At 37.9% G+C, this 72,089-nt stretch overlaps 1 protein-coding gene across 4 annotated transcripts; it reads right to left on the bottom strand.

The window, feature by feature from the left end:
* Window positions 1–34,612: 34,612 nt before the first annotated feature.
* On the bottom strand, window positions 34,613–66,097 carry SOCS6 (suppressor of cytokine signaling 6). 4 transcript variants are annotated; one of them, XM_050318250.1, is made up of 3 exons: window positions 65,563–66,097; window positions 42,043–42,147; window positions 34,613–40,771 (listed from the first exon to the last, which is right to left on the bottom strand). In XM_050318250.1, exon 3 carries the CDS (start codon window positions 40,644–40,646, stop codon window positions 39,045–39,047), a length of 1,602 nt encoding a protein of 533 aa, XP_050174207.1. In that variant the 5' UTR covers window positions 40,647–40,771; window positions 42,043–42,147; window positions 65,563–66,097; the 3' UTR covers window positions 34,613–39,044. The 4 variants fall into 4 exon arrangements, with proteins under 4 accessions (XP_050174207.1, XP_050174216.1, XP_050174197.1 ...); XM_050318259.1 differs by lacking the exon at window positions 65,563–66,097 and adding an exon at window positions 64,589–64,669; XM_050318240.1 differs by lacking the exon at window positions 42,043–42,147.
* Window positions 66,098–72,089: the final 5,992 nt, after the last annotated feature.

Below are 72,089 nucleotides of genomic sequence, written 5' to 3'. Positions count from 1 at the left end.
ATCAGTGCATCTTAAACTTCTTACAAGAGATTTGTGCAAGGAAAATGCTTTGCACAGGTTTATAAAGTGCCCTTTGGACAGATATCGCAAAAACGTTATTCTTTCAAGGGCTCCAGAAATCCTTGGAGTATATAATCTCTTTGTCTCAGAACATAATTTCCAATCAATTTAAAAAAAAAAAAAAAAAAAGTAGTAGTAGTGGTGTACTGTCTATTCTAGAATCTGAGTTCTTTACCTAAGAGTATACTTAGACCCTCTTACGTTTTCTCTACTGTCCAAAAAATCTTCTAAAATTTATCTATTTAATAGATATTTCTTGTTTCAATACATATTTGCCTATACTGGTACAAAAAGAGCCTCCCTCCACCAGCTGGTCTGTAGTCAGGACTATCTTAGGAGGGAAGCAGATAGGTGATGGATGGGTGGCCTCAAATTAAAAAGTTTTGAGAAAGATTGTCTTTTTATAAATCAGGAAGTCACCTCTGAATACCCCAGTTTCATAAGAAAAAAATATGTCATTAACTGGAAAAGAGAAAAATTAAAACTTTTCTTAGTTTTGCACCAGCAATGAGTGGTAGTCAGAGCTTTGAGGTTTCAGAGGAACTTTCAATAGAAGTTATGCTCAGTGATGCAGCTTCCGAAAGAACCACTCTAGAGAGTTGTGGTTAACAATCTGTTTCCCTCACCTTCTGTCTTGATTTTTAGAGTGCTCAGGAATCAGAAGGGTCTGTGGGTAGTGGGCTCTTCTGAAACTTAAACTACCTGGTTGAGATTCCTTTAAGAACAAGGAACTTGTTACAAAACCTGTGTCACCACTGCTGAGGGATTCTCAGCATTCCTGATTGCTGGCTCAAATGTACCATAACAGCTACGTATACAAACTAGATCAGAGCTGTAGCAAAAGGGCATTTCTAGGAAAACAAGGTGACAAGAACCAAGAGTAATGGGTTCTTATCTTCTCAAGCAGTATATCTAAATATAACTAATAGCAATCTCTTAAAAAAATAATACATACATATATATATATATATATGTAAGACACAGGAAATAAAATTTCTGCTCTATTCATAAATAAAAATCCCATCCTGACATACTGAGTTAGGTTTAAAGTACAATACTACTATAAAAATATGAACCCATTGAAAAAAGTCTAACAGCAATACCTGGAAAACATTTCTTTCAGTAAACAGTAACTTGAAATTTTTCAGGTTTGTTGAGGGAATCAGAAAGTAGGCTTGTGACAACATTAGTAAATTCTTAATAAAATACCTGCAAAGAAAGGAAAAGAATTGTTCTTCATATCTGGAAAGGACAGAACAAGTAATTTCAATTGCAAGTAAGGAAAGAAAAGAATGTCACAGCATTTTAAAGTTACGAATAATAGTGTTTAGAAAGTAATTAGTGATGGCAAACTGAATTTTTTAACACCGAAGGTCCAAGAACAGCTTAGACATATCAGAAATGGGTTAGCTATAGCTAATCCTGCCTAAGAGTAGTCAGATGGATTGTAAGACTTTTTAAGGTCACCTCAGGCCTTAGAATCCTGTGATTTTGATTGTTATTTTGAGTTAGTTTCAGGCATAAATTTTTGGTTACTGAGAGTTACTTTCCTGCATCTGACCTAACTTCCAATTAAAATTGATCTTTGAGTAGTCCAAAGATATTTTCCACTGTCAATCATCCATCTCAGCATGACCACGATTTTACCTTTAAGAAACATCTTATCATGCTGAATTCTACATTTAGTTCCTGTCCTACTTTCAAAGTTGGTACTGTGCTTGTTCCTACAGTTTTCTATTTCTGCAGGTTAAGGTTACATTGATTTAAATTCAAAATTTGAGGTTGGAGCTCTTTCAAGACAGAACTAAAATTCATTGGTTTACCAGCTCACTTCCAAGTAAAGTTCTCAATTTGTATTTCCCTGCGGTAACAGCATTGTCTTAAAACATTCAACAAGGATTTTAACAAACTGCAGTCATTACTTGCTAAAAGACACTTTGCACATGACATTATTAGAGGCACTCTTCTGATGAAAAAATACCACTACTGACACAAACATTACTCTTGATTGCTTTTTTACTTTATTCTAAGAACAAGTTTGGAGGGTTTGACTTGAGAACTTAAAGGAACTGAGAGTTTGCTTAGACTAAAAGTGACTAATAGTTCCTTTAAAATACCAGGGAATCATGTGGCTCCTCCACAGCCCCTATTTACCACCAGCCCCAGTCTCTCTGGTACCTTCTGACAAACAGGGCCTTTGAAACTACAGTGTATTACAGGAAAAGATGAGAGTGTTAAGTCTTCAGAGTTCTCCGTAGTTGAAAGTTGCAACTATAACTGGCAAGTCCTGCAGTTTATGTCAGTGGTATTTTTGGAGCAAGCCAAACAGTTCTGGTGCAGAGAACCAATTTGTGCTGGTGTCATACAGAGAAGGGTTGTTTTAGAAGTTCTTCATGCCTGGAGCCATGACTTCAACATGTGTTTTAACTGGGTTCAAGGGAAGAAACTACACTTGCTGAAAACTTATTTCAGAGTTATTTGGAAACTCAACAAACAGTTTTGGTTGAAAACATTTTTTAGGGTTTCATTTAAGGCCGGTGGAAGTCATCTGCTGAAAGATGCAGCATCTGAATCATACCTTACACAGAGGAACACCAGCTGAAATCTCATCTCCACTAGAGAGAGGGAAATGCAGACATGTCCATATTATGAAGTACTCTGAAATAAAATGTTTTCAGTTCCTGCTGCTGACCTTCTTTCACCGTATTCACACAAGTGGTGTTTTAATTTTGCAGGAAATTAGACCCTTGAGAGGTCTACTTAATTAGAAGATATAAAATTGACTGAATTATGCTATCATTTCTTTTTTAAGGGAAAGCTTTAGTTAATTGAGAATAGGAGAGAAATGTAATACAATGTTTGACACCAATGTATAAATCTAGAACTGTTTTTAAATCAGATCTTTTTAGTAAGCCACCAGGTTGCATTACAATAAAAAGGTAACCTATTACAGTTAATGTAGAACTGTTATCAATTTTATATAATATATAAATCAAACAAACTCGATGGGCTAATATAGCAATCAGTTTGGAACCGATTTGAGAAATTCTGAGAATATGAATACATAAGTAAAATAAAAGAAAAAGGTGGATATTGGTGCTTCTGTGGAACTTTTTTCCAGGGACTAGCTTTAAAGCTTTCTCTGCCATTTGCCAACCGTGTAAGTAAGGGTTTTAATGCTCTGTATTTTTACATCTCTGTATTGTATCTGAAGTAAATGGATTTGTAGGACATGAAGGCAGAAAAATTAAATTCTTAGAATGCATGGAATATTTTGCATGAAATAACTAAAAAGGTTAATTCAGAAAGATAAAGCAATTGTAAATCCAATTCAAAGCAAAGTAAATAAACCAGTGTTTGTGGTTTGTTTTGCATTATGTCCTGTTTGGCAACCAGATGGAGTTATTTGCACAGAACAATCTGGTGAAAGTAACTCTCCATAGTCACATCAAAATAAAATTCAAATTAAAAATCCCATTCTGTTCTAGGATGTCCACAATTATTCTTTGCATCACAGTGCATTAAGTAATTCAGCTAAGCAGTATAGCATGGGAAAATGAAGGTATTCGTGATAAGGAGAAATATAAATTTTTTTTCTTTTTCACAGTTGCCTGTAAGTGATCAGCTGAGAGGTCTAGCTGTGACTTGGTGGAGAGCCAAATACCAGACAACACCTAGACGTGAGATACACTCCTTCACCATACCACTAGCTGAATTTATAACAATTTTCATTTTCCTAAAAATCAGATGTTTTGGAAAAAGAATCCAGAAACAACTTTTTTTTTTTTTTTTCACTTAAGGCTTGCATTTTATCTCTCTGCCCTACTTTTGATAGCTTTTTTATTCTTCTTCTGTCTGAGTATCTATGCTTAATTCTGATACAAACAGCATTCAGTGAGAAACCAAAGCTATTTTCATAGTTCTTACCTTTTAACCTACAGTGCTAGAAAAAATTTAGAGTCCTGTAGAAAATTTAAACTTAAAAGAGAAATTGGTGTTAGATACTTAATGCAACACCATTTGGATTTGTCCCTCCCACACCTCAGAAAATTACAATAGGCTGCCTTCTGAAATATAGCAGACATCAGTCTACATGAGAGTGTTTTCTTGCTCACAGCTATGAGTTTCTTTTAGTCTCTGTCAATCAAAAGCAATGAAGAGTGATAACTGACATATTTTGGGATGCCCTTCTGCCTTAGTGTTTTCATGTACTGCTTTTCCCAACTTGGCCCACTATTCTCTAGCAGTACCTGTCAGAGCCACACTGTCAAGAGTCTTCTATTCCTGAGTAAATTGATATTTCCCCTTCATTTTGGGGAATATAGGAAGGAAGTACTTGATGGACTATTACAACTATATTAAGTGAAGACTGGTACTGAATCCCCCAAGCTCTGCACTGGTAAATAGTAAACTAGCTCTGGGAAATTGTCTCTCTGTGATAACAGTTCCCATACTGATCACACACTTTGGGTGTTATGGCCCAGTACATCTGATCCCATCCCCCAAGAGAAATTGATACTTACTCCCTATGGAGGAGTTCAAACAGCACCTGAAATACTGGGGACACTTAGGTGCTTACATTGGTGCCCTAATTGCCAACACCATTCTGGGTATCCAGAGAAAGGCTAAACCAGTCATTGTACCACCACCCTTACGTGGAGCAACTGGGCTGCATTGGTTGCCCAGTGAATTCTTCTGGGAAGAAAAGCACATCTAGCACTGGTAGAACAAACTATCAATTGTCTTGAGGAAGAAGAACTATGAAACAAATACCCAGCCAAAACACAGCCATCAAAGCACCACCCTTCGACGGACTCTCATATAACCAAAAGTACACTCACTTCACTGATGTTACTCCAAAAGGGACAGAGGCTGTGGAAAACAGCATTCCAAAGGTCCTTCACTCACTGCATAGCTTATTGAGTGGAAGAGAAGTGGCCAGTTTGTAGAAGCCAAAGCTACGTAGATAGTGTTGGGGGGATGAAGGGGAAAAAGTGACTGACGTCATATCTATACCTACTCCTGAATGGCAGCCACAAGGCTCTGTGGGAATGGATAAAACAATGGAAAACAGCAAATGTGGAAGCATTAGGATAAACAGCTGATGCATGTCAATGGTAGTCACCAGACACATTGAACACCCATTTGAGTTCACCATGTGTATGTACTCATCCTGAATAACAGAACCACAAGAGAAAAGCACAACACAGGGTCAGTCAGTGAGTCAAGGGAACAGTGCAGCCAGCGTGGATTTTGTGCAGGGAAACCCTTACTTGTTGGCCTTCTGGAGTTCTCAGAGTGTATTAAATAGGCATGTGGCTAAAAGAAATCCATCAGACATACTTCATAGAGATTTTTAAAAGAATTTTGTTATTAAAGAAAACAGTTGCCACAGGACTGGAGGGGAGAAAAAAATCTTTCACATCTTAATATGAATCAAAACACAAGGCTTAATGAACACTTTTCAGGATCAAGAGGAGTCAGCAGTCAAGTCCTCCAGGGACTGATGCTGGTTATAGCTTCACTCAGCTTCTTTATCAACGATCTGAAGAAATCACTGTACTGTGAAATCTGTGAGCCTGCAGCCAATTCCACTCTTCTGGGTGGCCAAAAGCCAAGTCATTGGCCCAGAATGCCAAAAAGTCTTGACAAATTTGTAAGTAGGTAAAAAGGTGGCAGATGAGTTAACAGAAAAAGTTACAATAAGAAAAAACTACCCTAAAGCTTGCATGCACTGTGCTGTTCTCATAAAAACTCGGTTATAATTAAGAAAGATTTTAGATTCATCACTTGCAGTTCTCTGAGATCATTGTACAGCAATAGCCTGAACAAGCCAATCAGATGTTGGACATCAGCAGAAAGGTGTTCAGAGCAGGACATCACTGGATCATTTTAAGACATTTTGACATGCCCACATTGGGACTGCTATGCTTAGTTCTGGTTTCTGCATCTGAGGAAGGAGATGGAGCTAGAGGAGGTGCAGAGAAGAGAATACATACACAGTAGCAGTAGAGACTAACTTGTTGTAGTTTCATTTTCATTTCCCCTAATTAATAGAATTATTATCTTATTTTTTGACATCTTCCCTTGGTCAGATGAAAGAAACAGAGATTAATGTTAACTGATTTTGATTTTAGACTGTCTAAATTACATCATAGATTAAAGTATGTACTGTCTGTTTTCAGTACACAAATCTGTTCTGATTAAAATTAACTAAGTTCAGTAGAGAAGCCTGAATATCAGTGAAAACTGGTGGGATTCAGCCTCTTGAGTCAATCAAGTCTGCTTTTTAGCTTCTCCTAAATGCTGTATAAAAAATTAAGATTAAATCATTAATTGTTTTAGAGAATGTCTAAAATTTTTTATTATGCAAACATTTAAATTAAGCAAAACATAAATGCACAATCTCAACATACCTTTGATAAAAGTTCATGTTTGACACAGATTTTCAGTTTAACTAATTTTTTGTATTTAACTTTCTGCTGCAATGTCAGGAGGAAAAAATAATAACAAGAGGTTCGTGTTTGAGAATGAAAAACTGGTTTAAACTTCCCATCGTTATATTTTAATTTCCCTACAAGCATTCATTATTCAAGAAATGGGGCTTGTCCCTTCCCTCATATTTTTCATGTCAAAATTAATTTTGAAAGTTTAACAGGAAAGAAAGACCTGTAAATATTTTCTTTTCACAGACTGCATGTCGTAAGGCATTTGCAGTTTCCTGGTCTTCTAACCCATGCAATTCAAATCTGAGTCTGGTAAAACGGATAAGAAGATAATAACTGTCACCACTAGGGGATGCTGGTGGCAAACCAACAGAATTGTTTTGCTTCATACCAGTGTCTTCATCTTATTTTCTGTGTAAAAACTTGAGTTCCAGATTAGAACTTTATCCCAAAAGGCAACAGGCCAGATATGTTTGGTCAATTTTTTTCAGTGAAGTCCTTAAGAAAAAATATTTTAAATTATAGTATGTAAATAATAGCTCAGAAGTTTCTTAACTGTGCTGGTATAATATAATGCATTTAGCACTATTTCTCATAAAGTTGGATTTACATTTATGTAGTCATCTTAAAAAAAAAAAATCTTTCATTAGTTCTAGGATCTGGGTGAGTGGGATGTACAGAGTAGGAAGAAAAATGCATAAACTGTTTTGGGGGAAATGAAAAATAGAGCTTTATTTCTACAGGCAATTTTCATTTTGGAAGCTCTTCAACACTAAAATTAGGTCAAAACCAAATCAATGTAACTGAAGGAGACAAAAATGAGATATTGTTTTTCTATTAACATGAAAATTCATCCACAAGAATCAAGAGGTAAAATGAATATAAAATATCTCAGTAATTTCTGTCTAATCCCCAGTGTAGTTTTATAGTTTGTATATTACTCTGGAGTTCAGGAAAGGATAAGTATTTCAAAATGCAATTTCTTGGTGAAAGAGGCCAAGACGACTCTTCTCTGGTTTTACCATTAAAAAAAGAAAGAAAAAAAAAGTCAGCTATATCCCATTTATCTTAAAGTATTAGAGTCATTTATCTTTGCTGTTACAATGCTGTTTTCACTTCTAGTTTATGGTCTTTGGAGCCAGGTCCTGAGAAACACTGACTTGATAGTAGAACTAGAGAGTCCTCACAATTAGACCAATTTACATGACTGCTTAAAAAGAGGAGAGATAAATAACTTTAACCTGTAAGTTCATGCTTTCACCTGGCAAACATGGAAACCATCCACTGAACTTGAATGAGCATCACAGGGTACAGTGAAAGCAGAGCTCAGGGCTGAGCTGTGGATTAGTTCTCTTGCCTAGCACTGGAATACAGAAAGAAGCAACAGTGTAGTGAGACACAGACAAAAGTGAGATTATTGACAAGACAAAACTGCTTCAAAGTTATGCAAGAACAGCAGCTAGCCAAAGTTCTAATTGTGTACAAACCTATTCAGAGACAGGTAAAGACAACACCATAGTGGTTTAGGATTTACTGCTTTGTACCACACTGAACATGTCATCTGCCCTGATACACCTGATACACCTCATGCTGAAATGGGAGCAACACTTTCCTGAGGAAAGGAGAGAGAGACAGGTAGGATTTACTAGTAACTGGTATGAGGGTTATATGAATATATATGATCTGAATTATCTGGGTGTGTGGAAGTAGACTAGTTTGGCTGCTCTGGCCATTTTTATTGGGATTTGATAGCAGCAGATGGAATTCACTAAGAAGCCTTTTTAAAATATTGAAGTCATTTCTCTTCCCTGCTGCAATAAAGTTTGGATGTGACATTTACAGTCTATAGGTCAGATCCTGAGGGGTACAGTCACACACTTACAAGAACTTCATATCTGGCCACTTCACCGTATGAAGAAAGAGCCCAGTTCCATAAATCTTGTGAAGTTAAAGCCCCTGTCGGGAGTTCCTTGACAGCTGCTTTTAAGAATGAAAGGCATTCAAGTTAGATTGGACTAGTCTTTCTCTTTTGTAGGTTTCGAACTTCCTACGGAAAGAGAACTTAAATCTCTGAAGTTGTATCTAAAATATTCCACATTTCTAAAGCTACCATTATATACTGATGTTTGTATCATATTTTACATACATGTCATATTCATATAGACATCATCCGACTGGTTTTCTTGACAAAAATTCAATGGAACTGATTGAACTGAGCTGTGAGAGACTGCCAGTGTTTGAGAAGTAGCTATTCACAATGTAATCATTATTTCAGTCTGCTCAAAACAAAGTTACAGAATTTTGAAGGCTGCGAGCAGGATTGAAACTAGTAATGAATCTGATACTCTTATATGCAGAAGGATACACAATATATATACACAGTGTGCATCAAAACTAAACATCTAGTCTGTAACTAAGATGTTGTATTAAGGGGTAAAACCACCTGTATGTCTCAAAATACTGATAACAAAAAAGTATAACAGTACCTTTACATACCTTTTCACAGTTGATGTTTGAGCAAACATAAGTCTTTCACTTTTCTTCCTCTTATCTCCAACCTGCCCTTCCCATTCTGCCCCCATGAGGGAGGACTAAAAGAGCTACAAAATGTCTCCTTGCTCAAGGTTTTGGGACCTCTTACCCTGGCACAATCCTTTCCATTGGCCAGTCCCGCAGCAGGGTTTGCAGGCTCTCAGAAGCCCCACATGTTCTGTTCTTCTGCTCCACCCTGCATCAAGGTGGTTTTCTTAGGAAGGCAAAGGAGAGGAGACAAAGGGCCATACAACCCCACAGCTCCCTCCCCCATACTGCTGCTTCAGCAGCAATCGAGAGTGAGGAAAAGGGAAGGAAGGGATGCTGCACAGAAGCAAAAATATACATGGCTTTGCAGTACTGTGTGGAGTAGTATTGATAATGTCAACATTAATAACGTTGGCACCTCTTCAGTATAATTTGCATTGGGAACAGTGAAAATACATCCTGAGCATCAACAGAATAATGTAGTTGTATATATCCACACATGAGGAAATCCAGAAATTTGAATCACCCTTTTTTCACATTCCAATAGAGTTCCAGGTATAAAATGTATGCTCTGTGCACTTCTGGAGCACTCTTGAGAGGTATAGGGGACAACTGCAAAATGGAAAAAGAGAACAAACTCTCCATCGGAACCATCATTTCTTTTGCTCCGTGTCATAAACAAGTGGGATTCCAAACAGATACCTTTAGTACATTTCTGTTTGTCAATATGTACATAAGCCTGCTAAGGAAGGATGCAATTCACCATCTCTTTTTAAGATTGCTTCCCTTAGCCTACCAGTTTTTCCCAGTTACATTTCAGTTCAGTCTCAGACAGGTAAATCTGAATTTATTCAACATTGTCTTCTCTTTTTTTTGTTTTTTTTTGTTTTGGCTTGTTTGTTTGTTTGTTTTTAGTTTGCAGAATGAAATAGAAGCACAAATAATATTATTTCTGTAATCCAATCAAAAGGAAAATAAACCAGAACTCTTTTATTCTAGATGCATAACAATTTATTGTACAGTTGTACTAAATTAAGTAGTAAGTTACATAATTTTGTTTCCAGGAAGCATATCTATATGAATTGATCTGATTTTTCTTCTAGGGCTGGATATATCCATAACAGTGATATGTGAGTGACACAGCAACAAGGATAATTCTCCTTACCTGACTGGTAGTACATACAGTTTGGCCATGCTAAGAAAAAAATTATCTGGACTTCATCTATTTTTTTAAAACCTTCTATCTGCAAAGCAAGGTGAATGCAGTTTTCAGAAGAACAACTTATTAATTCCCTTCAGCTTTCTAAACTAAAATATGGCCAGAAATTATCTGCTTAATCTCCACTAACAAACTGTACCACAGGTGCAGCCAAATCACTGAAAATACTTACAAACCATAGCATCATCCTGATCCAGCCGACCTGAGTTACTCATAGCTGCCTAGGTGCCTTAGAGGGATGTCAGAAGGATATCTTGAGAAAACCAAGCCAGCAAACCCGAAAAACAAACATTTATTTAAATCAAACAAATGAACAAACAAAGCTCCACAAAACTGAAACAGTCATCCAAACAAAAATATACACACCACCCCTCCTTCAAAACCAAACCAAACCAAACCAAACCAACAAACAAACAAACAAAACAAAAAACAGCCCAAGAAAATCTTGACTGGGACCTGACTTGTGAGCAATGTGGTATAGGTGGCCACATTTAGGTTCATACATGTAGACTCTTTCCCCAGTCACGCCTGCACACTACAGATCCCTCTAGATTCTGAAATTTAATTCCTTCTCATAAAAGCAAGGAGTCAATATGTCTGTGTAGCCCCAATTTCAGAAGAACTTTTAGATCCTTCCAATTAGAACTGAGCTTTGTAGTTAGTCTTAATGACCAGAAAGCACAATCCTTGATTGTCTGCCAGAACAAGAAAATTAAGACATATCTTGAGAAGTTTTCAATTGAAATTAATAATGTGAACCTAATTAAATAATAAGGAATATTTTAGTAATAAATGGATAAAAGGGGGAAAGGATGAAAAAGAATTAAGATGGAAAGATCATATGTGTGAAACCTAAAGATCCTAACAGAAAGGAAGTGAAAATGAAACAGTAGGAAAATTCATACTGGTAATAGCTGCCAAACCTTGCAAACAACATGGGACTTCACAACCGGATCACTACATCTTACCTAAAAGGTAGCCTCTTTCACTTGAACCACTGTTCATACATGATGGTCTTGCAAGGAGTGCTCTTTGATTTTTGAATCAAAGAACTCTTACCTTGACTGTCTAACAGCTTCAGGATACTACACCTAAATTATACTTATTCCAAGGCAACTCAACTTTCATCCTCCTCCAACTTGCTAAATCTACCCTAAATTCAGGTATCGTATTAAGCCATCACATCTGGAGATTTAAGAGAATAAAAACCACTTGCACTATGTGAACAGTTTTATTCCTTGTGGCTCTACCTTGCCAGAGGTAGAGAGGCACAGTTATATAAAGACTGTTCCCAAGTGTGAAACAGTGTCCTCAACCACCAGTTCAAGCTGCATCTAAGCAGCAGTCTCCCACAGTTTTAGTACCACGGCTAAATGTCCACAAAAGACAGTCTGAAACTGAAAATGGAGAAAAAATGCAATTGAGGATAAAAAAAGACATAAATTTCTTTCTGATTAAATGCTCTTGAAGTCAATGGATAATTTTTCCCAGCAGTCAAGGACTGGAAATATTTTCCTAAATATTTTCTTGGTCCTTATTCTTGCTAGCTCCTTATAGAGAATAACAAGAATATATAGAAGTATATCCAATAATGAATTTAACTTGCTTTTATTAATACAGTTTCTGCAAGTAGTTAATATCCTTGAACATATTCATTTAATTAAATGTATTTATTACTTTAATTTGCTCAACAGAAGCTGGCAAGAATTATTTCATTTAATCTCTAGGCTGCACACCCACACACACTTTGCTGCAAGAATTTTAGATTTAATGTCAGAAATCTGAGATCTTTTTAATTGCAGAGGGTCATGAATATTGTTCTCCCCTTCAACTGGCTCCCATCATTAAAGAAGTGTTGTGGGAAGCAGCTGGGACTGTAAATCTCTCAGGAATAGAAAAGCAGTACTAGGGAATTGTAGTGAATTTATATCTCTGAGTGATTTGGGGGTAGTAAAGACCTTCCTTTTAAGACAGCATGCATACACAACTACATCCAGAATTTGATTTCTGAAATGGATTTTTCATTTCACAGTCATGAAAAATTTTGACCTCTACTGTTTAAAGGCTCTGGCACATGGACCATTTTGCTCTTTTGATTATTCCTTGCACAGATACTGTAATGCCTGTCATTCTCTAAAACACGAATTTTGTTTGTGTTTCTGAATATTGTCTTTAGGCACTTAAAAAGCAAATAAATCAGTGCTGTTCTACTTCATAGATACAGTTCAAGAGGATTTTTTAAACATTATTAGAACTTTCTATAATACGAGTGTTTGTGTTCATTTATTAATTAGTTTGACTCTGTCCACACCATGGCATTTTAACAGTCTGTTCTGCAAAGCTGTGGTATTTCATTATTGGCTGATATTTCTACCAGTTGTAGAAAACTCACATGAATTTTCAGTTAATTTTTAAATACACTTGCTAAAAGCCTTAATTTATTTGCAATTTAGAAGACAGTTTTGCATCTGACAATAAGACAGGTCAGGTACCTGCAAATGCCTAATAAACATCCTTATGGCTCCCAGAGGAAGATTCATTACCAAAGAACCTTAAAAAGGAACATTCAAAGGGCTCTGCCAGTGACCTAGGGTGCATTTTACCATACTGCACTCTGCTTAGTGCTCCTGGGAGGCTGTGCAGTAACCTTGACACAGAAGCAAAAAATATAAGCAGCAGTTCCTTTTCTGCCATGGGAAGTAACTATGGCCTATCTGATCAGAGTCCATAAGACTGCTGCTTCTTATGTGATATAACACAGGCAATGAAGGGGTTACATGTCATATTTTTCCCCAATTGCTGTAAATGTGGCTGGCTAAGGATTCAGGAAATATTTGCTATAGTTCTATGCCAGCACCTGATTGTGAAAATATGATTAGATTGAATTACAGAATGTATTGTCTGGTTTTCATAATAGAACAAAGAAAGGACACACCCTTCTCCAAATCCTATACACACTTCTGGGGCTGTGCTGCATTTCCACACTGAACAGATTTGCATGTCTTCTACTTTCATTTTCTGCCCTTATTGGGTAAAAATATAGGTTGGACTTAAAATGCATGTCACCATATTAAGTATGGTTTTAGTTTTAGTGCTATTTTCTTCTAGCCAGTCCTGAGGTTATCTACCCCCAAGCTATCATGTTCTTACACATCAATGCACCATTTACCAACAACAGTGTAAAATGTCATTCTCCCAGCCTAGACAACCCACAGCAATAGTCCAAGAACACCAAACTTCAGCCTGGTTTTTTTACCATGACAATATTAAATATAGCTCAAGAAGAAATCTGAATTTTGTCAACTACAGGGAAGTCAGAAATAAACTGTGAAACATTTAAAAGACTTTCTTTCTAATTGCTTTCAGCCTCTCATTCTCTCTTGCATGAGCACAGTTGGAACACGTTTTCACAGACAGGTTTTCTATTTGGAGGCAGTTACATGTGAATGTATTGCACCAGTTATTACAGACATGTCTCATGCTCTGGGAAGTTGGGCCACAGCATAAAAATTGTGCTCTTTGGGACATAAACCTATCAGCTATTTGATGAATATACTGAACCTGTTAGTTCCATCTTGTAGTTTCTGCTGCTAAGAACCGTGCTACCTCAGTGAAGCTGCTACTTTTGTCCCCCTCATTTGTTTAATGTTTCTTGCTTCCTGTCTCGTAAAGGCAGAGCTGTGTCTGCTGTGATAACACAGATCAAACATCTTTGAAACAATGAAGAAACCTAAACGTGCAATGATTTATTTTCAATATATGCGATTCATAATCAAATAACTAGGAAGTGGCAGGTAGAAGTGGTAAGCTGTAAGATTTGAAGTGTACTCTGCTTTATGTAAATTGAATGCAAATAACAAATGAAGCTGGGAAGCTGCAGTATCCTGGAGTAAGTACCACAAAGCCGGTCATTTACAAAAGACATCAGTAAAAAGCATAAATGGGTGGAGACAGGAAGAAAATCCACTGATGTGAACAGAAGAATGATATGCTTTGGAGCACTGAGTTAATTTCATCAGTTCAACAGGACAGAATCAAACCAGCGTGAGAAACCTTGCAGGAAACTCATCATAACTGTAAAAATAGGAGCTCCTGTAATGAAGACTGATACAGTCCAAATTACATCAGGGAGGGAGGAAAGCAAATGGGAGTGGTGTCATCTGTTGTCAGTCAGCTCTACAATAGAATCAATAATTTTTTTTTTTTTTTTCCAAAGGACTGTAATTTCAAATAACCACAGAAGGTCTGACAGACTTACAGACAACAGAGCTGTACTCTATGGTCATAATTGCTCAGTTACCATATAATACTAATTTTTAAGGTTCAAACCAAAAGTTACAGGATAAGCAGCTTCTAACATTCCATTGCAAAGATTGTAAGGGTACAGTGGTTAGTAAGAATCACAGTATCATTCAGGCTGGAAGGGACCACTCAAAGTCATCTAGTTCAACTTTGCACTTAAAATAAATCCCTTTGAAGCAGGTTGCTCATGTTCATGCCTAGCTGAATCAATCTCTGAAAAAATGGAGATTACATAGATGCTTTGGGCAACTTGTTCCAGTGTTTGACCACACTCATGATTAAAAAAAAATAACCATGTTTCTCACATAGAATCATATTTTATAATCATCACATCTAGAAGAAAATTCTCATTTACCAACACGTGCCTCTCATCTCAAAAACCATGCGTCTTCAAGAGGACTCTCACTGTCATCTTCCCTACAGTCTCCCAAAAGGTAGTTCCAGACAGCATTAATTGCTCATTCTCAGTATTTTCTTCTCAGAGCTTTCAGCTCACAGCTGGATTTGTTCAAGCCCAGTCCTCTCAGCTTTTCCTCATATATCTTGTGCTCCATCCCCTTGCACATCTCACTGCTGAGCCCAAAATGGGATGCAGTACTACAGAATTGATTACACAATCAATTCTTCACTTGGTTTGCTGGCTACAGTCATGCTAATACAGCCCAGAATGCAAACAGTCTTCTTCAGTGTAAAGACACTGGTTGGGTGATGGTCAATTTGTTGTTCAACACAATTCCCAGGGCCTTTCCTCTAAAGCTGTATTCCAGCTAGTCAGCTCCAAACTATTGGTGCACAGGGTTATTCCATCCCACATGCAGGACTCTGCACCTGATAATGTTTGACTTCTTGCGGTACCTGCATTTCTCCAGCCCACAAATATCCTTCTGACAGAGCAGCTCTGCCTACTGTCATCTTCTGAGAGCACAGCAAATGTCCCATCTCTGCCTCATCATTCAGTTCATTAAGGCCATATTACACAGAATCAGCCTTAGAACTGACCCCCAAAGGACATGACTTGTAAGCAGCTGTCAGATGGACTCTGTCCCATCAATTCCTCTGAGACCAGAATGACATGCCTAAATGAAAAAATGGGCAATTATGGCTCTTTCACTGGCTGTGACTTGTGAGAGCAGATGATCACACTGGCGGTTTGTAAAGCTGGCAGCAGCAGGCTATCCCAGGGCAGGAGCTGCTGGACAGTCCAAGTCCCCAGCTGTGTGTGAGGGAATGAATCATCCAAGAATGGTGAGAACCACCCTAATCATTCATAAGATGCCACACTATTCATTCAACAAAACTAGCCCCAGCTGAAGCAGTGAAGCTTTCTGCAAGCTGTAACCATTTCCCAGCAGAGACCCACTTCTGGGTTATATCATGTGATGCAGCCCTGCAAGTTGAAAGTGTAGCCACCTCCGACCAGAGGGCGTGCTGGCCATTCCCATGGGATTCTAGGGGAGCACTGCTGCGGCAACACTGACCACAGGAAGAGGGATGCGTCAGTATCCTGGGATGCCCACATCCTAGGAGTATGCACAGGGAAAACAACAATGTTTTACGTAAAATGGTCTTACAAAACCCTGGACAGAGGCCACCTAAGGAGGAGAGAGACAATGGTCTAGGTGTAACAATTCCATAGCTGTGATAAAGTCCTGCACTTTGGAGAGGTGTTTGTGAATTGTAACGCACCTACTCTTTCTCAAAAATAATGAAATAAAGGACCAAATAATTCATTGCATGAACGAGAGAGAGAATTGTTTTGTTACAACAGACCCAAACAACATGGAATCTGTTCCCAGTTTTATAGTAGACTTCCTATGTAACATTAATCAAGCCTCTCTTAAACCATATACTCTGTAAAAATCTGTCTAAAAATGCTATCATGACTTTATTGAGAATTCCAGAAACAGAGATAATAGAAAAAATAGAAAATAAATAAATATAAATAAATAAAAATACAAATAAATAAATAAATAATAGAAAATAGGATACTTCTTTTATTGTATGTTCCACATTTATTAAATGCTATTTACCCTTACTAGTGAACACTCATGAGTCTAGGGGTATTTGCAAGGGTTTTGATATATTTGGCAGAAAATGCGAAGTGTTACCATTGTTTCTTAATCAAGTAGTGTCAATTCTTTCATAGAGTATTTAGATCGAGGCATTGACAAATCTCCAAACCAACTTCCTCCACACCCCAGCTCTTCCCCCGATGATGCAGGGCTTACAGTGCTCCCACCAACTAGGTGGATCCTCTCACCAATAGTATGAGTGAAGCCATCCAACATTTCACTTTGAAAAAGGAAATGCATTTTCCTGAGTATGTGCCAGAATCTACTCCACCCCCAACTCTCTGCACCACTTAGTTACACACAGTTAAATGGGATGAAAGCTGCAGAATTAGTCATCCATTACTACTCTATCACTGCATTTTCAGTGACAATGACTCACTTTATTGCATTATAAGTGAAAGTATGAGAATGGGTGCAGCAGTGAACCATGTACATAAATGAGCCCATGAATCCTAGGAGATTCTAATACTTCTGTTTGCACCTGAAAAATAGAGAACCAATAGCTGAAATGAGATAGGCTGTGTTCTAAATATGAAGTATTCAAAATAATGAGTGGAAGAACCACAGAAAACATGCTCTCTCTATATTTGTATTTAAAGATAGATAACTTATCTATGATGACAACGTTGCAAGCTCTACAACACTAAACTGGTAGATACAGCAGATAAGATGAAAACCATTATATCCAAGGTAGACCCTTTAAATGGCATAGAGCAATAAAGTACTTATAAAGATTCATGCTAACATAGAGTAAATGAGGGACATAGATACATTAGTTATAATTCCTCTATGCTAGTAACCATCTAAACAAAACTCAATAAATCTGGAGAAGTCATTCAAAGAAATTATAAAAATAGGTAGCAAAGGAAGTTACCAGCATCTCTGAAGTGTGCTCTTGCTTACCTAAGAACTAAGCCAGAAGCTTTCTGAAAATGCCAATTACTTGTACAACAAGAGTAATCATTATTCATCAATAATGAATACTATGGATGACTAAATTTCATTTCACATCAAACAAAAGTGCCTGTTCATTCTCATTATTTCAGAATGATGTAAAAAAAGAATACTTCCCTAAAGATTTAATTGAATGTGCTATTCACCCTATTTTTAAAATAGTACCAAACTAAGTTTCAAAATGAGGTGAAAAATTTCATTTGGAGAAGAATGACATAAAATATTTTTATATTCTGAATTTCTTCCCCTCCACCACAATGTTTTTCAGATAAAACTACATGCCAGATTCAAAATTCCTGAAAATACAGCCAGAAATCTTGTACCATCTGGTTTTTGCCCTCTGCTGAGGTAACATCCTTTATGCAAATTTATGTCAGCAAAAACTGTGTTAAGACATATGCTGAAAAATGTAACTGTTAATTTTTTGGAGACGCTAATCTTTAAAACATTTAGTAATAAGAGTAAAACTTAAGTTAAAAGAGGTAGGTTGCATTTTGAGGTCTTCATATAAATAGAAAAGGGCTAGGATGGCAATATCTGTCTGGGGCACTATTGTGAAGTTCCATTGATTGGGTATTAGGAATATTATGTTATGAGCTGTATATTTCCTCCTGTAAGTAAGGCTTCTAAAGAATAATTGCATGGGAGGAAAATAAGAGAGGCTAAAAATAACTTTTTAAACAAAATTTCCTTAAGCTAAGTACACATCGAAAGGTTAGCTATGTTTCTATCTTAGATATATTTTAAATTACAAAAATAAATGCCAGGTTTTTCTACCAATCAATCATGAATTCAGAAAATTTTCTATTGACTGAAAACTATTTTCTCTAGGCCGTCTCACCAGATGCATAAATATCTCTTGTCTTAAGGTTATGTGATTTAAGCAGGAACTGTGTGTAATATGCTTCACAGAAGTAATTAATAAGTGATCAATTTTGTAATTCAAGACTTCAGCTCAGTAATCCATAACTCAATAGGATCTAAAAGAAGGCACTTGTAAATGAATTCTTTGCTTGGAAGACACATGAAATTACCACATTGTTCAGCATCAGTTTTTGTGGAAGAAAGACCAAGAGGTCTCATTTGAATTTTGCTGAGCACTTAGTTGTTAATTTTCATGCACAGACGTTTTGCTCATAAGTTTAAGACTCAAAAAGTGCCCTACAGTGTGGGACTGGAGTTTTCTAGTGGCTTAAATTCCTTTAGCCCCCTGGACAAGATTGCGCTTTCGGTTATCGGGGCATGGATACAATGAAATTTAACTGATTTTCTCTTTCATTCAGAATATACAAGGCTACTACTACCTATTTAGGTTTCCAGAGATGTGTCCTCTTCTTCAGTCCACATGAGATTGGAGGACTCCAGACACTTCAGGTATTTTTTTCTGGCATCAAGTAATGCCATCATATCACATGTTTGAAAAATCATAGAATGCCTCTTAGATCCACCTTGCTACAGTGAAAATCTGCCCATGCTTATGGGAAGTTGACATTCTCGGTGATTCAGGCTACAGTTAACACAAATCATCTCAGGATTGAAAGCAGTAACATTTTATGTACATGGTAGTGGGCTGCATGAGCTTTGCACAGATCCCGTATTTCCAAACTTCATTGACATTGGTTTGTATTATCTGTGTTTTTCTCTTGGGCACCGAAATCCTCCATTACTCAGAAAACTGAGTGTTAATTACAATTGGTTCTCAAAGGAGATTTGGTTTTCCAGCTTACAGGCACACCAGTGGCAGATCACTGTCTTCATCTCCCAGAGCCTTCATCTCCTCTGACCCTTGCATCCCAGGGATCCTAACTAAGCATCAACATTTTCATCCCAAAGCAAATTATAAATTTGGTCTCGTTGCTGCAAATTTTACACATTTAGATCATTTCACAGCTGTTACTACTTTTAAGGAAATTCACAGCTGTGGTACATCATGTCCCTTAGCAGCCCAGACAAGGCCTGAGTGACCCCAAGACCCAGATACCACAGGTTGGAGGCAATTCTGGAAGTAATTGAAAGCAGTAAGTCACTTTGCAGAGCAGGAATACCATTGCAGTTACTAATACAAAGATAAAGCATGTGGTTTGCTATAACTGCAAGACTCCTGCCACATGAAGACATTTGGTGGTGTTCTCATTTCACCAAAACAGGACACAGGTATATGACAGCACTTACCACTGGTTGAGGGGACATAAAAGGAGGTAAAAGGGAGAAAGAGAAAAAAATGCAGCTATGGAAGCAATGCTTGAAAGAGATAGAACTGCAACACTCTCCTTTCTTCGAATTTATCCTATTTGCTTAGAAAAAAGTAGTAGCAGCAAACAAAATTAAAATAATTCATAGTCAATTACTTTTTTTCTAGTTTTGCAGTCTTCTGACCCTTCCATATTCCCTGTGAACAAAACCTATATAAAACCCCCAAGAAACATTAATGACAGTCTTTGATGGATGCAGTTATGAATTATAATGAATAATTATGAAGCAGTCTAGATTTGAAGGTTTTATGTACACAATCACTGCAGAATACCAACAAAGTCATTATTAAGGTCCTATTTAATTTGATGTTTTCATTAAGGACTTCAGAGGAAGAGAGCAACCCACACAAATTTAGGGTTAGCTAAAGGCTGACTTATGAAAGCATCTGGGAGAAGTGATTCAAAGAGTAAAAATGACATTTCTCTCATAGAAAGAGTGAGAATCAATTCTGCTGAGCAAGTCCGATTTGAACTTCATCAAGTCAAACAGCTTCTGTCTTAACTTCATACCCCTCCTTACAAGACTGTGTCAGATTTCTTACCTTTGTTCTGTTTCTTTCTCCCAGATTTTGATATTTAAATACAGTCCTACTAGGAACATATGTCACATTTTCCCTAAAATTTATAGGGACAAATTAAGAATGAACAGAAGTTTATGCTGGATCTTTGACAAACCTTTTCTATATGATGCCAATAAATAACCAGAATATAAGTCTCACATTTCATTCTGCCAGCATTCAGAAAAATTAATAATTAAGGGAAGAAGGATAAAGGAGGCAGGGTTAATCTTCTCTTTGATATAAAGTAAGTTTTTATCTGATTTCTCCTTGCACTTAGCAACCGAGACGTTGTCTTGTTCAGTCACTTAATGCAGGGACTGGTCCCAGTTACCCTTCAAAACACTTTAGGTGTGTCCCCTAAGCCTGTTACTCTGTTTCTGTGCACAGGGTATGAAGAACTGACGTATTTAATTAAAAAGTTACAAATTCCTCCTTGCTGTCATTTCAGCCGATTTCCTGCCTGATGATAACTCTTCTTTGTTCCACAGCCTATGCCAATGTGGTATGAAAAACATGTTTTTAAGATATGTTTGTGAACTTTAAAAAAAAAGGTATTTTTCCCCAGAGAGCATGGGTTGTGTTATTGCTGCATCAGCAGGTACTTGCTTGCTTCCTGTGATCACTAGGCAAGGAGCAGTAGCCACAGGCAGAGTAGCTCCCAAAATCAACAAACAGTCAAGCTGATGGTTAGGATCTGGTTCGTCTGGTTTTAAACTGAGAGCAAAGAACTGAGTTGTGATTTAAATCAGAACTAGTAATAAAAGCGTGTGGAAGATCAAAGGGGGATGGGAATAGACTCAAATATCTGGGGACTAGTATAATAGCTTTCATTCTAGTGTGTATTGAGAAGTACCAGGTCAGCTGATAACAAGAAAATATATTCTAATCTCATTATTGCTGCTGAATATTGAAGTGGGAATAAGCTAGGTAAGCCTGTCTCAACCTTCTCATTTTGTGTCATCTTAACATGTCAAAGACAGAAGAATTAAAGGCCTGTCCTTGAATAAATTACTTCTTCTACACATAAAGAAATTGTGTATAGGTTACTGTCTCTCTCATTTTCTCTTTTAACCATTCTTCATCACAATCACAAATCTATGGTTAATCTATAGCTAATTGTCAAATGACATCCTCCATGACTAATTAACTATCAGGGAAGCTAACATTCCCAGAAATAAAATGTTTGATGGGGTGTTTCCCTCTATTTCACATTCAAATAGCCTGTTATAAATTGATGATACCACAGCTGACTTTTCCTTCAAATGCCAAAGCCTTTCCTATGTAATAGAATGTGAATTCTAAGTAGAAAGACATTATCCTTTATGAACCATATCACTGCAAACCCATAAATCACTCTTCTAAATGATTTCTCTGTGTTACATGAGTAAAATGCTGAATCTATCAATCCTTCTTGCTTTATGAGTCTCGGGACAGCACAAAGGCGTGAAAGCTGAAAGAGTATATATTAATCCTTCTGAAAAGTCAAGACTCAGCTAATGTAAAGAAGCGAGTATGCCTGACACTGCTCATTTGAAATCTACAAAATGAATAACCCAAATGGGGAAGGTCCCGTTGTCACATTCTCACAAGGAAGCATAACAAATGGCAGTCTACTGAGTATATATCAACAAAATCTGATAATGCTAGTAAAAACATCTATTGTGGACCCATCAGCACAGGAAAGACATGAAGCTGTTCGAGTGGGTTCAGAGGAGTCCACAAAAATTATCAGAGGGCTGGAGCACCTCTCCTGTGAAGATAGGCTGAGAGAGCTGGGGTTGTTCAGCCCAGAGAAGAGAAGGCTCCAGGGAGATCTTACAGCAGCTTTCCAATACCTAAAGGTATAAGAAAGATGGGGACACACTATTTAGCAGGGCCTGTTGCAACAGAACGAGGGATAATGGTTTTAAAATGAAGGAAGATTGATTTAGATTAGATATAAGGAAGATATTTTTTTACAATTATGCTGGTGAAACACTGGAGCAGGTTTCCAAGAGAGGTGGTGTATGCCCCATCCCTGGAAACATTCAAGGTCAGGGTGGATGGGCTCTGAGCAAGCCAATCTAGTTGAAGATGTCCCTGCTTATGAAAGGGGTTTGGACTAGATGGTCTCTAAAGGTCCCTTCCAACCCGATGATGATTCTATGATCCTGTGATCTTCCTTAATATATTTAAATAGATACTCCTGTTTTGATCTTTCTACTAACTGGTAATAGTACAATGCTCTTAGGATCTACAGTATTTAAAAAATATTATTACATCAATATTTTTAAATTGTTAGCATTTTAGCATTGTTACTAAAATTGATTATCCCATAAATTCCTTACTGCAGTAAAATGATGATTATACAAATATTTCTTCCCCTGAAAATCACCTTTCATAGCGCCAGGAGGGCTCTTCAGAGGGACCTGGATAGGCTGGAGAGATGGTCTGATTCCAATGGGATGAGGTTCAACAAGGCCAAGTGCCAGGTCCTGCACTTTGGCCACAACAACCCCTGTAGTGCTACAGGCTGGGCACAGAGTGCCTGGAGAGCAGCCAGGCAGAAAGGGACTTGGGAGTTTGGATTGACAGGAAGCTGAACATGAGCCAGCAGTGTGCCCAGGTGGCCAAGAAGGCCAATGGCATCCTGGCCTGGATCAAGAACAGTGTGGCCAGCAGGAGCAGGGAAGTGATCCTTCCCCTGTACTCAGCACTGGTGAGGCCACACCTGGAGTGCTGTGTCCAGTTCTGGGCCCCTCAGTTCAGGAAGGATATTGAGGTGCAGGAGCAGGTCCAGAGAAGAGCAACAAGGCTGGTGAAGGGACTTGAGCACAAGTCCTGTGAAGAGAGGCTGAGGGAGCTGGGGTTGTTTAGCCTGGAGAAGAGGAGGCTCAAGGGTGACCTCATCACTCTCTACAACTACCTGAAAGGAGGTTGTAGCCAGGTGGGCATCAGTCTCTTCTCCCAGGTAACCAGCAGTAGGACAAGAGGGCATGGTCTTAAGCTCCACTAGGGGAGGTTTAGGTTGAACAGCAGGAAAAAATTTTTTATGGAGAGAGGAGTCAGGCATTGGAATGGCCTGCCCAGAGAGGTGATGGATTCACCATCCCTGGAGGTTTTTAAGATGAGACTGGATGTGGCATCAGTACCATGGTCTAAACATGGTACTATACTATACCATAGTATAAACACAGTGGTGTTGGATCAAGGGTTGGATTTGATGATCTCAGAGGTCTTTTTCAACTCAGTTGATTTTATGATTCTATGATTCTAGCCTCAAAGCTTTGGGTCACCTCTTTCACCCAGAAGCGAAAGAAGATGTATATCCCCACAGCACCTTTGCCTCACTGGAGAAACCTATCTAAACCTCTTACTGGGGTTTCAGAGATACCCTATGGATATTAGCTACACCAAAACCATGTCAGTAGCAGAAACCAGACTCATTAGCAAGCAGCTAATGGTTAGCATACTCAAAAAAATTATTTTAAATATGTCCCTACCTTCCTCCAAAGAGCACTCAAGGTTGAGTGGAAGGTTTTGCTTTTAAAATATATTTTCTTTAACATCCTAATATGTGGAATCAGCATTTGGTCAACTGCCAACCAGCTTCACAAAGCAGTTCTACTGGTGTGTAACTATGTCTAGAATTGAAAGAAGCAGTATCCTTGTAGCACTTTCCTCAAAGAACCAGAAGACAGAGTTGACATTTTTTGAATGTGTTTCATTAAGTTTAATAAAATAAATGTCTAGATAAATAAATACAGTAATGACATGCTGCTGAGCAGACATTTCTCTTGGTACACTACAGAAGCTGAATAGAGCGCTTCAGAGACATGTAAATTGCAGATATCTGTTGGAAGGCAGTACTCTTCAAATTGGAAGAGTGATACCACGTATCTACTGATCAATAGCAATCTGATAATCTGATAAAGTTATTCATCTTCTAAATTACATAGCAAAAATAAAATAGACTGTATTGTGAAACTTTAAAAAACACTGTGTAATATTCTAATGCCTCTGAAGTCAACATGATTTTTATTTCAATGCAAACAGAATGTGAATTCTCTCCATATTGTTTTCCAAGAACACACATAGTAAAGTAATCAATCCAGCTACAAATCTGTTTATCAGAATTTCTACAGTATAGTCTCATTTATTGTCTGTACCATCACAAACTTTGAAACCACTAGTAAGGGACAAGACTATCTCATACTTTTTTAGGTTTCATCTTATTTTTAATGTTCAGCAATCTGGAAAAGCTAAAATGATAGATATCATTTTTATAATTTAAAATACACAAATTTTAAAATTTGTGTGCTGTTTAATGATTTTCTTTTCACCTCCTCAACACATCTAGCAAAATTATCAATGCACTTAGAGAAATAAGAGTTGACAGAACCTGAGACAAGTAAGCCTAGAAATATGAAGAAAATAGTAAATTGATATTTAAAGTTCTTAGCAAATTCAGGTCCCCTAAAACAAGTCAATATCTATCAGCCTGGGAATATTATTTAGAAAAAACCCTCACAACACCAACATCAGTAATTTCTTATACTTTCACAACACAGATGCAAGTAATTTCTTATAGTGTCTGACAAATTAGCACTTCTATTCGTTTGGCAGAAGCATTTGAATTGATTAATTTCCTAGAAATATCTCCATTACAGTTTGATGTCCATGGCTGAATAAATTTCTCCCTTAAACAGAACATACAGATGAGCTACTATCAATATACACAGAGGCATAATTGTCTCCAAAAAATCTCGACTAACCACAGCCTCTGAACTCTGCAGTGCCTCGTCAGTGTTTGTCAGCTTACATTGGCTTGCTAAAAGTATTTGGAGCTCCTGTAAGAATGTTTGTCATTATATGAATTGCTCCCGATTTTCTAGCCAGAAAGGTCAAGTGAAAGTGCTTATTTGTATTTACAGTTCAAATTAATTTTTAATTGTATTTATACAATGCAAAAGAATAAGAGTATGCGTTGGTCCCTGGTCATTAGTTCATTAATACTTTTTTTCCTTAAAGTCAGAATAAGAAATACAGGCCCAGAAGATACTTACTCAGTAATTTAGTTTACAAGGAAAACCAGAAAAAGTTTACTAATTTCCAGAGTTTGGGGAGAAAACTTTTAAGCAATGTGCATTTCATATAATTTATCCAAAAGTTTAACTTTGGTAGTAACCTATCTGGCTTCCATCTCCAGATGCAGTTCCTTGCCCTGAGTCTGCTTAACACAAGAGAGATCCTTTAGAGCTTAGAAAAAAAAACCCTGAAACAAACAAACACCCAAACAAACAAAAATTAAATAAGTCCTTTTATTTCAGTCCAAGTAATTCTCTATTAGTAGATGCAATGCAGCATGCACTGTATTTTACCACTCCTTATTTTGCTTTCAAACTATTTATGCACATAGGTGATAACAGAAATTTCCATGCAAAGTAAACATTTGTCTGCATGTTACCACGTTGCATGCAAGTAATTCACAAGTGCAATCATAGGACCTTAAATGTTCTTTTGAACTGTCTGAATTTCTTCAGCATCCTCTCCCACACAGAGGTCTGAATGTGCACAACCATACATGCACAGAAATAGATAGACAGATTGTATTTCAGATAAAAAACTCAGTGGGATTAGTCCTTTGAGTAGGTTGGCTACCTGGATAGGTAGGTGATCTCTTTGGAGTCTACATCCAATCCATTATTTACTTCACTCCCTCCCTTAAATTACTCCCTTCAAAACATAGTGCTTTGTGTAAAAATTATTTTCCTTTCCCATATGTTTAATCCAGTAGTCTTCTGTTCTTTTCTAATTGTTCTGCCAAGCTTACTGAGGCTAAGAGAAATTAAACAACTGTGCAAGGTCACAAACGTGTCAGGTCAGCCAAAATTAGCAACAAGATTTAAAACCAGATACATAACTGCATACAAAATAGGGAGAAAAAGGTGAACATCATCACTTTGAGGGTTGTTGTTTGGGGTTTTTTTGCTATAGGTAAGCTTAGGTAAATTATCGCCCTATCAAGAAGAGGTTCTCTTCTCTCCTTTCTCCTGGTATATCCTTGATTGTGCTATACAACCACCTTTTTGCATAGAAAGAGCAGGGTTCATAACAACTTTCCTCCTCTTGCACCACTTCTGAGGGATAAGCCGTAGAAATGGACAATGCTGTATCCAACTTTTAAAAAGGGAAAGGCATAAGTAGCTGCTGGTACCTACATCAAACCCTCTGCTAGACAACAGAGACCCACTACTTGTTATAATCTTTCTTGGAAGCGGAGAGAAAAACTATGCTAGTTCTTTAAAGTGAAGAAAATTAGCCTCTTTTTCTGTCCTGACTTTTAAACTTTCCTGCTCTATGCCTATAAAGAACTGCATTTAAGAGAATTGTGTAATGTAGAATAAGAAGACAAAGGATTTTATGAGGTAATGAAATATTTCCTGCATTAATATTACTGTGTGTCTAAGAAAAGAAGCAGTATATTTGAAAAAAAAAAAATGCAAGTAGGGTCACTGTGTGAGGCACGGACAAGCTTCAGTTGGGCTCAAAAGGCGTTAAGATACAGTTCCACAACAAAGAATGCATTACTATTAAGAATATATGAGGATATAATAATACACTATCTTCCTACTAAGAATAGATTAAATTTTAAGAACATATCACATATATATATATTATATGAAGGATTTTAGTTCTTATCATTTTCCCAAGCTGCATGCCAACTGCATCATGATTATTTAAAATATATGTGTGTTTTTAAGTCTAAGATTTGAAACTTGTCAAAGGTCTGCGAAGGAGGAAAAAAGTGTGCTCATCCTTAATTACTTTTGTATTTCCCCTGCTCTGTAGAATAATTCATGTTTAAAATGCAACACTGACTATCACCTTCTATCAAAAGCCTAAGCATCTGTTCCCAACAAATTCCTACAGAAAGGCAAGGATTTTGGTTGACTGCTACATTTTCACAATATCTGTCCTCTCAAACTAGAATTTGAGATTAAAAAAAGGGGGAAAATAGTAATAAAATCTACTCCTTTTACTATACAAAAGACACTTGGTTTTTCTTCTTATAAAAGTATTGACAAGCTGAGTTCCGAATATGGAACATTTTCAGTTTCAGCCTTGAAAGGGAATAGGTTATGCATAGGCATTTATGGTTCTATATGCATGAGGTCCCAGATTTTCTTATACCTCCCAGTGCTTCAGATTTTTCAAATACCCTTTTAGAGTTCGGAAATCACTCATTACGCACTTACTACTTTTAATTACTTCCCACCACTTAAAAAAAAATCTTTGGTCAAAATCCTCGGTGGTTTTCAGTTTCTCTCCTCATGAAAAAAAAAAAACCAACTTACAGTATTTGACATGCCCTTCAGCATTAGTACTTTTGGAATAAAATACATCTTCCCTTTGTTCGTTATCAAAATCTATTTATATATTCCCATTGGGAAATATCTGAGACTCATAAAGCAATGAGGAAAAGCACTAATCCATTCATTAGCTGAGTATTTGATCTTTTCCAAGACTATTCAGGACAGAAAAATTAGACTTTGCTATTTTTCTCCCAAAGCAATATAATCTTTAAGAGAAAAGTAAGAACCAAAACCCACAAAGCTGTTTTCTGATAGGTCTTTGAAAACATAGTCTCTGAAAAAATCTATAGAAGCAAGATGCAAAATGCCTCAGAGAAGAAATAGACATACAGGCATCAAATTATGAAGCTTAGACATTAGGTACATGGGTATTATGATCAAATTCAGCCAAACACACAAAGGAAAAAAAAAAGGGCAAAATCCCTGTAATGTACTGTTAATCTTTACCCAAGATGTCTCCAACCCCCCAGTAGTATTTCTTCTCTTTTTTTACTTGCATATAAAAATAGAAGGATGAAAGATATTTTCCTCCTTCCCCTCCTTCCTTTTTTCATCATTTCCCCCTAGCTATTTCATCACCTCTGCAACTTAAAACAAACAAACTAACCTCCAATACAAGAATTAAAATATAATATGAAATAAATATGTCAGTATGTTTCCAATCAATTGTAACGATAAGCAAGTCAGATTTTCTTCTGATACAAAATGATACACAGAGATTTCTAATATTTTCTATGCAGTTAAATATGCTTATGAAGCACTGCTTTGGCAAACACAGGAGAAAGAACATAATTTCAGATTTGCTCTTGTTCTTCTTATGTACTGAAATATTTATACTACACAGACTCTATGTTGGTTCAAATAAAACGACTTTCTCGGATATGATATTTTTCAAAGCTTTCAGTGTTAGAACGAATCTGAAGCAGATCTTGAATTAATTTTAACACTGGCTTTGCATTAAAAAAGTACAGAAGAGTTTAATGAAAAATATGTTAGATGTTCCAGCTGGGAACAATCCTTTGCCTCAAAAATGACAAATTATTCACTGTTCTGTTTAATGTTTCACTAAAAAAAAAAAAAGGAACACTTTCCACAACAATCAAGAAGGTACTCATCCTTAAAATTCCTACTGATCCCAGAACACAGAAATAAGAATTCTTAGACAGTATTTCAAAATTTACAATTTCTCACCAAATGTTAAAATATAGGTATGAATAGAGTCATACCAAAGACACTCAAGCTCAGTATTATGTTTATTCAGTTAGAACCCAACTCTGGAAAAGATGATGGGCACAGTAAAACCATAAACAATCTGCCCAGACACCCTCCTAACCATCCGGCACTATCTTTGCATTTAGCAGAACCACACCAAGTATTTCTAACATATGAACTTACCACATTCACACACATTCTTAGCACATAGAAGACTCCATGAAAAGGAGCTTCTCACCTCAAGATCAACTGTGTGAAGCTCATCCTCCTCTTCTTTCTTTTGAACCACTTCCTCCTACTTTTCCTTTTTCCCCCTTAGATGTTGTTTTGGGAGATGCAGGAATCATAGATCCCAGTTCACACTCAGTTCATCAGCCACCTGAAAAAATTTCATTGCACTTGGCCAGCAACCTGAATGTTACTTCAACAGTGGGCTGGTTGTGGTGACACTGCAGGTCATAACTCAGGGCAGGTAAAATGTGATTAGTAGCATCAGCTGTAAATGGAACCTCATTTCTCTGACATATTTTTCTTATTCTTGTTATGACAGCTCTTGAGAATGCTTGTCTCAAATCATCAAGAGCCTTAAGCATTAAATACCTGCATGGAAGATTTCTACAGAGACTTCTAGAAACAAATACTTCATCTGTTCTCTCTAACTTTAGGATAATTTCCTTCAGGTTGTCAAGCAACAACCATTACCACATTGCTGAAACTAGACAAGGATTTAACCCAGAGGCCTTGCCTGAAGCCCCTTCATGAGGCTGTATGAGCACTGGAGCAGCTGACAGCATGTACAAAGCCGGTCAAATGAATGATGTTTCCATTGTTGCTTCCTCTTCTCTCCCACGTGAAGGGATAGAGGTTATCTTTTGAGTCACATGGCAGGTTTTAATATGAATATCCCGCACAGCAAGCATGTCAGAGATGCTGCAAGGGCAGCTGGGGAAAATGACACCAAAAAAAGTGATTAAAGCAACAGGAGACTGAGTTGTAAATGATCAGGCTGGGTAAAGTGTGGGGAGGAGAAGCGTCAGAACTAAGAGACACACTGATGAAGAGAACTGCTGTGTCTACACACTGGTATGCCCTGAGGTAGGGAGGTAGATAGGTATGCATGTGAAGAAGCATCAGCATGGTAAGGCATAATTTTCTTCTTTTTTTTTTAAATAAAATCATTATTTTTAAAGCATTGCTAATTTTCAGGTAGATTTCCTTGCACTTAAAACATGCATCTTATGACAGAAAATAAAAATACATCACAGTACAATCTCTGTTTTAAAAGATAATTATAAAACCCTTTCTTCAAATTTGTCTTCTAGGAGCTCAAAGTTATTATTTTTGTAGCTATTTTTCCTTGCATTGCACTGTTCATCACATATTCTACACTAAAAAGCATTGACAGTTTTACAAGACCAAAAACCTTCCAATGACTGAACATGTTACCTAAAGTTTTAAAAAAGCAAATCTATAGGAAACTAAGCAGTTGCCTAACTCAGCCTGTGCAAAATATAACTTAAACATTTCTGGAGCAGCAGAGATGACAACATGGAAAAAATTCTACATCTCCCTCCACAAAAAACCCTCTTAGATCCCACCACAAGTTTAATTCTGATGTAAGTAAATGTGTACCAAGTAAATAAGTAATTTGAGGCCTCAGTAGGAGGCATGATATCTAAAAGTCAGTCTCTGCTGAATAAAATTGTAACTAGTTCCTAGAAGAATAAATAATTCACAAAAAAATTACTTGGAGTAAATTTTTTTGTATGTTCTATGCCTTTCTCAGACTCATTAAAACTGTTTCTATATTTTCATAATATATCAATTTCAAATGACACCATCATTTGTGTATTAAACAACTACATCCTAGGACAATTTATCTTGAGTGCTTATCTATTTGTACGTAATATATTCCACTGAACTAGATTAGCTACACTTGAACAAATCTCAAGTGTTGATTATTCCATTGCAGTTCTTTCACAATCCTTTTATATTTACGGTTGTGCATGGTGATCATGTATAAAATGAAGGATTTGGGATTTTGGGGTGGTTGGATGCAGGGATTACTTCATTTTCTTAAGACAGACATTTTTTTGTCATTGAACTATGCTGTTAGCTGATCTTAGGAAGTTTCCAACTCATCTCAGTAGTACACTAGGACATCAGTGAAAGTAATATTCAGTATGTATTACAGTTGGAAAACCTTTTATTGTATTAGAATAAAGCAATATATTAAATTCATACATTACTGAATTTTTAGAGACAGAAAGTAGTCTTTAATGATTACAACAGCAATTACTCAGCAATTACTGTTTCTGAAATGAATCTTTCAATCTAACATTCTGCTTCTTGACTATCCATAGGAAATTGTTCCAAAATTAATTAAACCTGAAAATTTATTGAGGTCAGTGTTAATTTGAAGATTTGACAGTACCATTTTTTTTTTAATACATAAGGAAATGCTTTCCAAATTTAAATAATTTTTTTCTGAAATACCACTTTTGGAGAAAAGTTAATCATCTAATTATGAGAGGCTGTGGCTTTCATTCCAAGGAATAAATTATCTTCATAATTATTTTCATAAGAAACTTGGATATACAGTAAATCAAATACCAAAAGATGACAGTAAGGTTATCTTCACTTTCATTATTACATTAACCCACAGGAGTACATGATTCTTTGATGAACCATCTTAACAGTTAACTGGTATGAACTTAACTATGTCAATATTACATTTCATGTATCTTTTGCCTGTTATCAGACAAAAAAATTTCTCACTGAAAATACAGCAATAGTAAGAATTTCTATCCATCTATCTTTTTTTTTTTTTGATTCATGCACTGAAACTGAAAAGATAAATTAAGAGAAAGAAAACATAAGGGGAAGCTAGAAAGCTTGAAACTGGTCAGTGATTGTCACAAATGACTGACAAAAAGGAAAATATCTTCCATGGACCTACACTTTGGTATCTTTTACGTTTATCATAGCATAGAAAGACACGAGTTTCTCATTTTGCATTTCAAAACTTTATGCTCATGAGAACTAGACAGTATCTTTGAATTTGTTGCACAGTAAAGTCTTGAAACTTAAGACTTTCAGACATTTCAGCATCATGAGACTGACTGAAAACACTGCTTGCATAAAACAGTTCAGGTAGCTTCTCCATTAGCACAAAATGGGATTGTTTAAACCAGAAACAGTTTTGCTTCAGACAAGATCAGGTTTAAGGAAGGTTAGAACATTCACAAGTTTCTTTATTTTCTTCTTGGAGTGACACAGGGCAGACAACCAGGGAAGAAAGGTGCTCTGGAAGAAAATAAAGTATGCTTTTTCAGGGGAAATCTGAGTTTGGAGTAATGGATACATCAAACAAATTCCAACCAGAAACTGAACAAGACAGTAACTGTCTCCTGATGGAAGCAGAAAGGTGGGGCAGAGGAAAAAGGGAGGTATTTTGTGGGAAAGCAACACTGCCAAAAATCTCTTCAGCCCAGATAGCCCATTGGTTGATGTGGTTGTGGTCAAACACAGAAGTATCCAGTGAGAGTTTGAGAAACTCTAGCGGAGTTTTCATTTCTTTCTTCACTTACAGAAGTGTAACTGAAAAGACACATGAATTAAGAAACAGATATGATAATGATCACATGATGATAGATGCCCTAGCTATTTTACGCAGAAATCTGGAAAATACATTTGAATTACTTTCTCCCTCTGTATAAGCAATATTTCCTTTTTAAATAGCTGAAACCAACAGGGGATGCTTTTAAAAAACTGCCCTTCTTACTGCAGCAGGCTCAGTCAGAAACACCCCCATCACAGGGACATGAAAACTGTATTGCAGCTTAAAAGTTGCGTAAACTAAAGTTAAGAAAATTATACATGAATGTTGAGCAGATGAAGACATAACACATTTAACATCAAACACAGTTGCTCCAAAGTTTTACAGAAGTTGTGTTACCTTTGCTACGGTTCCTTTCAGTGGATGCTGAGTCTTCCCTCAGCCTTTAACTGCCCAAATGGCACTTGAGCTGTCAGTGCCAGGAGCAGTCCAGGCTCTGCCACACATACATCTGTGTGCATCTAAACTTATCGTCACACACCAAAAGTGAAGCACATCACACTTATCTTTCCTTCTGCATTCTCTGCATGCAAACATTCCTTTATTTCTTAAGCTTCTTTCATTAGGGCTGGCACCCTGCCTACCCTAACCCTCATCAGTACCATTTCCAAAGTTTGCACTTAAAGAGATTCAGGACATGGACCTGTTGGAGCAAGTCCAGCAGAGGGCCACCAAGATGATTAGAGGGATGAAGCATCTCTCCTCTGAGGAAAGTCTAAGAGAATTGGGATTTTTCAGCATGGAGACTTCAGGGTAACCTAATTGTGGCCTTCCAGTGGCTGAACCTTAGCCTTTAAAAAGGCCAAAAAAATCAAAACACCACAATTTACAGACTGCAAGCAAATTGTATGTGCTGGAAAAAAGTGATAGAACATTGTTTCCCATATTATGGATATTTCACGGGATCTTACAGCTTTGTAAGTTTTGAGGTCATCCTAATTGCAGAGGATGACTTAATTCAGCTCCCTACTGCCAAGCCCTACCCTGGTACCTACTTTGGTATTATCAGAAATACAGCAAGCTGTCTGTGTCAGGCAGTGTCTTAGTCTTTCTCTTCCACCCACAACTAAAAGGATGATTGAATGCAAGGTAGAAATAATTAGTATTGTAGGTATCTTGACTGTAAACATTTCAGCCCTGTCTGGATCATGCTAAATTTACAGGTGGCTGAAAAATTAATTCTTAAACACTTTCCACCACTTACCATGGAAGCATCTGAGGGTAAGCTTATTCTTCACCAAATTTCTGGAGTGAATAGAACAAAGAGAAGAACATCATGCTGACCCAGTAACAAAACCCCTGCAAGACCCCCTGAGCACCAGAGGAACAGCCACACAATGTACTGAGCATAAAGCAACACCAGCCCCAGCAGTAGGAAAACAAGAGAATGTAATTTTGTCTCCAACAGCAAAAACTATGAATTATTTCTGGTTACTGTTTGAGGACTAAAGTTACAGGATACACAGACAAGTACGTCACTGTGGACAATATGAACACTAGTGACTTCCTCCCCTCAGTTATAACCAAGACCTAAGGTGCTGGTGGTATTTACTTGAACTTGAGTAGCGAGTCTAAGTCCCAAATACATGAAAATAAGTGAACAATTGTGTATATCTTTTTTAACACAGGAACTGTTTATCTTGGATCTTCTGGTTTATTTGTGGGACTTCCCAGGGCTTAAAATTTCACTCCCTTTTTAAAGTGAATCTAGGACGGCATCAAGTGAACATCTGAAGATCAATACCATACATAACTTTCTCTTTTCGAGCTTAATAAGAACTCTTTGCATGCTTAGAAGGCAAGAGACACTATAATACCTTTGAGGTACATCTGGATAAAATGGAGACTTTTGTTATAAATTCTGTAAACTTTTAATGGAAAAAAAGCCCATGTAAAATTATCAGAAAGTATTTATGTACACCTTTTTAAAACTGTATTTTAGTTATATCCTTGCAAATTTTTTTTGTTTTCTTTGAAAAGTAGAAATTAAAATAATTAGTATACAGAAATATTTTGAAAGTCAACAAGCAAAGGTTAAAAATATAGAACAGTTTAAACTGTAACCACTAAAATTTAAGTTTGAGTCAGATGCCCAAATTTTACCATGTCTCTCAGGTTTTTTTTTTATTTTAGAACGTCACTAAAGTATAGAACACTCCACAAATCTTTTTGTGAATGAAATTTTTATTTACACACTGTATCCAGAAGCAGATACATAAATCCTTATACAATTATTTTTCAAAAATGTGCAAGAAATTACTATAATTTTGTTTACAAACCAAAACACATTAAAATCAATGGACTTTGGATAATTCACTCTGTGGCGTGCTTAGTACAAATAGTGCACACCAGGTCTGAAACAGAGAAAAGTGTAAACTACAGCAATCTGGATTGCAAGTATTAACTTCATGGCACTCCATCATCACTATAAAAATTCTTTAACCCAACAGGTACTCATAAAAAGTTCTTTTAGAATTTTTCATTATCTGTGTAGAATTTAGAACACTTTCCAGATACAATAATGCCATATTTTTCATATTATGAACTATCATCTAGCCCATTTTTTTATTTATAAAGAATGCCTGTAATTTTTAGTCTTTGCAGTCATAGAAAGATTTTAAGAAATTAAATTGGCAATCATTAACGCATCAATAGCTTAGCTCAGAATTTGAAAGTTCAGTAAGAGAGAAATACTTCTCATCAGAATCATAGCCCATATATTGCTGGTATGCTGTTTTAAATTTATAATTCCAGTATTCACATAGATGAAATGCATCAAAACAAAAACTGCACAGATTTTACTTAGCCCAGCAGTCAATATTCACAGAAAGAAATTGGTTTTAACAAAATGCAAAGTCAGCTCATCTGAGAACAATGAGTTTAATTAATAATTGCATTTCTGATCCTTCTGACAGAATTACATTTTGATAAAAAGACGGCATTCACTATGTCAACAGCAGGATAAGTGCTATATCCTTCAAAGAGATCAAATAATACACATCACTTTCAGTTGTTTATAACACTGGCTTACAAAACAAACAAACAAACAAATAAAAAAACCACAGAGGAAATTGTGCAAATTTATTATTTCCAAATACAAATGTGGTTTAACTCTTCTAATTGGTAAAACAGACAATGTTATCAATAATGTCAATCATTTCAGATGCTCAAAAAAAATTTAATTTCAAAGTTTCATTTTCAAAAACATTTTTCCACAATTCAATCCCATAAAAACCATACTTTTTGAACCCTTAAACTGTTGTGCTGAATAAATAGCCATATTTCTACTCTATAAGGATCATAGTCAGTTAGCTTTTATTCCTAGTGTGTCTACTTCCAAAGTTCCCCAAAATATTCTCAACCATTTTCCTTTTATTTGTCAAGGACACTTTGTTCCTCTAATTTTCATGAAGCAGAAGTCAACTCAATTTTTGTGGTTATTCTGACTACTTCTAAATTGACTCATAGCTAAATGTTACTGTGGGTTTTTTTATATTAATCTTTATTATAAGAAATTGTAAGTATCTTTAACATTTTCAAAGTATTTTTTCTGGGTTCCTTCTCCTGGCTGGCCAGTCACCTCAGTATGAAAAAATACTGTGAGGTTCTGACTAAAGAAACCTGAAAAATAAGCATTTGTGTCTACTTACTACTGATTTAAAGTATTTTGAGCTTAGTAGAAATATCACCACCATTTTTTTATTCAGAAGCAAAGTGCTGTGTGGTTCTCACATCCTATACCTCAGCCACTTTAAAATGTTCTTTTTGTGGTAGCTTTATGGGGGGGGGTGGGAAATGACAAAGTTAACTTGACCTGATTAAGTTCACAGATGAAGAACAAGAAAGGAAGGCAACTCAGAAACTCGATAGTTGAAACAGAGTTTAAAGGAAAAAAAATCATCAACGTTTATGAGTGAACAAACTGAAACTTATAAAGGCATGGGCAAGAATTTTAACATGTGTGTTCTTGCACGGTTTTCAATTCAGCAATAAGACCAGGATATTATAGCTTCAAATATTTAAGTTTCAATGCAATGACTGCTAAATTAATGCATGTGGCATAGTATAAACATATGTTTAATGCATTCAATAGTGGTATTAAATGGCAAAGAAAATACTTAATATACTATAATCTTTCAAAGATTCCGTAGAATGCATAGGTCCTCTAGTATGGGGAAAGAATTTTTAAAGTGAAGAAAATGCCAGAGGCTTTCTTCCAAAAGTATCCATCTGAAATCCATAAAAATTATTTTCTTTTTCCTCCCCACAGACAGAATCAGAACACTGTACCATACAATAGGTTATTTGTGCCTTTTTGAATAAATTTAGTGATCCTGATTCAGAGGAGGAGGGGACGGGGCATGACTGGATAGGGGGAGAAGTCAGTAGAGGAAAAAAAAGAAAACAGAATTCACACTTTCATAGATATATCTCCATGGCAGAGCCAACAAATTACATGTATAGACTGCTCTACATTATTTCACTTCTTAAGTTTAAAACTTTATCAGACTAAAGAGGAAATCCTTATTCTCCCTCCCTTAAAAGTAAAGGCAGTCTTTATCTACCTTTGATTTTCTTTTTTTTATTTTTTAGTTAAACATTATGGTCAAAAAAATAAATTAAAAAAATATAAATTTCGTCTATCAGTTCAGGCAACCCAAGATGTAGTGCTACTGCACCACCTTGCAGCAATACTGTATTCATTCCTAAAGACTCACTTCAGGGGACCAAAAGGTTAGATTAAATAAGGAGAAGAAAATGACCTAAAAACAAGAAAGCTGTATCGAAGATGAACAGCCTTTTTTCTAAGGTGATGTTTACTGATTAGCCATTCCTAGCAGAGACAGGGAATATGACATTCTAAACTACAAAACAGGGGGGCAGAGGCAGAGAAAGCAAGCCTCCCTCCCAAACAAGCTATGATCCCTTTAACAAATAATTCATAAAAGTGATCGAAACATGGGAGGAAAAAAACCACAAACCAACAACTAAAACAAAACAGGAAAATGCCATGGGTTAACCTTGCATGATGAAAATACTACAGTGTTGAACCTGTACTCCCCACTGAAAGTCTTTTTTTTTCCTACAGAAGGTTAGAGTAACTGTAAGCTTTTCAAATGCCAGAATCTTTGACAGATATCACGAACATTTACTTAACTGATTCAATATTTCGTATGTCAAAACATTTTTCATGACAATAAACTGAAACATTTTCTGCGGTCACTGTATACCCAAACATCTTTTCTCAATGATTTGAAAGACTATGAGAAGAGAGCTTTAGAGATGCATTTTAAGCACCTTCCATACAAAATCTTATCAGTCCTGTTCCTTCCTTCCCAAAGGATATACAAAAAAGGGGGAAAATTATCCAAAGGACATTAGTGTATAACTGTAAATTCTGAAGTGAAAAAAAATGCAGAAAAATGAAAAAGGATAAAATTTCAAGTAGCTTGAATATAAATAAGGTAGAAATCATCCTATTAGAAGTTTTATCCCATCCCCAAAATGGCTTATAATTTATGTTCCCACAATAACAATTCCTAGAGTCTTCCTACAAATCCAGGAAATTCCACTCCCCTGTTCCCCAAGGTGAGGCAGGAAGGAAAAGGACAAGAAGATGGGGCCTAGTAGGTGTTCATTTATTTAACTGATGGTATGATTAGAAAAGGTAGTATTTGACAAGATCCCAATATCGCAATTTCCTTAAAGGTATCATATATTGACTTTCATAGACTTTCTTTTTAAAGGCCATTTTTAGATAACAAAACACTGAAACAAGAAAAAGGTTGAACCAACCTTCTCAAACACAAGAGTGTACAGACAATACAAGGCTTAGGAGGAAGGCATTCATTTTCTTTTCCTTAAAGATATGCTGCATAACCATACTCTTATCACACAGCTCTGTCTATATGTTAGGGCATATCTCTATAGAAATTTCTAATTAGGACACTAGGAAATAGTTCTTACCATAGGTGTAAATTCGGTAATTTAGAATACCAATATGTTCTTTATCCACGATCTTTTTTTTTTCAAGAGGTTGTTTTAAGGGAAAAAAAAATTCCATTCAATGAGTTTCATTTGACTTTTACTTACCGTTGAATACACATGAAATGTGCTTTCAATGCATAAAAATCACAGTGGATAGCAGCAAAGGACTTGGGGGAAATTAAGGAGAATTTGATCATTCACATTGTGATTAATCTGCACATTGATGAAAGATATCTATTTCACACTTCTAAAAATAAATTGAGATCATTCTTTCCAACAAAACAAAAAAGAAAACCTCCCAAAATACACAAAACCCCCCAAAACAAACATAAATCCAAATGCATTACTTTTCTTTTACACACAAAAATGAAATATTTTTATGGCAGCAAAAGATTCTGATAATAATGAAAGTCTGTAAACTGTAATTCAATCTCTTTTTGTTGTTGTCGTTCCCAAAGTGCAAGATGCAAGATTCCCGTAAGCTTTCAGTAGTGCTTTTCCTGTAAATAATCCTTCATTTTGTTTGGCAAAGGCAGTTTTTGAATCAGGTCTATTCTGGTGTACTGACGTATTACAAAACGACACAGGTACTGCAAAGAGCGCACCTGCATAAACCGAGACACTGGATTTGTCAGTCTCACAGGGTAAGTGGCAGATCCAGGCAGTCGGGATCTCGAATAGCAGAAAGCTCCATTTTCAGAGTCCCTGATTGAATGTTCAATTAAGTCAACTATAGATGTATGTCCCTCCACATCTGGCTGTTCATAAAAACTAAACCTACCATTTGAGTGTTCAATTCTAGTGTGAAGAGTTTTTCCATGGGAACGAAAACTCAAACTTAAAAGATAACGATCATCAGAACTATCTCGAACGAGAAATGAGCCATCAGGCACATTAGCTAATTTTCCCTCTGCCTCCCAACGTGTAATGGGGCCCCAGTACCATCCTTGTTTTGCAAGTTTTTTCAGTTCTTCCGTCAGACTTGTCACAACCATAGGACCACTATTCTGTACAGAATCATAGACTCTTCCAACTCCTGGGGCAGTGTTAGGATCAAAATTCAAATGGCAGCGCATACTTTCAGCCACATGGGCATCTGTGCCATTTAATCCACTGAAGTTCCTTTGGATTTGATTATTCTGCATTGGAGGTAGCAAAGGTGAGAGTGGAGGGACATCGCTGTGATTAAGTCTTGGGCTTTGCAACATGACTCCTGTGGTACCAATCAACAAACCATTCACCGTCTGGTCCACAAAGATATCCGGTGCAACGACTACATCCTGATCCACTTGGCTCTCGTCTTCATGGAAAGCATTTCCCCCGACTTGAGAAGAAATAGTTGAAACTTCCATGGGTGAGGAACTATCCAGACAGTAACTACGTGATCCTTCCAAAGGATACATTCCCTCATCTAAAGGCACAGTATACTGAATGTAGTCCTGAGGCATTAATCCAATAACTACAGGCACATGTTCATCAATATGAAGATGCAAGTCTCCGTTCTGAGATTCTGTATTTTTTAATGCATTGTTTTGTTCCTGGAACACGTTTTCTGACTGCAACTCATGGAAGTCCTTTCGAACACCATTTAGTGCTGGGCTTGGATTAGAGGAATGGACCAAAGCCTTCACTTTCACTTCCATTTTGATGCAAGTCTCTTCTGAATTTGTAGGTCGAAGGGGCCAGGGAGTTGGACTGTAATGGTGATTACGGAGGGAAGTAGATCTCAGAGGTCTTTGAGCTCGCACATCTTTGAAGGTTATTGGAGCAGATGAGGAAGAAAAGGTGTCATCATCTGCAGAGCTTACAGATGGTGTGCTGCCTTTGCCTTTCTGTTTTTGTTTTGCTGAAAGCCTCCTTTTTAATGTACCCATTAAACTTTCACTTTTTGATCTATTTTTGCCTTTTTCATCTTCACTATTGACTTCACAGCTAGCCAAATCTTTACCATAGCAGCTGCCAAACAAGGAGTCATCTTTTCCAAATTCACTTAAGGATGGCTGCTGAACCACTACAAAGTCACTTTCATCTTTACTTTTATTTAAGTTAAAGGACTTGCGAATTGTTTTCAGACTAATTTTCTTCATTATGACAAGTTAACAAATCTGGTTGATCAGCAGTACTTGCGGTGATGTAGCCCTAGCACATGCAGAGCAGCTTCTGCTTCATTTACGTGTCTTATCCAGCCTCATTGAACTTCAAGAGCCATTTCCTGGAAACAAATAAAAAACAATTAACTTCACAAAAGAAATATTTCAAAAGTTATCTATAAGGGTTTCCCCCTCTCCAAACAATACAGCAGTCGCAATACTCAAACAATGGGCATCAAACAAAAGTAAAAATAGAGAGCTGACTTCGAAACCAATCAGGCTCAAAAAATGAACCTGCTATATCTGCCTTGGAGATTTCCACAACTTTTTTTCCCGTTTTCAGCACAATATTTTTTGAAATATACACACACCTTACATCACACTCACAGACACATATATTTAATGCATGTATACGTGTTTTCAAGCACAGAAACACTCCTCTCTTTCCCAAGGCTCCTAAAAAGTCCCCACATAAATAACTATAATGGCCAGTCTTCGCGAGCGAAGATCCGGGGAAGGTCTTTCCACCTTCCAGCCTGCGCATTGGATTTTTTAGGTGAGACACAGTGTGCGCGGAACTGAGCCCACCCTTTAATCCTAAGGTTCATCTGCCGGGGCCAAGCGAGCTTGGACGGTGGCAGCGAGGTCCTTAGGATGTAGGTGGGTTGCCTTTAAGGGCTAACGAGCTCCACCCGCCCGGGAGTGGCCCTGACCGGGAATCGAACCCGGGTCTCGGCAGTGATAGCGCAGCGCCTTTACCACTAGACCACCAGGGGCTCCTACATAAATAACTACAGAAGGTAAAACTACAGGAGATATTCAACAGGATTCCTACATACAGCTTATACAGTGATTGATCCTAAAAACATGGTCTTATAAGGTGATACCTTCTCTACACAAGTTGAGTAATATTCAAAATGTTACATAATTATAAGAAAACTAATGAAAAAATAGAGGGACATTAACAGCAAAGTAGCACATGTTTACAAAAAGTCCCCTCCGGAACTGCTTTGAAAGAAAAGTAGATTTCCAAACTGTTTTAGGCACAGAAGTCCAAGTTACAGACTCTTATTGCCTAGAAGTTTTATTCCTCCAGTACTTCTGCCAAGACCTAGTGGACACAGCTGCTCAAGTCCCAGTCAACTGCTCCCACCTGGCATCTTGCAGAGTCATGTACCCACAAATTTGACCTTTTGGCTTGTCTTTTTTTGTTTGCTTGTTTCAGGTTTGGCTGTGCTTTGCAGGGGGTTGGGCTCGGTTTGGTTCTTTTTAATGTTAGCTAGACCTTTCAAAGTAAACAGCTTTCTAGAGAGAAGAACAAAGAGAAGAGAAAGAAGTTGCTACTGCCACAGAAGTAGGTATTACCAGTAGTAGTAGCCATTATTCCACGTACCTCCAAATACGTGTGATGTTAGCAGCACAAACTGCAGCAGCAAGCCTGGCTCCAATCTAAGCATGGCAAGCTGAATCTTTCAAGAAATCTTCCAACCTTGGTGGACTGAGGGGAAAGTAAAACAGCCCTTATGTACATACTTCCCACTTCTCTCCCATTTTATCACAATACAAGCAACGGAGAAAAACAGTGCAACAAACTAAGTTTTTCAACTAAACTATATGGTTTTCTTAAATAAGCATTCAAAAATTGCGTAAAAACATGTGAGAAGAATGATTACTATAACCAAACAGCAGTCCATTGGCTATCTAACTCTTGTCCAGTCCAACTTTTGTGGTCCTTAAGTACACAAAGGCTAAAGGATCATATTCAAAGCAAACTAAAAGGTAATGCGAGACATCTGTGGATTCTGAACTTCAAAATATCCTGAAAAATTTTATATAAAGCCCTGCTGCTGGAGGTTGAACACTGCTTCATAGAAGGCAGTAGCAGTAAAGCTTGATTTACATAGATTTGTAACCTACTCCTATCTTCAAATTCCCTACACTATCTGCATCTTCTTATTTCAAAGACCAGTTCTGACTTTGTCATAACCTTTGATATTTCACAAGTCCATCTTTAGAGTGTGCTCAGCTCCTCCCATTTCCTTTTCTTAATTACCAAACTAAATAGCACTTTCCTTACTAAAGAAAGGGGAGAAACTAAAAATTTTCTCTTGTCTGTAAACTGATATACTTCCTACCAGTAAAGAAAAATATGCCCAAAAAAATTGTTCCCTGAACAAACAAAAGACTAAGAACCAATTTCTTGCTATAAAATATTAAAACCTTAAAAAAACCCAACCAGTATTTTACCAGATGTTCAGATTATTTTCCACTTTTAACATTATGCCTGTTGTACCAAGAGTCATGAAACCCTAAGATAACATATTCCACTTAATTTGAAGTAGATAATGAGATATGGGTATGACTTTTCAAAGGTTAAAATACTACCTTTACTTTCCTACAAGTACAGATAAAGGGAGAGTTATGTGTCAGTTAAGAGGAGACTCAAAATGTCTTGCTGACCTTCTATTCCTAAAACATTTGAATTTTGCCATCTTACCAATTTATAGTACTCTTTTCATCACAGGTAAGTAAATGAACCTATAAAATGAGTGAAAACTACAACTTCAGGATTCTATACTGCTCCTAAACTGACAGAGTGTTGGTTCATTTGAGAAGTTGAACTGTGCTTTTGTGTATGTAGTACCAGAAGCCTGGGAACCCTCACATTAGCTCCACCTGTGAAATCCACAATGTTCTCCAACTGCTTCTGACACTCACAAGCTGACACTATTTCCACTTTTCCAGAAATGTTCCCTTATCACTGTGGAAACAACAGCATACTGTTGGCAATTCCTAACTCTAAAAAAACCAAAAAAACCACCCCCCCCCCCCAAAAGCCAACGGAGCACAAAAAAGTAAAATCTGCCTTCTAAGCGAGGGAGAAATTAAAAGAGCATTATCACATTGCTGACTAGGGAACGAAGATGCCCCAAACCATATGATTCCCACATCTTTTGTCATTGGTATGTTTCAAAACAATTAGTTACCTAAAATTTGGCTGAAGAAACATTGTTTCAGCCTTCAACTTTTCCACAACTAAAAGATTAAACCAGTCACTTGAAAGAAAAGGTTTTTATCACATGTTGGTCTTTCCATATCAAAATGGAGGTTTTTTACAAATGAAAATCCAGTATCTAAAAATAATCCCAACAGATCAGTCTCTAAGGCAGCATCCAGATCAGTCAAAACGTTTTACTTAGAAAGCAACTACTGAGCCTGTTTGAGCAAAAAAGTGTTTTACGCCTGTCAGCCTACCTTAGTAGCCAATATCTTTATAAAAAAAAATGCACAACTGTCCAAATGGGACACTTCCAAGCCAACTGCTCTTGTCCCTGTGAGGGACTTCAACTAGCCAGAAATCAACTGGAAGCATCACACAGCTGGCACAACCTGGGCCAAATGATTCCTTAAAAACCTGGATGACAACTTTATGGAACAGTTCCTAATACAGCCAACTCAGAAAGATGACCCTCTTGATCTGCTGCTCGTCAACAGAGAGGATCTTCTGAGCAAAGTGGTGATTGGTGGTCATGTTGGCCAAAGCAACCACAAAGTGATCGAGTTCAAAATTTCTGCTGACAGGAGAAAAAGTACCAGCAAAACCTCAGCTCTGGACATGAGGACAGCAGACTTCAGGCTGCTCAGGGAACTAGTAAGTAAAGTCCCTCAGGAAAATGTTTTTGCAGGTCTTTGCAGTTTTTAAACATCAACCCCTAAGGGCACAGGAGCATGCAATCTTTTCTTGGAAATAAGGCAAAAATGGAAGTCATATGCCCAGTGGAAGCAAGGTCAGGTGATATGAGAAGAATACAGAGATTCTGCTTGCCACTGCAGGGATAAAATTCATGCAGCCAAAGCTCAGCTGGATTTGCAGCTGGCCAGAAATATGGGGGACAATGAAAAGAGTTTTTTCAAATAGATGAATGGGAACAAGCAGTATAGAAATATCATTGGCTTGTTACAGGGTGAGGATGGTCACTTCCCAAACAGGGACACAGACAAGGTAGAGGTGTTTAATGCTTTCTTTGCCTCTGTCTTCAACACGAATGATGGACCAAGGGGGTCTCAGTGCCCTGAGCTCGAGGACCATGACTGCAAGACTGATCAACTCACAGTCAACCCTGAAATTTCGTGCAATCTGCTCCTTCAGCTGGATCCCTACAAATCCATGTGGCCTGATGGGATTCATCCAAGAATTCTCAATTTACTAGACGATGTCATCGCAAAACCTCTCTTGATGATTTTTGAGCAATTTTGGGAATCCAGACAGGTCCCAGTTGACTGGAAGGTGGCAAATGTTGCCTCAATTTTCAAGAAGGGAAAGAAGGAGGACCTCAGAAACTACAGCTCTGTCAGTCTCACTTCAGTGCCTGGCAAAATCATGCAGAAGATTATTCTGGGAGGTACTGAAAAATACCTAGAAGACAACACAGTCATTGGTCACAGCCAGTATGGCTTCGTGAGAGGAAAGTCCTGCTTGTAAAACCTGATTTTCTTCTACTTCAGGGTAATCTCCCTAGCTGATTTAGGAAAGACAATAGATATAACCTTCTTGGACTTCAGCAAAGGTTTTGATACTGCCTGCCAAAATGTTGGACAAAATGCTATGTGATGGGTGAGCAACTGGCTCACAGGCTGAGCACAAATACTTACAGTGAACAGGGTTACATCAGACTGGTAACCTGTCACTAGTGGGGTTCCACAGGGCTCCATCCTCGGCTCAGTGCTCTTCAACATCTTCATAAATGACTTGGACACAGGACTCGAAGGGATACTAAATAAGTTTGCTGACTACACTAAATCTGTTGACTCCCTCAAGGGCAGACAGTCCTTGCAGAGACCTTGATAAATTGGAGAGATGGGCAATCACCAACCCTATGAACAAGGGAAAGTGCTGGATTCTGTACCTGAAATGGGCAACCCTGGTTGTGTGTATAGATCAGGGACTGAGAGGCTGGAGACCAGCACTGCAGAAAGAGACCTGGGGATCCTGGTCAATGGCAAGTTGAATACGAGTCAGCAGTGCCCTGGCAGCCAGAAGGGCCAATTGTGTCCTGGGGGACATGAGGCAAAGCATCACCAGCTGGTCAATGGTGTGATTCTTGGGATGTCCTGTGTAGGGCCAGGAGTTGGACTTGTTGATCTTGATGGGTCCCTTCCAACTCAGTATATTCTATGATACACGTGACTCGTACCCTTGAAAATTCCATATGAGGATATAAGAAAGTTTTGATGCTCAAATATAAAGCACATAAACAACATGCATCTATCCAGAGTCTAGTTCATTCACATATGAGAAGATGATAAAAACCTAGTGAGTGACAGTCCTGGCCAAAGCTCTCCAAAGTGAACTGAACACACCCACTGATGAGAGCAAGTCTCTAAACAAATCTTCCATACAAGATACACTCTGTGATACTTCCTACATATATTTTATCCAAGACAGGAGAAAATAAATACATCCTGAAATCAAATACCCAAACTGACCTAGATACTCTCCTTTCTTTGCACATACCGAGTAATTCTGCATTGCATATCAATGTGTTTAAAAATGTTGTATAAACATTTATCAATAGATGATACACTCTTAAACTTGCAAGTATAGAATTTTCCACAGTCTACATATAAAAGAGCTGAAGCCAAAGAGCCCAGCATGCACCCCTTCCTGGAATACACTGAAATGAACTATGCAACTTCTTCACAATGCTCAGCATAGCAACAGCTACACTAGTATTTTGCACAAATTACGGCATCACTGAAGTCTCCTACTGATGTGCTCTTCCAGTGCCATCTGCTGTACAGTGAATTTAGACAGCCTAACAAGCGACACCTCTAAAAATTTTTCTGGCAGGCATTTGCCACTATAAACAGACTGAACTATGCCCATGTACTCCCAAAGCCTGGTGGCTATGTATACAGAAACACCTAGAACACACACACTGAAAATGGAAGATTAACCAAATCCAGAAAGAAAATGAGATCTTAACAAACAGAATAACAAGGCAGAATGAGAGCCTTCCTTATGACCTTTCATAAGAAAGTCTGCATCTTGGAATTTTTAATATTATGTAGGTCAACAAAATACAGGCCTCTGGACAAAAACTACCAAATTACTACCCCACAAACTCCATGCTCCCTTTGCGCATACAAAAATAATGAAAACTAAATTTGCACACCTCATTTTAAAGAAGAACAACATTTATTAATTACATACAAATGTGAAATTACTAATGAAGATAATTAAGGCTAAGACTTGACTTTACAGGTTGCTTCTCAGAAATCTGAAGAGCAGGCCATGCAATCATATATTAATTATTATGGTGGCCAGCACTGATATATGAAAAATTATGAAAGGGTTTTTTTTGAAAGAAAAATATATAAAAATCAGTTTCTGCAAATCTAATTTGAACATTCCAACACTTCAGAGTACTTTGATGTTACAAAACAGTTTCAGCAGACTGTAATCACATACCTCGAAACAGCGTTCACAAAAGTACACCAAAAAAGTTTCACTATATTTATAGGGTCTTTATTAATTTCTTAACTTTTTCACATTTTTAAGTTAGGCACACTCATTTCCTGAGACAAGTGCTATAAAAAGTGCTGCCAAAATGCACTACTATAGAAATAAATCAGAGTTGTGACAGAAAACGTCATACTGGAAACATACAGCAAAATACGGCTCTTGGCTGAACAAAAAAATTGTACTTAAAATGTTTAATAAAAATACCATCACAAAAATTACTTGAAACTTTTAATCAATGCTATTTCAGATAACTTTCCTAAAATAAATGTTAATCTGTTTACTTATTTCCAAAAAGTGAAACAATTGAGCATTGAACTTGATTTTTTTGAACCCACAGATGCATCATTCCCAAAAAGTCTGCTTGTCCCACAGAAATATATAATCTTTACTCTTATACTGAATCATCATAAAACTTACATAATTTACAACTTCAATTTATTATATTTTAATATAATTATTAAGAAAACAACTAAAAATATCTTGAAAACAAAAAAGTTTCTGCATTCCCAGGCATGACAAGCATCAGATTCTCATTGCAATCACATAATGAAGCCTAGTCTAATTATCTGCAGAAGTATGAGGTGTCATTCTCCTGCTGCCCCCAAATTCCCACTGAAATATATTCATGCATTCTTTGGAAGAACATGTCAAAAACAGCATCTTAAGTAATACAGATTTCAAGTGATATACTTTGGAAATTCTTAAGTGTCTAAATGTTCTCCAAAGTTCATATAATTATTAATGTGAATTACTAAGAAGTTGTTCTCTATACCTGTTCCCATCAACTTTACTTCAATACTGAAGTCTGTATTACTAGAGTTGTCTTCAATCCAGTACAGAAAATACTGAATTATTTCCTTCTATGTATTTTCAGTTTCAGTCTATGAAAGTACAAAAACTACACATAAAATACTCATTTTATGTGTAAAGAGAGATTCAATATCTATTTCAAACACCATCAGTTTCTGATAGAACATACACACTACAGGGCAGCTTTTGGCTTTTTCACTATACATGCCATTATCATACTGAAGATGGTGAGATTTTTCCCTTCCCTGAGCTTCAAGTAAATTCCTACGTTGCATTGCTTTTCAGTAAGACTCTTTAAATGAAGCAATCTAAATTCCATTGCATACTCTTATACCTTGAAAATAAAAAAGGTAGATTGTTTTACTAGTGGCTTGATTACTAATGGATGAACACTGTCCTAATATGATTGCAAATTTTATAAAAGCCCTTCTGACTTGCACACCTCCTTTTCTAGTGAGTGAGAAACTCCGATGTACACCTTCCCATAAAACTGGAACAAGATGAGAAGCTCATCTGATAGTACATTATACTTATATCAAGAGTACTTAAAGACTCCTATTTTTAAGCTAACTAATCAAAGACCTGAACACAGAGTAGATGTGACTCACCACAAATTTAAATTTCTACCATCTAAGATTTGAACAACTGAGACAAGTATGGTCAGCTTCTCCAGAGGCAAATATAACTTAACAGGTTTTACAGAGATTACAATTTAAAACAAACAAACCAATCAACAGCATGTCAGTTAGTCATATCATTTATCCTATTTTTTTTTTCCTCCTTTTACAAAGCTCAAAGAGAAAACAGTCCATGGGCACTAATGTTTTAACACAGTACAGAGTAACCCTAATCACTATTAGCAATCTTTAGCAGAGAATAAGCAAAGTACACCTTTGGAAATATGTAGGAAAAGAGGTAAAATAATAAAAACTTGACACAAAGTTCTTCACCACCATTAGTGGAATTGAATGTATGCAAAACCAGGAACAGAACCACCAAAAAAGTCCAAACACCTTGACTGCTTGTCTCTGGCCTGCTGTTGAAAAAGGATTCTCCTTAACATCTGGATTTCCCTGATTTTTTTTTTCTTTTTTCCTTTGAACACTACTTGATCCATGGCTGCTTGCAGTAAGTCCTGTTCTTCTTTCCCATATTTGGTTGCAGGACAGAATATTTCTATCTGATTGGTAGTTTTCCTCTGGGGAGTAACTAAGAGTGTTAAATGGCATCTCTGTTATGGTTCATATGTGTATATACAATCTTGTAACTACAATAATTTCATCACTACAATAGCTAAAACCAGTTACTAATACTAACAGACCTCAGCCAAGGTTACATCTCCCCTACCCAAGGATGAATGACTGGGATGCATGCCTTCTTCCGAGCTATCACAGACACCCTAGCCTGGGGTGTGTTAAACTGAAGTCAGCACCAGTTGGTATTGGCTCAAGAACACGTACAGCATCACGATACCAGAGCTGCTGCTGAAGTAGGAAACTCCAGGGTAGCTGGGTGGATGACAGCCAGCAACCACTTCAGCCATTCCTGCTATATCTCTCACAAACTAGGAATCAACAACCAAACAGGTAACCAAGTAGACTGTACTTTTAATACACTTACTAAGAGACAGGCACAAGTACCATTTTTAATCACTTTCTTTTAAGCAGACATATGATAATTAAGTATACTACTAACACATTTTTTCAAGCATGCTGAAAATATACCAGGAAAAAGAAAGCTACAATTTGGCTCTAACACCCTGATGAACTAACAGCGAGGAGAAAAGGAGCAAACGAAAACAATCCAGAAGATCGATGTAAGCCACTGAAAAAGATAAAAGTGGAACATTTTTGATGAATCAGCTGAGAGAAGTCACTAAAGAAACCTGATGTGTGCGTGTGTTTCATTGCAGTGAAACACATCGATTGAGTGCAAATAAACCTTCGCTTACAGTGTTCACACAGCTGTGCAGAAGCAGATGAAGAATGAGAATAATGCTCAGTCAGTCTGTTTTCATTTTCTACTATTTTGCAAGACTGCAGCAACCAGCCTTGCAACAGGCTGTCTGTCAGCAAAAATTTAGTTCCATAAGCAAAGATTAGACTTTCTGGGAGGTGATTTATATGAGAATTTCATTCTGAGTAAGGGTCCATCCCCTTTCTCCATCCTGATGGAAGGTGGATACATCAAAATGTTTCTTCTCTGTTGTCAGGTACAGTGGTACCCTCAGCACGATAACAGGGAGATTTTATGCTTATCCAAGATATTTATGCAATGCTCTTAAACCGTAACAAAGTTATGTTAGGAGTCTGAAAAGTTGTAAAACTACAATGCTCTACAAACTATCATTCACTTAGTAATACGGACCAACCTCACGTTCTGTAAGAAGGAATAAATTTTAAAACATTTTTGCTCTAAGATTTGTGTAAAGCTATTTGTAGAAACCAGTGCACAGTTTACAATAATAAACTGCCTTTGGCAATAAACAGATTCTGTGCCTCCGTATTTGAGAACAAGAAAAGCATTTGAAATTAATATAGTTAAAATGAAAGAAAGAATAGAAAAGACACTCAGTTAAAACAAAAAAAAAATTGCATTTCTGTGCTTCTTTCTGTAAAGACTTATGTACAAATGTCTAAATCCCGAAACACGTGTTGAAAAGAACATAACCCATCTAATTGTATGGATGCAGGTACTAAAACCCCATTCTGAATGCAGCTCTGTTTGTGAATGCCGATGCATTTCAAAGCATAAGTTTAAAAATGCTGTCCATTCATTCAATGCATACACCAGAAAGACAGAAATAACAAAGCAGAGCATTTTCTCAAAGTGATTTTTGTGGTCAGCAATAATCTGACCACTTTTAATATTAGTGACTAACTAATATAATTGTGAGAAAGAGTTTTCCAGCCCTTCCCGAAAAAAGGAAAGAAAACACTCGTCAGACATGCAACAGCTAAAAATTACCACTTCACGTTGACTTATATTGATTTTGGTTTCACTTTCCAAGTTCAGGCTAGTACTTCTACAGCAGGCAGAGAGACACTGTTCACTGCGTGCAATTTTAAAACATGAAAAGGGACTGCTGCCAAGAGATATTTTGATGAGGGGAAATAAAACAGGTACCATGAATGATCTTTCCCACATCAGAACAGATATTCAATGTCTCAGGCCAAACCTCTGTCACTGATCAACTGCACAGTACACGGGGCACGTACCAAACAGGCAGTACAGAAATACACCACTCCATTAACACGTGTACATGCTGCATTACATGTTTGTTTCCAGGGGAAAAAAAATGTCAGAAAAAAAAGGGAAGACACTCTGAAGGGAAAGAGGAAAAGTAACAGAAAGAGAAGCCTTGTACCATATGGTACTACTGTGGGCATGATTATTCTGTGAGGTATTGAAAAACACCTGAAGGACGATGCACTCCTAAGTCAAGCACAGCTTCATGGGGTGAAAGTCCTGCTTGTATAACCTGATTTCCTTTTATGACAAGGTAACCCACCTAGCTGATCAAGGGATGCCAGCTGATGTATTTTTTTTTTATTATTTCAGCAAAGCTTTTGATGCTGTCTCTCATAGTTTTGTTCTGGACAAAATGTCCAGCACACAGCTGGATAAACACATCATGTGGTAGGTGAGCAATTGGCTCATGGGTCAAGCACAGAGGGTGACAGTGAATGGGGTAACATCAGACTGGCAACCTGTCACTAGTGGGGTTCCACAGGGCTCCATCTTGGGCCCTCTGTTCTTCAACATCTTCATAAATGACCTAGACATAGGACTCGAAGGGATACTTAGTTTGCAGATGACAAAAAACTGGGAAGAGCTGTTGACTCCGAGGACTGGGCAATCACCAACCCTATGAAGGTTAACAGGGGAAAGGGTAGGATTCTGCACCTGGGATGGGGAAACCCTGGTTGTGTGTAGAGGTTGGGAAACAAGATGCTAGAAAGCAGTGCCACAGAAAGGGACCTGAGGGTCCTGGTTGATGGCAACTTGAATCTGAGTCAGCAGTGCCCTGGCAGCCAGGAGGGCCAACCGTGTCCTGGGGGGCATCAGGCAAAGCATCACCAGCCAGTCAAGGGAGGGGATTGTCCCTCTCTGTTCTGAGCTGGTGCGGCCTCACCTCGAATACTGTGTGCAGTTTTGGGTGCCTTAACATAAGAAGGATATAAAGCTATTTGAAAGCATCCAAAGGAGGGCGATGAAGACAGTGAAGGACCTTGAGTGGAAGTTGTATGAGGAGCAGATGACGTCACTTTTTCTGTTCAGCCTGGAGAAGAGGAAAATCAGGAGAGACCTCACTGCAGTCTACAACTTCCTCTTGAGGGAAAAAAGGAGGGGTAGGCGCTGATCTCTTCTCTGTGGTGACCAGTGACAAGGACTCAAGGGAATGGTTTGAAGTTGTGTCAGGAGAGGTTTAGGTTGGATATTAGAAAAAGGTTCTTTACCCAGAGGGTGCTTGGGCACTGGAACAGGCTCCCCAGGGAAGTGGTCACAGCACCAAGCCTGACAGAGTTCAAGAAGCATTTGGAAAACACTTTCAGGCACATGGTCTGATTCTTGGGGTGTTCTGTGCAGGGCCAGGAGTTTGGACTTTGATGACCCTTATGGGCCCCTTCCAAATCAGAATATTCTGTCATTCTGTGATTCATATTTCTGCTGAAAATTATAGCTTTACACAGCATCACCACATGTTACTATCCTACTAATTTTTGAATACTGCCAGTCTCCCTGAATTATGAGTTGTTAATTTGCTATAGTCATCATGTTTGCTTCTGCCTGTCCCAGTTACCTGACATGAAAATGAAGGCAGATGAAGTAGCTTTAGCACCAAGCAAGCACGGCTGATACTTATGCTTTTCTCTAGGTGCAACATGGGATACTCTTCTCTTGAGCAAAAATGAGAAAAAAAAAAAAAAAAAAAAGTATCAGGAGAGCTATAAAGACACATTCACAGGAAAAGAAAAAAAACAAACCAACCAACCAACCAACCAAACAAACAAACAAAAAACCCACCTTAAACCTGATTTTTATTTTAAACACCTCACTAGTCACACTATCTAGCCAACAGGTGGCTTCATAGCCCACGTTTGTAGAACAGGTATCTTGACCAGCAAGTGGTAAACTGGTCACCTTCCCACTTACATTATGTTTATCTAACAGACAAGCAAAACCATGTGTAAATTGCCCGTTATTCCCATAAATAACATTCACCTGGCATTAAAGATATAAAGAAAAATAACTGCAAAAATTATCTCAGGGTAATATGATTATTTTCAAAATAACCAAAAAGGAAAACAAAACAAAACCAAACCTTGTACAGATACCTCAAAACCCTAGTAATTAAACTCTTCAAGCAATAATCCAAATTTAGTTAATCTAAAATATTCCACTAGCAACGAAAAAAATATTGTTAAAATCTAAAAGACAAATATATTCGGCAGACACTTGTCTAACAAGTACACAGGCTGAAATGAAAGCAGCTAAAACAAGTTTTTGAAATAGAGACCGGTTTGAAAATTCACTATATAGAAAAAGAGGATTCCGTTTTTCTGCCATATCAAGCACAATCATCACTACAACTGGAGAACCTGTGATTGAAGGAAGATTCATTTTCCTATTTTTCAGCTTCCTTAGAAGGCCTGAACAAATAGCACTACACTGCAGTCTTACACTTCCTTGTACTATCATTCTGCCTTGGATCTCATGACTGACCCTGCCTGCACCTGTGGCTTCAAAGTAACCTCCTCTGGCATAGTTTCTGACCGGAGATGAATGACCCTTTAAACTTGTATGACCAACTAGGATCTCTGATGTTTTTGCAGCTATCACCTCTACCACTTTCACCATGCCATTTTCAATAAGAATAAAAGCTCTCTTTCATTAGAAGATAACACTCTTAATTTAAGCTAAGATGCAGCAATCCTTTATAATGCAGTTAACCCTCTACACAAATGGAAGGATTAAATGAACCCATTTATGGTCTGAAGGTCAAGAGCACAGTGTCTTGATTAAAGCAAAATAAAAGTGGAAAGATATCTCCCACAACATCTGTACAGAGTTCACCCATGGCGAGAAATCTCCAAGCATGCTGAGGAGGAAGAATCAGTTAATAAAGGGCAGTCCTTAGAATCACAGAGAAGAAGGGACTGACCTCTGTTTTGGGACTTTCTTCACTAAATTATCAAAGACAAATACAATATATTTGCTACATGGATGCCACAAAGATCCCTCAATTCTCCTCCAGACCCCACAAAAAGATTTAATGTCAATACTTCATAATACTTGGCTTATATCAAGGCCTTTGGTTGCCATACAATCTAAAGATTTCCAAGTTTCAAACCTGCAGACTTCTACCTCTGTGGCTTTGCTTTTCTATGTACATTAAATCAGTTCGTACCTTTAATTTCTAACAGTGGAAAATTCTGACAGAATACAAAGACCAACAAGCAATATTATTCAGGTGTGCATTGTAAAAGAAAAGTAACTTTGTGAAATTCTCATAGATTTCTTTCATTCATTTCATTCATACTTTTTTTTACTTAAGACAGTAACATTTTTTCAAAGTGATAACCAATTGTACTACAAAAGCACACATAATTTGAAAGTATGTGTACCCATTCAGTATAATTCATTGAACACAGAAATAGACATTGAGTGAAATATGAAAGTTCTGGGATGAAAAGGCATTGGCCATATTTAAATAGTAATTACATTTAGTCAATCAAGGTTATTCTAATCCCTGAAATAACAACAACTAGAAGAAATAATGCAATATAGTGTCTCATATAAAGTACAGGCTACTAGTCAAGAAATCAAGTTCCCTAGTCACTTCTCAAAAGTTCAGAGTTAAAGTCACATCCAGAGACTATTGTTTGTTTCAGCATCACTTCCTATAGAAACAAAGCTCAACCATGCAAGGTTCCGTCTGTATGACCTGCAGCCTCTTTACATTTTATCAAATAAGAAGATAGTGTTCCAACTAAGGGAGCAGACACGGCAGAAATTCTTATATTCTTATACATAAAAAATCCAAGGACATTTCTAAATTCAGGAAAAGCTTCCTCTGGAACTCAAAAGTATTTCGAAAACAAAGGAAGAAAGTGGCATGAAACCACTTCTGAGAGAGACACTTTTTACAAAACTGTTTCATTGCAACATAAAAATGTTTACCTCCAATCTTCAAAATACCACCCATGTCATTAGAAGCAAAAGTGGTTTATTACTGTGACTTTTTCTTAATTTCTATTTAACAGTTAAGAGAGAAAGGCTTAGGAAATACTTTTTATATCACTACAGTAAGAAATCACTAGCAAAAACATTTTTTATGTATCATGTTAATTAAAATTGGAGAGTCTTTATTCCTTAGGTGATCAGTAAGTTCTACAAACAATTTTACTTCCCACAAAATTTAAAACATTATCACTAAAATAATCATACAACTTCTCTCAGTAAGTAAAATCTCTTGTGTTTTCCCTCTTGAACAGCATACTGAGAAAAATAATTTTATAACCTTTATCTGAACCATTTATATGGGAAACATAGTAGACAATTTCATTTAGTTTCAAAGCCTAAGAACAAAGGAGTTGAGAAAAGCCAGAAGAGTTGCCTGAGCAATTATCTTTCTTGTCTCACATATGGGACAAAAATGTTTACATTAATTCTACTCTCCAACATCTTTTAAAATGTATGGTCATACCACTTACTTATAGTATACCAATCAAACTCGAAATTCCAGAAAGAATTATTGGCTTAATTAAGGAAATTTTTGCTGTCTCTATGTCGGACACTTAAATGTTAGTGCACAGGCACTCAATGCTCTATTCAACACTCCATGAGTCAGAACACATAGACCTTAATTTCCACTTTTTTAGATGCATAAATAAGCTGAATAATATGCACCATCAGGTGAAATTAAGGTCATTTAATTCTGAAACCTAAATTCTGAATTTTCATAAAGTGGAGTGATGGGTAGGGGGGTGACCTGTTGGGGTTTTGGGTAAATAACTACATACTTAAATCTGAAATCTCCGCCATCTCTCTGTGATGCCAAGACAACAAGCACAGCTCCAGTAGCTGACTGCAGCAACAAATTGCCACGTGCTGCAAGAGTTAAAGCTTTCAGTCCCTTGCAGGAGTTTGCTGACAATGGAGAAGTAAGTCAAACACAAGACCTTGGGTTTCATCATTCTGTTGAGACATACCCAACCCTTCAGCATACCCTCTTATCACTGTCCTCTACTGAGTCACGATTCAGCTTCCTGAATTTCTTTAAAACTTCACAATTCAGCAGATATTTTACAAAGTCCTTTCAGCCCAAATGTTTTGTCTCTCAAAGCAGTAAATGAATGAATAATCCATGTTACAGTACAAAGATGTCTGAGGTAGCAGGATGAGGAGCAGAAGACCCACAGTGATATATATCTAAAGAAGTTAAAAATATGCAGAAAAAAATAAAAGCAAAACACCAAAGTTATGGAGGAAGGTAAAAAAAAAAAAAAACAAAAACATACAGACAAAGACCCTTCAAGGTTACTTCTAAACCAATATGTAAAGTATGACCTGCAAAGTAAATTCAGACTAACAAAGAGGCCAAGGCCCAGAGTTTAAGCTCTGTATGACACAAACTCTGAGTTGGCTAAACTGGTGTCTCTAGCAAGGCACAAAGTATTCTCACAACCCCTATCACATTTTCCTTGCAACAGAACAGATCTGAGGTTGATGGCCTGCTTTCTAAAAATACAATTGAAAGCAAAGTACATTCTGACAAACTGCAAAGGTCAGAATTACAACTATCTTACCTACAACAGAGATAAAAGATCTGACTTTTGTCCAAGTTAAGGTCATTTTTTTAGTACCCAAACATAAGCAATCCCTCTAAAACTCAACAGGAGCTACAAGTACTTTGGGTATACTAGAACAGATTCCTTAAAACTCACAAACATGAGTACCTTAAACTTTTTTCCATCAGAACCCTTCTCCCTTCACATACCAGGAACAGTTTAATCCAGGAAGTACCAGAATTTCAGAGGGACTTTTTTTTTTTTTAATTAACAGCTTCTCAGTAGCCCTTAGCCTTATTTTTTGCATATAAAAGCAGAAGTACTTAGTGTTAAAAGAACAGTATCAGTGGTTAACCTCGTGGTTAACACCTTTACCTGCCTCCTCAGGCAGGTTCTAAAACTGTCCATCACCACCTCACAGAGCGATTCCACACAAAATTCAGTGACAACCACTTCTTTTTATGGACATCATGAGAAGTGGAAGAATGATCAAAGTACCCCTCTGGATATAAGGAGCTTGCACCAATGGAAATCAAGCAACAAATTCTCATTACTTGGACAGTGGTCCAAGACACTGTGAAATGGAGATTCTCATTTATTCTTAAGACACACTACTGTGCAGCAACAGTTTCAGATGCAGGATGAATTGGGCAAGAAAGTCAGTCTCAGGTTTTCCCTTGACAAGGCAGTTGCTTCCTCCACTGGGATGAGAAAAACATACCTTCTCTATCCAGCCCATCCTTTTTCAGCTCTGCTAATCTTCTACAGAACAGCTTTAAAAGAAGGACTAGAAAACTTTTCACAGAGCAGTCAAAAGGCTGGTGTTCAAGGTAGTCCATATAGAAAGAAGAGGAAAATTACCTTGGCTATCTTACATTCTAAATGAGGGCTCTACCTAACAAGCTGTTACATCCTATATTTTACATCACTGGGAAATGCAGCTTGTACTGCTTGCAGTCTGTGAAACCTGTACAAGCAAATGACAAGGGAATTTTTAGCTACATACTTTTACATTTAATTTTGTATTTCATTGCAGATACATTTAGTCCATCACATGGATGTGAGGCCCAATGCCCACCTATTACATGGTTCCAAATAAATAACAGTGACAACCATTACTTCACTCGAACACACTTGGGAATCCATTTTAAAGGCAAAAGAGCATTTAATACAACAAGCGTAAGGAACTCACCCTTACATTGTTGTACCTCATTTCTATTCTGGAACATCTATGCTATTTAACAAGATACAATTCAACTGAGGTTGTCAACCAGTATCAGCTACAGAAGATCAGTCTCTCAGGGTCAGGAAAAGAGATCCAATCAGTGAAACAGAAAGTAAGGTTTATTTTGCAGACACGCCAGTACAACACAACGAACCAGAGGGCAGGAGGCGGAGGGGCGGGAAATGAACGTCCCTCTCCTTGTTTAAGGATTGGGCGATCTTAAGTTAGGTGGGTGGCCAAGGGGAAATCTTCTTCCTCATTGAGTACCTCTGTAATTAAGCAGTCTCCCCGAACATGCTCCAGCAGCAGAACCTGGATCAGTCAAGCATAAGTCCCACCTCCTGTGTGTCCACTGACCCTCACATGTTCAGCCTGGCTGCCCCTCCAAGGTCTTAAGACCCACTGCAAAGAGTAATTCAAGTTCTGCATTTTGGAAAGTGAGAATGTAAAAAACAGCTTATTTAAAATATGTCCCTTCCCATTTTCACTGGTGGGAGGCCTAATAAGAACAGAGTAAATTAATTATCTTCTTTATGGTTTAGAGTCTATCCATATATGGGAAAGAAGACAAAACTGTGCTCAAAGTACTGTCAAATACACAGGGTATTTGACACCTGTAGAGAGAATATTATCTCCTAATCTCACAGAATTTACTTTAACATTTTGTTTCCCCTAAAACAGAAGGTGAAATATTTAACAGATTTGTAAATTCACAGTTCTTTTAAGTCCAAGGACTGCTTTTAAGAAGGCACATACAATAACACTGCACAACTCAGACGCTGACCAGAGTGGGAACAGAATTTTGACTGCCCTGGCAAAGCTGCTTAGCCATCTTCTTCATGAAGTCCTGACTTGTCAGAATAAAAACCTTTTTACAGGACTATACCAGTTCTAACAAAGCTCGCTCTACATGCAAATTTTCTCATTTTGGGTCAAAATGAGAGAGACTCTTAATTATTCATGATTAAGATCGGGAAGTTCTTTTTTTCCTCCTACACCTACGCTCTAATCACCTGCAGACAGAAACGACTCACTACCCCAACAAGCAAATCTGATGGAGAATATTTTTATTAAAGTTTTTAGACAGACACTGTTTTGTCCTGATGCACACGGGAAGATGTTTGGGTCCAAGGTTCTTCTGTGGCGGGTGTTTTTTTTAAATAATGTTCCACATTTTCCACTTAGCCCAAAAAATCTGATTTTGCTAATATTCAGTCCTAACACAACAAAGATTAATTGTAAGCAGACATTTAACTCAACGGGACTGTTCATTGTACGTTATGTTTAGCTTGGACATAAAAAAATTGGGCCTTACACTGAGCAACTTCACATTGGTGTATAAATTCTCATACTCAGGATCAAAGATAAAATTTTCACTGTCTCTATGAAGTAATGTGCTCTATGAAATTTACACAAACTCAGAGCCCTTAAGATCACTATCTCCAGAGCAAGGTCAAATTTCTGCAGAGCCAGGAGTATAGAAGCCCGGCTGCAAAAGCTAGCTAAGCTTCAAAGTTCAAGCATGAAAAAAAAGAGTCATGTACACGAACATCAACTTTTTTCTCCTGTTCTCTCTGATATAAATTTAAACACAAACTATAAATAAAATGGAAAAAAAAGTATTAGCCCAGTTCAATAAAAAAATGGAATAGAGAGAATAGATGCATACTTTTCAACGCTGATACATAGCAATTCTGTTCCTTTTTTTCTCTGTCAAACAGTATTTAAAACACTGCAGATTCCAAAAGCACTAATTTTTGTAACACACAGGGCATCTGAGTCAGTACTGATCCCTTCACTGTCTTCTTCTCACCATCACTGGATTACACTGCAGTTAAAGCTAGTGCCATTGGTCAGTATAGATTCTCTTTGATCCGTGCAGTAAGGGACTGCAGAGTATTTATATTTATACGTAAGTATTTTCCCAAGTAACCATATTTTTTGCACAAAATCACGCCAAAGGCCTATGGCTAATACTTTATTACTTCCCAGCATTACTTACTACTAACCAGCAGCTCTCTTCCTTTTAAAAGCCAAAAAGAGGAGAAAAGTCAATGTTTCAGAGTGCACTAGATCAGCACTGCTTTGGCCTCTGCTTTCCACTGAAGAGAGAACAGGGAGGGAAAGGAACATAAAAAGCCACCAGGCACTTACCCTACACCGACTCAGATTTAAGCTCTTACACATAACTAGTGACTCCTACCTCTGAAAACACAAACCAACTATTCTGGAGTCAGTCTCCTCAGGCTGACCAAAATTCCAGCTTGGAAATCTTCCCCAGTGCAGGTTTCACCCAAACCAGTATTCCTGCACAAACAGCTTCTGTTCATTGAATACAGAGAGAATTCCTCACTCACCTAGTTCCCACCAGCTCCTGAAAGAACATCAATCTGAAAAGCTGCCTACCCTGTTTTTGGAGTATAGCTTCCATATATCTCATTCTCAAAGGCACACCTTCTGTAATCAAAAACCTTTACTCTGATGCCATTCATCTCTGTTTCTCTATTTTATCAAAACTCTTAATCTGATACCTGATTACCAATCCAAAGGAATTCCAAGGGTATTAAAACCCATTACGGATGCCAAAAACATAGTCAACATTACAGCTTGCAACTGCCCAGTCCTGTAGCACTTACTAAGGCAAAGCCAGGGAGACAGGATTCCCTAAATCAGAAGGAACAAAGAGAGAAAGCAAGCTTTACCACAGTATTGGAGACATCTTGGGACCAAACATGCTTCAGAAACATTTGGAATAGCCTACTATTATGTTCTCAACATATTTGAGGAATGCAGACTGCTTTGGAAAAGGAAAAACAATCACCTACTCAAGACTCCTACAAAACTACTGTTTTAGCACATTTACCAGAGAACGTCAAGACTAATTAAGAATAAAACTACTGAAGAAAAACAAGAGATTTCACACTGTAAAACCAAGCCTGACTGGAACCTCATTTCCAACAATTTTGTCATCTAGAGTAGAACTCAATGTACTGTTTTAAGCAATACGAAATATCCTTGAGCAAAAATACCAAAGTTATTAAGTCTGCAATCTCAAATGCTAAAATTAATCAATCAATTTATCTGCCAGCTGCATTCACCACATTAACTCAAGACCATGAAAACCTTATACAAGTCCTCTTACAGTTCAGTATCATATATATGATACAAAGACAGTTGCTGATTATACACTGCACTGAGAAACAAAGAAAAATACCACATATCTGTATGGTTTACTTAACAATATGCATAGGTTCATTTTTATTGCTTACATTTTTAACTACCAAACATTTAATGAACTCTGTAAAAAATCACTAACATCCATTATTTATACCTCCACTGCCAGAGAAAATGGTTCTCATCCAAAACTATTTTACAGCAGTTTACAGTATGATTATTTGGTGTTGATAACAAAAACCCACACACTTTACAAACCTGAGAATTTTTTAAACTGCCAACCTATTGCACTTGGTAGATTACAAAAATAATGTTTCACAGAAGACAGAGCACGAGAGGCTTTCTATATGCCCTATACATACACAAAAAGAAACAATGTTAGAGGAGCAACACCTGGACAGAAATGGCAATATACAGCATCCTTAGGTTGGCATTACCTACAAGCGAGAAGATTTTTTTTTTTAATTCCTTCAATAAAGTCAGAGGTAGAACAAGTCAGCCAATGTCTCTACATCCATGTTAATCAAATAAAGACTTATATTTAACTTGCATAGTTTTTTTGGTGATGTAGCAACCAAGGAAGAATTTTTAAGGTAACATGTGGCTTACGTCCTCGTCATAAATGAAGCCAGCTGAGTTCCTCAAAGTGTTATGTGAACAGTTAAGGGCACAGAAAAGGACCAATAATTTCCAAAGTATTTTATCTTAATATTTTCCAGAAGAATATTTAATGAGAGATAATAATTTAATTAATCTTTTAAAAAATAAAAATATGTAAAGGTAGGTCCTTAAATCCACATTACAGACTAATGAAAGCAGTCAGATTTGCAAAGTCATATACCTCAAAGCTTTCTGAAATTGTCTGGAGTTGCAGATGCTTATTGTTTGCATGCCTGTACATGACAAAAGCAGGAGTCAGGAGACCATGAAAACTGGCAAAAGAATATATTAGGAGCAACTTTTATTTTAGTGAGCTTAAGGAACTGGAGAAATAAATTTCTAATGCTTTGATCTGGAAGTTTTAATTCTCACAATAAGTAGACTAAGCCCAATTCTGCTCCAAGTGGCCTTTCCAAATTCAATCTGTGGAGACTCTAGAATAAAGTTTGTGTACCCTTCTTCATATATGTGACGTATCAGTCAACACTTCACATACATACAGTCAGGTTTCCATTTTCATTCAGGGTAATAATTCAAAGCCAGCTTGTTTTGGTTTTAATCACCAGGAGAGGCTGAAGTAGGTGACAAGTTTTTATTTCAATAGCTTAAGATCCTTCAGCTACTGTGGGGAAAAACCTACTGTAACAAAAAACCCACTGTAAAAAACCATACCACTGTATGCGACTTTAATCTGAAACTGTCAACAAAAAATTTCAAGAACAATTTTCTTCAAAGGATACTTCCTTGTCTACTACTACAAATTGATGGGGAGGCACCGGGACCAAGGCTGTAAGAAGTTGGGACCTTTAGATCAAGTATAACACTGCTTTTTGAAGATTGGTATTTATTTCCAGAAAACTAAGTCTACACTAAAATGGAATTAAATCAGATTTTGGAATAAGCATAAGGATAAGGAACATTACAGATATAATTATTTCTCTTCTGAAAAATAAAAAACATAAAAAAGAGGAAACTCTAAGTTTTGTATTTCTTTTCAGTTTACTACTTTGCAGCACAAAATATACAGTTAAGTCTCATAACAAATCTCCATTCTGTTTTTCAGTCCAAATCCTATCCAATTTATACTCAATACATTTTAGTATTTGCATTCCTAAATTAGATTAAATTCACTTTTATATTACTTGTATCTTATTTTCCTCCTTGGAGCATCACAACTGCTCGAGCTATCCCCTCTAAATTGTTGCTAACACACATTAAAGCCCTGTCGACAAAACACTGAGACACACACCAGCCGAGAACAGTCTCCTTTCTATCTACTTTATGTTATCACATTGTGGTACCCAAACACTACCAAAATAGTGCTCCATAGGCCCAGGAGGGCAGTAAAGCCAGGGCAAATAAGGTACTTGAGTAAAGGATTGCCCTGGACTGTGGCCTCAGTTTTGCCAGCAATAGCATAGCAAATATGTAGTGAACTCAGGGCAAGGCTACCAAATGAAGTCTTTCAAACGTTTATGTTCAAATTTCTCTATGGCTACAGAAAATTTCATAAGAAAGAGAAGAAATAATCAACTTGCTTCATAAGAAGAACTTTTAGTTAAGAGTCCACTGTCTCACTCCACCACTTCACTATGATTTGTTTATCTACTTGTAGAACCATGAAGACTAGTTACCATCATTTCTTCAAACCATCCCTCTCCAAGACTAACTGAAGGTTACCAACCAACTTTACAAGCTAGGATCAAAGAGGTTAATACGCATCTTTTACAGATATCAGTATGTCAATTTTTCATGAAGTTTAGAATTACCCATCACGTCTCCTGAATCCATGCAAACACTGATGCTGCATACACTCAGTGCCATGAAGTGATGCTCACAAAACCTCTGGAAACAACACACACAGTGCTTCTCCCTTTCTACTCCATAGCCCTGCACTTAGCAAACGCAGGTATCTCCATATTACACTACACTGTTATCATTCATACTTTTAAGTATTAAGGCTTAATTTCATTACATTTTAACTTAAAAAAAAATCTACTTAAATCTCAAAACTCAGGATATAGGGTATACATGCCTGATATAGCATACAACAGATGAACCTATTTCAAGTAAAAGCTCCGTTCCAAACACAGTGCAATGCCACAAATCCAAGGAATATCAAATAGAAAGTGAAGAATCCGTTCAAGTACTGTTTAACACTTCATAAAAACAAGCATTTTGAAAAAGCTGAAATTTGCCTTTCATAAGTTACACATAGAACTGTGAGTTATGACTACCACCTTACTGCAGAAGACTCCAAAAATACCTACACATTTTCCAGTGGTTTAAAGTCTTCCAGCCAAGCTAAGTGACACTAAGTAATTTATTTCATAACTACACCAAAGCTTCTGTATTTTCTAAAATCCAAAGATGTGGTTGTTAGCATAAAACAAAACTAGTGCTATCTTTTCACCCAGAGCAGAAATGCCTTATTCCTTGAGCGCTTCTGCAGCAGCTCTCTCAGACAGGAGGCCTACAGCAGGCATTTTTTAACTAGAGGTATATTAAGAGGCTGGACATGGTGTAAATAAACGTTCCTGGTAGGTAGAAAAGAGGGGCTGGGATCTAACAGTGAAAGGGCACAAGAACTTATTAAGTGGAAGAGAAACTTACCCTGCCTGAAGTATATTCTGTGACCAACTTCTTTAACTCAGTAACCTACTCCACAAAAAATCATGTTCCAAACTAAGCTGACTTTGAAAACACAGGAAAATAAAAGAAAAAAGAAGATAGGACATAGCCATAATACCTCACATCACAGAAGCATCAACTTCTTGTTGTTTTGTAAAGGCTTTTTCTTAAGCAAATGGGTTGGCACGGGCCAGGACCAATTGTTTACTGAAAGAAGTGGCATCATTAGGGAAAGAGAGTGTAAGAAGCAGCTTGAAGAACAACGAAAGCGAGTAAAGTTTGGAGATTTGGCGCTGCTTTTTGTTTAAGCCAAGTTTTTAAGTGCTGCCTGTCACAGAAAGGCGCCTTTCTCTCGCTCGCCCCTCCGGGGGGCCCTTGGCGCACCCTCACCTCGCAACAACCCCACACCCGGGGCTGCTCCGCCGCCGCACCAGCCCCGGCAGCCCCAATCGTCACCTCCGCACACCCGCCCCCGGAGACGGGGACCCCCCCAAAAGCCTGAGACGGAAGGCGGGTTCCAAGGCGGGCTGAGGGGAAATCAGCCCAATTCCGCCGCCCCCGACAATGGCACCGGCAGGCGCGGGGTGCGCTCGGGCAGCGGCCCAGGGGAGGCGCGGGGGAGCCAAGGGGCCCCCGCCGGGACTGGTGCGGTGAGAGCCCGGCCGGGCCCCGTCCTGTCCCGGCGGGAGCCGGGCAGCGCCTCGCCGGCCCGGGCCCGGCGCCGCTTCCCGCCCGCCCTGCAGGCCGCGCCGCGGCCCCGGTGCCTCCGCGGGGCCTGGCACCGCCGCGGGCTCGAGGAGCCGAGCAAACAAAGGGAGAGGAGGCCGGGGCCGCGGCCCGGGAGGAGGGCGGCGGGCAAGCCGCGAACCGCGCCAGCCTCATCCTCCGGCTCCCCGTGCGCCGCACCAGCCCCCCGCGGCCGCCAGGGCAGGGCGGGGGAGCCGGGGCCCGTTGCCCCGGGGACGCTCACCCAGCGGAGGCCGCGCTGTCCCGCTCCCGGCGCGGGCCTCTCCCCGGGCACCTCGGCCCGGCCTGCGCCGGCACCCGGGCTCGGCGGCGAGCAGCCTCCGGGGGCAGCTGAGCGACACTCACCGAGGAGGAGGAGAAGGAGGAGCTGGCTCTGCTGTTGCTTTCGCGGGGCCCGGCCCGGCTTCGGCTCTGGCTCCCTCCCTCGCCGTGCCGCCGCCTCCCTGTTCCTGGCGCCGCCGCTGCTTCCTCCGCCTCCTCTGCCCCCACCCCTCCGTCCTCCGAGGGGCGCAGGGGGGCGGCGAGCCCGCGATGGCCGCCGCCTGCCGCAGGCTGGGCTACGGCTGCGGCGCCCGCGCACGGCCCGGCGGGGGCAGCAGGGCCGGGGGCATCCCCGCTCCGTCCCCTTGGCCGCCCCCGCCGCCCGCCGGACACCACCGGCCCGCCGCCGCCCGCCTGGCCCACACCGCCCGGGCCCCTTCCTTTCGCCGACCCCGGGCGTCTCGCCCTGGGGCTCGTTCCCGCTCGGCGGCCGCGGGAGACCCGCGGGGGGCGGCCGGGAGCCGCGCTGGCAGGGAAGGAGGGAGGAAGGCGGTCGGGCTTTGTTAGCCCCGGCCCTTTCCTCGCTCCCCCACCCGCTCCAGTGTGTGTGACCGCTGCGCCCTGGGCTACAGCAGCTCATCAATAAAGTTCATAGGGAACTACCGCCCCTTTTCGTTCTGGCGAGGGCCAGCCCCTCGCTGGTAGCGCTCGGCCGGAGGGGTCCCCTCCGCCCCCCAGCGGGGCTGTCGGGCCGGGCTTGCCGCTGCCCCGCCGGAGGCTGCGCTGGGCAGGGAGGGAAGGAGGGAGATTATCTCACCCTGCGCTCTCTTCCACTTCACCTTCCCTTACACCTCCTTGGCGTGGAAGCGACGCGCCAGAACAGGCATTATTTTTGTGCTTAACTTTGCTTCACAGCTATCTCCGCGAGAAAAGTGACACTAAACTTGAGGCACGTCAGCTGTGCAGCAGCAACCTCAGCCAAGCGGGCTGCCTTGCTTGCTTATTCTCCGGGCCCGGTTTTTAAAAATAAAATGCTAAGTCGAGAGCAACAAAACAGTTCTTAGTATAGGATGTGTGAGACTGACGGAACCGACTATCAGGGGGTGAAGAATTAAAATCTGTGGACGGTATGGCTTTTAAAAGTTGTCCCAAGTCGAATTTGCTGACTGATGTAGAGATAGTAAAATACTACCTTTCTTTCCTGCTTGTGGTATATAACTCATGCAAACCAGTGTCTGAGTTGCAAAGATATGCATAATTCGCTTACGTATGTAGTCACATACTACAGTCAGTGAGGTTATTTGTATGACTCGTTATGAAACTACTGATTTCAAGGTTAAAAAGAATCAGTTGAAACTCAAGACTGTGAGAATATTCATGCAACTTCTGCTTGAATTCTTCTACCAAGATCAAAGGTATTTGTGCGTTGAGGTCAGTGAATTGTTTAATTACCAAGGTTATTTGAGGTCAGAGTGTGTCCTGATTTCATTTACATTTTTGTATCTCAGGCATTTATCAAGACTTAAAGGCTTTTCTTTAGTCTCAGCCAAGGCTTGTATTCTTCATCTGATCAGCCTCACTTTCTGACAGGCCAGGACCATTTCAGGAGGTGATGACTCTAATCAGAGTTGCAAAAAGAAATTAATTTTTTTTCAAATATAAAGTTTGGATTTATCACTTATATGTAGAACAATTTATGGTTTTGTTAAGTGTTTTTTATTAAAACTATTTGTTTTACAATTATGATTACATGTTATCAGTGGTGTATAACAAACAAAGCTAAGAGTAGCTTCACGTGGGCATCATTTTTAAAACATTATGGATTTTAACTTTTGTTTGTAAAGCCAATACTGTCAGTATGAAAAATACCAGTGACTTTCTAGGTTGGCAGTGTTGTTCAAAGAAAGGAACAAAATTAAATAAATAACAAAAGACTAGCTTTTTTTTTTTTCTTTTAAGAACAGAGGGAGTTCCTTCTTTCCTAATGAACTGTTGTGAGTTTAGCAAACTAGTCAAAAAGAGGAATAGGAGAGAGCCATGTAAGCAAAAATGGCCCTGACTGGGAAAGTTTTGGTTTAATTTTTCTGCAGTTCAGTCATTTCCTCAAACAAGGAGCTTTTCTTTATGTGTATGTTCTTACCTTCTTCTCAGGCCTCCTTCTCTTTTGGATACGTGTATTTGAAGTAATTATTCTCATCATCCAGCCAGTATTCTTGCCTGACACGTATATGTAGTAGTAACTTAAGCAGTGTCTTCAGCAGCAGTTGCAGGACAATATCAGTATGTGAAGAAGCCAACTGGGCTAAAAATGTTTTTCCACCTTCAGCTAGCTTTTACCATAGGCAACTTCTGCAGTAGTCTATATTACATGTGAGACAAATTCTCAAAACAGTCTTAGAAATCTTATTCTACAACCTCCCACACTGTTAAAAGAAATGAGGTTTTCCAGCCCATGTGTTGACTAAAGGTTTCCATGTGTCTGAAACTGCCCCTTGTCAGTCTTATCAACCAAACAACTTAGCTTTTTGCAGAAATGGGACTGATAGACAACCTTACAGGAAGGTTGAAGGAAAGTAATGCAAAACACTTGGTAGCTTTTTCCCCCAGTTTGTCTTCCATACCTTAACTTTCTCACAAGGGATAATGTTAAACATGGCTTAAATTAGCATCACTTGATGACCTTGCTCATTTTCTCTCCATCTCCTTCCCTCCTCCTGCCCATACACACCTTTCATTTTTTTTCATAGTGGCTCCAGTCCTCATTGGAGTCCTCTTGATAGCAAAAGGTAGCGCAGGTAGCAAAATCTCGACACTCATTCACCTAACAATAAATCACGACATAAAGTAGAATAGATGCCTTATTTCTCACTGCTATCACTTAGAAAGTGTAATGTCTTTCTGTAAGAGTTCACAAGAACAGCATTTTCAGATTGTTTGTTTTAAGCAGCTTATGAGAAACCAGGATCTTTCAAGGTAGACATGCAAACTGAATAAACAAAACCAAACAATACTTTCCAGCTGGATTAGTAGATGATGTAGTTCAACCTGTTATAAGGTGAATATTGCAGCCTACACAAATAAAAGAGGTAATTTGTTTATTTGGAGTAGTATTAGAGGAAAGGGAAGGAGGATGGAGGGTTGCGCTCTTCTCTATAGGTTACCAGTGTGCTGTTTGCTTGTCTCAGTCTTAGCATATAGCTTCATGTTTGGGATAGACTTTTTCCCATCGAAATGTGGCAGCAAACAGCCATATCCCACTAAGACCAACAATTTGTTACCAAGTCTGAACTCACAGAAGTGTGCTACTGGTGTTGCATCTTGAATTGCAGGTGAAGAGAATGGCAGATGAAGCAGGATCACTCAGATGAATTTGTTGGCTTAAAAACACATATTCAACTAAATTAGGCTGTTCCTACATTCACACATCTTGTTTTAATTCTCTCTGTATGTATCACCTATCAGACTTGCCTTACAGTTGCTAGCTTTTGTTTAAAATGAGAACAAGAAATTTGGTTTCAGTAATAAAAAATTTAAATCTTTCATATCTGATGTCCTTGCACGTGGGAGCTTCTAAAACCAGGAGCTCCACACCCCATTCTAGTTACTTTGAGGCCTACATGTTGATGAGTTCTCTATTTTGATATGCTTATGTCTTTTTTTCTCATTTGTTATACTCAGAAGCATGATTACAAATTATTTCACAACTTTTAAGACCAAAATGTGTATATACAAATCTGCAGTTCAGAGGAACAGGTCAGAAACCTAAAGTATGAGTATTCATAGACAACAAAGCCAATGTTATGTTTATCATATCTATTTTTATCTTATTGCTATCTACCTACCTGGCATAGGTTACCATCATCTTCAAACAACTACTCTGGCCTTGGCTCTTGGGTATGAATTGCAGCAGGAAGTTAATGCCTTTGTCTTCTTATTGCTCTTTGCAGGTGTGTAACTGTACGTGATTGCATTTTAATTGCATTGCAAATGCCTTCTTTCCAGTTCTGTTAAGTATATTTCAGAAAGGGCATTTGTTGTAATTTTATTAAAATTTTCAAATTATTGTAATTCTTTACTGGAACCTGATCTTTTGGATGGTAAATATTCAAATGGCCTTGGGACAACATATGCTTTTAGGGAAAGCAATTTATACAAAATCACTGTAGATTGCTGATCATTTTTTGTAACTGTGGCCTAATTTTCTGATTTTTTAATTCCTATAGTATTTTTTTATTATGTGCATTTTTTATATTCCTTTATGTGTATTTTAGATAATATTGTATATTTATATTCCTCTGTTATAATATGCATTAGAAATCTTTATATATCACATCATGACATATAGTTTTTTGACACCGTAGTTCCACTTTTTTTCTCTTAGATTCTTGCACATTTTCTATTGGCAAATTCCATTTCCATTATAGAAGTTAATTTATGTAAATATTTTCAAAGTTAGTTGAGGGGTTTTCCCTTTTTTTTTTCAAGGGACTTCCCCCTCCACCCAGTTTAATAGTAGCGTTAAAAAAAAAAAAAAGCTACCAAAATGAGCTGAAGTGTGCAGGAAGTTCTTTCGCACACAGAAACTCTTTGTCTCAAATTGAAGTTAAATTGGCAGGGTTCACTGGCACAGCTGAAATCAGTTTGAGGTATAGATGGCATTAGGACCTCATTATAGCTACTAAAAAACTATCCATGAAAGATATATATATACCTAATGTGCTACATTTTAATCAGAATACCGCTATTGCTTCTACTTCATACTGTGGTTTGTTGTGATATTCTGTATCTGTTATGCTTATGCCTAAAAAAACCAGTGGTTATTTACTTGGATTTTTTTTCTAAAATACACGTATCTTGAGTGCCATTCTCGCCTGTTTAATTTTATTTCAAGTGGAAATATATTTAAAAATTATTGATGAGTATTTCTGAAATTAAATTCATTACAAAGTTTTCTGTTGATTATAGGGTTTGTTCATTTTTCGAGCAAGAGCACAGCTCAAGATTTACTTAGATCAAAGTTTTCTAACATTACATTATAGTAGACAACAGAGGATAGAAAAATGACATATCTAATAACAGCACAAGACGACTAACTTCTAATCTGCTGAGTAATAGAGAAAGGGAGGAATCATTTTAATTGTTTATAGACCAAAAACTGACTAAAGTCTGGTAAATTGGGCCTCACAAATTGACTTCTGTTAAAGTCAGGGAAATAAAATACTACTTTTCTTGTTGTCAAATATGCACAATAAATCGTGACTATAGTTGGCTGCAAGCAGCTCTCTACAGTTTGGTCAGTCTAGGCATCTTACTCATTGATTGCCCATGTTGCCTATGCATTCTCTTGTAACTTGTTTCGTGTCTGCATTGAGTCATGTAGATCTGGAGTTGCAGATAGACAAGGTGGAGAACTTGTCCCAGCTCAGATCTCATCTGTATAATCACTGTTGACACAACCAGTCTGAATTTCTTGGCACAGAGGACTTTGACCTGAAGCAGGACATAGCTAACAAAGACGAGTACTCAGTCAGTACTCTCAAAGCCAACGCACGGATGTACATACTGGCTTATTTCATCTGTTTCCCCATAATAGTTCATCAAAATAATATATATAGAAGGCTATGGTCATGTATTTTTCTTAAAACAGAAGAGCAGAAACTTCACAGAGACTTCCTTCTTCAACTTGTAAAGTTTCTTCTGTTAAAATGTAAAGTATGCATCCAGTAAGAATTTTTATAGCTACTGGTATGACATCCTTAAAAAAATAAAATAAGAAGTATATTTTTATTTGGAACATTATATTATGCCCTGTAGCCAAATTAATTATATTCGTTATCTTAACCATCTTTTACAATGCAGCTCATGAGCTTGGCTTTGCAGCCCTTGCTTCAGTACTGACAACTGGCCCAAGGAGTATAGAGCTCACCAAGAGACAATCATTTGGCCAAAGAAATGCTGAAGACAAACCAAAACAACTCCAAATATCACTTTACTATACTTAAACATTTTGAACTTCTGGTCATGGGTTTGCCATGAGACTGAAAGATCAAATGAGATTTGTGTGATTTGACTGAGACTGTGGCAAGGGCATATGTTGCTCTCTCTGTTTTCTGGTTTCCCTGTTTGAGGGAGTGAAACTGGTCCACAAAACCTTGCATTTCAACTGCTTTTTTCAGAGTAGAATTCATGAAAAAAGTTTGCCCCAAAACTTTCAAATATAAAACTGATAATTTAAAAATAAACAATTATATTTCTCAGAATTTTATTGCTCTTAAGCAGGACTACTGAACAGGAAAAGAAGCTGTAGTTTATTTTGTCATCTTTAAGGGGATATAGAGTATGGAATAAAAAAGTGGAAAGGAGTTAGAAGATAACTTGCTCTTAACTTTCACAGGCATAAATATTTTTGAAAACTTAAGAGGTAATATTATTTTGCATTTTTTATTCAGCCAGCTCCTGTTAGAGTTATATGAGGACTAAGCATACAGATGTACCTAGAATTTTATTGAAAAACCTAAAAAATAAAAGTTGGTTAGACATCAGGAATCATAGTTAGTTCATTAGAACACATAAAAGGGTGCAAAGTGTAGCTCAGAATGTTCACTGCTAGG

This window comes from Myiozetetes cayanensis, unplaced genomic scaffold (assembly GCF_022539395.1).
Source record: "Myiozetetes cayanensis isolate MyiCay16 unplaced genomic scaffold, myiCay2020 scf1, whole genome shotgun sequence".
Lineage (NCBI taxonomy): Eukaryota > Metazoa > Chordata > Aves > Passeriformes > Tyrannidae > Myiozetetes > Myiozetetes cayanensis.
Note: the sequence above shows the minus strand (reverse complement) of the source record. Positions and strands in the feature narration are given on the sequence as shown.

Bases quoted from the DNA above. Each gene is read 5' to 3' on its own strand.
- SOCS6 (XM_050318250.1), bottom strand. From the start codon at position 40,646: ATGAAGAAAATTAGTCTGAAAACAATTCGCAAGTCCTTTAACTTAAAT.